The 60948-nt window shown below is 37.3% G+C and overlaps 1 protein-coding gene across 1 annotated transcript; it reads left to right on the forward strand.

The window, feature by feature from the left end:
- Nucleotides 1-10841: 10841 nt before the first annotated feature.
- BBS1 (Bardet-Biedl syndrome 1) lies at nucleotides 10842-58618 on the forward strand. The gene is made up of 12 exons (XM_083121730.1): nucleotides 10842-10964; nucleotides 17467-17626; nucleotides 19136-19235; nucleotides 30319-30434; nucleotides 36390-36560; nucleotides 40714-40845; nucleotides 43596-43823; nucleotides 52947-53175; nucleotides 54430-54588; nucleotides 55912-56045; nucleotides 57589-57723; nucleotides 58326-58618. Exons 2-12 carry the CDS (start codon nucleotides 17471-17473, stop codon nucleotides 58497-58499), a joined length of 1734 nt encoding a protein of 577 aa, XP_082977856.1. The 5' UTR covers nucleotides 10842-10964; nucleotides 17467-17470; the 3' UTR covers nucleotides 58500-58618.
- Nucleotides 58619-60948: the final 2330 nt, after the last annotated feature.

A 60948-nucleotide genomic window follows, 5' to 3' on the forward strand; every position in this document is an offset into this window, starting at 1 on the left:
TTTGGCCTTTCTTATTGTTGGCTGATATCTAGGATAATAAACAGTGCTGATCAATTTTTGCTCATCAGATGAAGTTACTTCAGAGGGTTTCATGTTGATTGTGGAATGGACAGAATTGTTATATTTTTGTAGAAGTTCTGGAAGAATATTAATCCATTTATAATTACCTTGAAGTGTAAATTGTTTATACATAAGATTTTTTAAGGTTCTGTTGAATCTCTCTACAATTGAGGCCTTGAGGTCACTGTAACTCGAATAATGTTGTATTGCCTGGCTTTTAATAAATTGTTGAAACACTGAATTATAAAATTCTTTGCCATTATCTGTTTGCAAATGGCGCGGTGATCTTCCACTCTGATTGATGATTGTTCTGATGGCTTCTGTAACACATTTTCCAGTCTTGGATTTGAGTGGCACAGCCCAGGCAAATTTTGAAAATGTGTCTATGATAGTGAGTAGATACTTGTAGCCCTTGTTGATTTTGTCTAAGTTTTTCAGCTGTCCACTTGCCATTTCAATCAAGTCGCTCTGCCATAAATCATCTATGCCTTTTGTGACTACTGGGAGTCTCTTAAAATTATGTCTGGCTTGTCTGTGTAATTCATCAACAATAATTTGTCTAGACATAATATGTAAACAAGAATATTGCAACTATGGGGTGTTCAGCAGCTGATACTACAGGATTTTCTAAATATCATTTGTCCCCTATTTGTATTTTAAATTCCAAAGAGCCATCATCTTCAACATATGCTGTTTCTAATGTATTGGGATCTGTAAAATCCTCTAACTCTACACGGGTGATTTTTGGTTTATTATCAGCATTTGTTATTGATAAGGTGGGGTAGTGGTGTGCCTGTGGTTGAAGCCAATATTTGATCTTGATTGGTCTCAATGTGCCCCCAACAAAAAACTGGTAATAAAATTGTGCAGGGGACAGCATATATATTTTGCCGCCTGGTGTAAATGGTGAATCATATTCTTTGTTGGGGATGCTGTACAATTCAAGAATTACTGTATGTTTAGGATTTTCAATTATGCCTGTTATTTCCTTTTCTGCTGTAAGCAATCTACTTGTTACAGATTCAAGGTGCTCATTGATAGTCCTAACAACATCATCATGGCCTGGCTTGATTTTTATGTCCACAACAAGTTTCTTGTATTGTTGCACAATTTCTTGTAGCTGGGTGGCAAAAACAGACAGAGCATTTGCTTGATTGGATTCCATGGTTCCTAGCTGTTGCTTGATATTAGCTACAATTTGTTGTAAATTTTCAACAACTGCCAATTTTGAAGTTTGAGCAGTAAGATCATGGACCTGTCTTCTGATATCCTCAAACAGGGCATGCAGTTCATTAATATGTTGATTAGTTGGTAGAGTGGCCACTGTCTGAGTGAGATGTTTGATCTCTGCCTGGATATTCTTAATATCTTCTGATTTCAATATGCGATTCACTGCTCTCTTAATATTTTTGAGTTCCTGTGATGTAGGCAGATGTGATACTGTATTTTGCAAAGATTCAAGTGCCAATTTCACATTGTTTAATTCAGAAGCATCAGCCACATTTTGCATAGCATTTTGGAGCAGAGCTATATCTGCCTGAGAGGGTGTGGATTGTTGTAAAATTTCAAGTTTTGTTTGGATATCATCGATCAAGTGATGAAAATGAGATAGCTCAGATTCAGTGTTGAGGTTTTCAAGCTTTGTGATTTGTTGCTGGACACTGACAAGGGTATCTACAATACCGGGCAATCGGGATTCTTGTACATTTGTCAAATCACTTTGCACTGCTGCTATTGTACCTTCAAGATGGGTTATGGTACTTTGAATTTTTCCAAAATCTTCATATGTTTCAAGTTGCAGCTTAATATTGGCTACACTGCGAGTTATTGCACTCAAAGCATCAGAAGATGGCAAGTTGTTCATAAAATTTTCAAGTGTCTCAATTTTTTCTTTAACCTCGGCTATGGCATTGTTCAAGGGGTCCAGATTAGGTATTTGGAGTGACTGAATCTGTTCCTTTAGAGTGGAAATCACTAGATCAAAATCTTCTTGTGATTTTATGCTTTTGACAATTGTTTGGAGCTGTGCCTGGACATTATTTATGTGCTCTTCCAATTGTTGTTTCAATTGCTCAGAGTTGGTGGCCTGGGTCTTAAATTTGGCTTGAAGAGCTGCTACAGCTTCTTCTAAACTTTGAAAATTATCCAATGTGGCCAAGTCAGTATATTTCTGAAGCAGCAATTTGAGTTCAGAATCAATTTTAAGAAGAGGGTCCATGCATTGTGATTGCAAATTTGTAATTTCTAATTGAAGACTGGCATTGAGTGTAGTTTGTAAAGCTTGTAAATCACTTCTTAATTTCTTGACTCTGACATCAAGCATCAAAATCTCATCACTGTGATCTTCATGCCTTGTATGGCCAAATATATCATTAGGCATTTTTGTTTTAGCGGTTATTTATTATTGAATATCTAATTCTTAATTCTATAAAAAAGGGTATAAGCTTGTCATAGGATCCAGGGACCTCAATATATAAGCAGTCACCAGCAGAAACAGTATAAACAGTGCCAGAAATCATGTTTGAGTGCTTAATTCTATAAATATTTCTCCCTACTGAAATTTTGACATCACCCTCAGGAGTTGTAATAAATTGCAATTGCCCACCTACAGGTAATTGGTAATGATTTAAATTGTTGTTAAATATGTACAATTTTTTACCTGTTTCATCATCAATATCTGTAAGTATGCTGTTCAGATGAATAATTAACAAGCCACTTAGTTTAGATATTATATCAGAAGAGGCTTGTGGAGTTGGCAGGTCCATAATAGCCTGTTTTTTGAACCCAAATAAGTTCATAGGCATGTTTATTTATTTCAAATCATGCTCTGTGTTTGGGCATTGATTCCCATTTTTCAAATCACAATGACCTCATGGTAGAGTATGTATGCCACATGATAAAATGCATCTCTTATCATCATGTGGGTCCAGAGCCACTTTTCTTACAATATTGCTAGTCAATAAGTGATCCACACTCTGAATTCTGGATTCTGATGTTCTGATGGTGCTACATGATTTGAGGCAATTTTTATAATCTTCAAATTCAAGCTCTTTGTCAACAGTTACTCTGCCAATGCCCTTGGCCTTTTTGGCAACAGCGCCACTACATGTCTCAAAACTGTACATCTTGGCCCTTAACCCAGCAAATGCCACAATAACATCACCAAGTGTCTCATCTTTTAACTTGCCAGGCACCTTTTTGTTGTGGGGTTGAATCTTTGTATGTTCACTGGTATCAAAATATTCAAGCAATTCAGGCTGTGGCATATCTTTATAAACATCTTCTGTTTTAATATCAAGAACAAAACTATCCGTGTCCATGTACATCAGTTTTACACTATCACCATAAAAAGGTTTCAACACATCATAATACAATTTTAACATGTGTAATTTGGCCAATTCCAATATTACAGCCCCTACATAAATAGGTTTATCAAACTTAATTTTTGTTTTTTTCATGTTGAAAAGTGCCATATTTTCATCATAAATTCTTCTATAATTGAAATTAGGCTTTGCAACCAATTTTTTGCTCAGGCTGGAGTCAGTAATTATTTTAACATCGGTATGTTTTCTGACATTTTCAATAGTTTTGCCATACACAGAATTGACCATCAATTTAAACAAGGCCTTATCAAATTGGCTCATTGCAGATGTTCGAAGCTCTGTGTTTGTATCAATATATTTTTTCAACCATTTTAAGTGCCTGAACCTCAAAACTTTTCCAACTTTGGTCACTTGAACACCATGATGCATCAGGAACTGGAGGTTTTTGTAATATATGACATAACCCTGTTTTGGCTCCAGTGTCATCATCAATTTCTTCTGTTTAGAGCCAGGTGAGCACTGAACCTCGGGAATTGGGGGCAGATCAGAAAATTTGTTGTGTAAATTATCTGGAATTGTCAGATCAACCTCTAAGAAGAGGCCATAATTACTGTCATCAAAATTCTTAAGATCTTCAATATTGAAATCTTCAACCCATTCAAGCCCTGCATATGGCAGTTTATCCATCATGGCATAACCATACAGGCTGTTTGCATCCACATACAGTATATAATTTGATTTCAGTGCTGGATCATAATCAGGAATATATTTGTTATTTGCTCTGGCATATCTCTGAGAGCATTGCACCATGCCTCCTCTTATACACTGCTCCATAAACAGATACATATCTTGATCTTGGATAAGATCCAAGTGCATGTTAGTGTTTAAAAACATTGCAGACCATGCTAGGCCCGGGGCACTGTAAAAATATATTGGATCCAGTTCATAATTTTTCATGGAAGATTTTCTGAATGCCTGCAATATATCAGCTAAGAGGGTCACATCAAGTTTCAAATATGCCATGTGATAATCACCAAATGTCTGGCATTTTAAATTGTTCCACATCAACTGGGCCTGGTGATAATCATCATCAGTGATTCCAGATCCTCTGATTTTGCTGTAAAACTGTTGTTTTGGTGGCAGAGCACACTCATCAAATTTAGAAAAATCTGTAACATAATCATATGGATATACACCCTTCCGCCTAATTAATTTCAGGTCCTGATTTGGAAACAAAGCACATGTGATTTTGAATTGATCATCAGATAATTGAGTGGCCAGTGTAGCCAGGCTAGCCGATAAAATTCTGTAAGAATCAAGAAATCTTATGTGAATAGGAACACTATTAACTTTAATTATTTTGCTAATAGCAATATATTTCTCATCATTTTCAGCTAAAATATTTAAATTCTGCTTGTCAAACCCCTCATATCTGATCAGATGATGAAAATCATAATTGGATGCTCCATGGCAAAATATTGGGACAAATTTTGGTCTCTGGATCTTAATATTACAGCTATTACACAGGGCCATTTTGAATTTACCATCTGTATGAGAATGGTGTTTCACCTTGATTTTTGTATCTGAAAATTCAGAATCACATACCGGGCATTTTTCTGCATTGTTGAAATCTTCAATCTGTTTCTCTGTTAAAGGCAACATGGGTTTTGATTTTAATAAGATTTTAGATGCTATGTCATGGCACTCATTTTCTATTCTATGTGCAAATTCTTTGATGGCATCTGCTCCCATGTATGAATATTCTTTACTAACAACACCATTCTGTACAATCACATAATAAAAGCTGGAAGGTTCATGTAGCTGGTATGGTGTAATTGAAGATTCTTCAGGATCTGGATTGCAGAATGCAAGAGGTTTGAGGTTTGATTCAAAATCACAGACAATATATGCTGGGTGTTCCAACAAGGCTTCAAACTTTTTGAATTTTGCATTTTCACTTGGCATTGGCATCACCATATGAACAGGTTTATAGTTGCCACAGTATTTCAGATGCTCAATTAATTTGTTTTTAGCAATTTTTACATTCTCTTCCCGAACTCTATTTACCATTTTCCTGCCATCAAATACACTTAAACATCTTCTACACAACTTGAATATTGTATTGGATTTGTCTAGTTGTGTTCTGACTAAAGCTTCAAGATTATGTATCAGAGTGTAATGATATGTGCCATCCTCTTCAATTAAGAGCAAATCAATCGGAATAGCAGAATCATCATCAAATGTACTGATTCTGAAAGGTGCTATCAAACAATTGCCACGGCCAGTGGAACAAATAAATACATTAATAGATAATTGTTTGCCATTGATATTCCTGGCCTTTTTTTCAAATTTATCAATATTCTGAATAGACATTGGATATTCTAAACCCTCCATTGCTTCATCAAAATCATGTTCATGCTGTTTATAATAAGTTATTTTCTCAGGATCCCTTAAAACTGGATACAAAGCAGCTAAAATACACCACAAAAAGCATTTCTTATCATTATTTTCAATATTAACCACGGCTCTTTTGTTTTTAATATTGGCAGGTAATGGCAGATATGTAGATCCTTGTAATGGGCTGAATTCAGAAATATTAACATATAACTTGTGTGGAGATCCGCATAGGCTCCATCCAGACTCTTTTGCTGCAAATTCAGAGTGTTTAATATTTAATTGATCTATCAAACTGCTTATTATTTTGTCTGAATTTGCATTTGAATATACAGGTACAGTTTCTGTTATGTGGGGCTGTGTAAATTTTGTGCCATTTGATTTCTTATATTGTGTAAACAATTTGAGGGACAGCTTATAAGAGCCATTTTGTGCATTTAGAATTGCCTGCACATCAGGATTTATACTGTTCAAAAAATTCTTAATGTCACATCTTGGCTCTGATACAAACCGGTAATCCCTTAATTGGCTATTAAAACTGCTATGGATGGGTTCATAGCGTGGCTGCTTTGCAGGTCCAGCATTAACAGGTGCTTCGTGCTTCCTTTTCAGACCAGATGTAGATGGTTGTGGGGGCAATATTGATGACTGTGCAAAGCAAGTATCTTTATGTTTATATGTGAAATATTCCATGCTATATTTTCTATGGCATTTGGGGCATATTTTTGTGGGAGTTCTGTATTTGTCTGGATTACAAATCTTTTGGTGCTTGGCCCAATTGGGGCTGGATATATTTTTATTGCATTGATTACAATATTTTTGATTTGGCATTTTTGTTGTTTATTATATACAATTTCTTGGGATTCAAATCAAAATTCTATGCTTAATAAAAAATATCAGTTGGGTTCAGCAGTGTGATTTGTGTGTGTGTGTGTATGTATATGTGTGTATGTGTGTTAATATTTTTGGCTTTGGTATTTATATAAAATTTCTTGGGGTTCAAATCAAAACTCTATACTTAATAAAAAATATCAGTTGGGTTCAGCAGTGTGATTTGTGTGTGTATATGTGTGTGTGTGTGTGTGTGTGTGTGTGTGTGTGTGTGTGTGTGTGTATGTGTGTATGTGTGTATGTGTGTATGTGTGTATGTGTGTTAATATTTTTGGCTTTGGTATTTATATAAAATTTCTTGGGGTTCAAATCAAAACTCTATACTGGATAAAAAATATCAGTTGGGTTCAGCAGTGTGATTTGTGTGTGTATATGTGTGTGTGTGTGTGTGTGTGTGTGTGTGTATGTGTATGTGTGTATGTGTGTTAATATTTTTGGCTTTGGTATTTATATAAAATTTCTTGGGGTTCAAATCAAAACTCTATATTGGATAATAATTTGTTGCACAGCATGATGCAATATAAATAAAGCAGAAATAGGCCACAACTTGGCCACAAGTGGACCGGAAGTAGGCAAACCGGAAGTGGACCGGAAGTGGACCGGAAGTAAATATGTGTGGGTGTATGTGGGTGGGTGTGGGTGTATGTGGGTGGGTGTGGATGTATGTGTATGTATGTGTATATATGTGTGTAGGTGGGTGTGTCTTGGCCTAGTTTTAAGTGTAGCCAAAAAAAATATCAAGAGGGGCATATTTTTAACAAATTTATGGACAACAATCTCACAGAAGTGCCTTTTATAAGTGTGGGCAAATCAATCTGAGGGGGGTCATACTTTCTCGGAAAATTCCCGAGGGCATTTTTACAAAAATCTTGGATTAGACAGAGTTCCACACTTGAGCAAAAAGCTCATATGGGCATGTTGAGCTAGTTTTAAGTATAGGCAAATCTGCCTGAGGGGGGTTCATACTTTCTCGAAATGGTTATATCACAAATACAACTACTCACGGTTCCCACTGACCTGAAAATTCTGGAGTACCTAGAGAAGTCGGAAAAACCAGGCTAGGAATGAGAAGGTCATTGAAAATGCAATAAATTATTAAAAAGCGTTCAGAACCTGGAAAAGTCAGTGGAATTTAATTGATTTTGTTTGCCAGGATTGGTAACCGAAAATACATTTTGTTCTTTCTCCCTAACAATCTTTCTTTTGGGGTAATATTGTTATTTTATTTTTCATTTATTTTCAAAAATGTTGAATAAAATTGATTCATTAATTTGCAAAGTTGAAGTACAACTCTTATTTATTAGAAACTTAAATCATTATACAGTAGTCTAGAAAGTTATTTAATATTAACTGGAAAAGTCGAGAACTTCGATTTTGCAACGTGAGTGTGAAACCTATCGTAGGTATGTACGTACCATCAATGTAACAATACGTCTTAAAGAAATTAGGGGAGACATATTTCCATTACACTTCTACACACACCACTAACATATACATATAGACAGATCTGCCCGTGAATCTACCCCTTCAAAAAATCCTGGGTCCGAGCCTGGTTCTAGATACTGAAAATCGGGAAATCATTTCCTGAAGGCTGGGTCTAGAAGTATTTCTTTCCCAGTCCTGGTAAAACATTACAGAATCCAACACACCTTAAAAAAAATCATCAAATCAACAAGTGTCTTTGTTATGTTGCTAGAGCAATATAGGATATAATTATAAGATTAGAGAGAATTCCAGGTAAGTATGTGTTCTATATTTTTCACAGGGGGGGCAGTTGCGCCACCTGCCCCCCTCTAGCTACGGGCCTGCCTACAACCAGTGGCGTAGCGCAGTTCTCTGGGGCCCTCTGCAAGTAAAATATTGGGGTCCCCCTCAGTGGAAAGAAGAAACATCGAGAGGATGCCAGAGTGGAACGGACACACAATAGTTAGCACCCCCCCCCAGTTGTAAAATGAATTAACTTTAATCCTTCCTTCCCATTTTTTGTCATCGACTTATCAGGGTTGTCTGGATCTCTGATAAATAACTGGATGAAGAAATGAGAAATGTTTTCTCTTACTTCAACGCGGTGGCACAGCCAGGATTCTTTTTTAAGGAGGGTGGAGACTTCACATAGCCAACTATTTTGCTCGTGATCCTTTGTTTTTTTTGTTCTAAACTTTTTTTTATGTATGTTACATATAATACACATATATTTAAAAATACTGTTTGGGGAAATTGTTTACAGGATAGTAAACACTCCTTTTTTGGACTTAGAGGTGGATGTACCTTCAGCCCACATCCTCTGGCTATGCCAGGCCAATATTCAACGTAAGAGACGCTCACATTACGCTTCTAATACTAATAGTGAGTTATATACTCAAGCAATATATCATTTCAGTTACGGGGGTTGAACTGGACCTCTACATTGTCAATGGTGACCTAATATCAAAGGGTAAATTGTAATCTTTTGCTAAGAAATAGAGGCGGACTCAAGTCTTGAGAGATAGAAAAATAAGCAGCGACTGGACTTTATTCACTCAAAATTTGTCACTCAATGAAATACCGATTGGAGGGATTGGAGCACTTTGACCACTGCATACGTTGTATATCACTGTATACGTTGTATACCCTGCGTGGCGAAATTGGGGCTACTGGACCTAAGTAAGCGCAAAGGGAAAATTGCCCCTGGGCTCAACATCCTGAGTTTTTGGGCCCCTTTGAAGTAAAATGTAATAGGTGTGTACAATGTGGGAAATTTATCTCAGGTCTTATTTCAATATCATACTGAGACTTGGGAAGGCTCCATGAACATATTTGGTGGGAAGTTACATTTTAAATATCACGTAATATTAATGGTAATAAAAAGGGTCATACATTATGAAGTTTGTTTGTTTAGGTATTGTGTAACAATAAGGCATCGACCGGTTGAACAACTGAATCTTTCTACTCGATTCACAACTGTACTACACTACACTATACTACGTTTACGAAAGCTATGTAGCTATAAAGGTATGAGAGAGACCCATAATGTCAAGTTAACCGGGCCCCTCTGGCTGAGACAGCACACCACTGCTTATTCGCAGACGTCGTCATATGATATGTTACTGGGAACCAAATTTCTGTTTCGTAAATTCATTTTTTGGAGCAATTACAGATTACCGGGAGTATCTCCGATTGCTTTCAAATTCGGCATACTCACTAATTTTGGCGTCGTAATCACGAATCTACAGTTAAAAATTGGCGGTCACGTCTAGAAAATGCGAAACAAGTAGAAATAAGGGGGTCCGTGAACGAAGTAAACACCGGTGATTTATGAAGGAAACATTTTTTTTTTGCAATGATTAGCGTTCAAAAACTATGTTTATGAATACCCTGAATTTTAACTATGCTTGCCTAACCTAGCCTAACCTTACGGGAATGGTTCGTGCGGCAAGTATGTTTTCCAAATTTACTGAAGACGCCATATTGTCACATGTAAAGCAACGCTCCATGGAACGGATAGCGAACTTCACTTGTTCCATCATCATACATGGTAATGTATGCACGGTATTTCGCATTTTCTAGACGTGACCGCCAATTTTTAACTGCAGATTCGTGATTTTGAGGTCAAAATTAATGAGTATACCAAGTTTGAAAGCAATCGGATCGGAGATACTCCCGGTATCCTGTAATTATACTCATTTTTTTTTAAAAAATAAGCGACAGTAACTACTGAATTTCTGGGATTATATAACATTTCAGGATCACAGAGAGAGAACATAGCGGGGCCCCTGCAGTTCGGGTACCCGCATTGTGGGGCTGCTACTACGCCACTGCCTACAACCGTAGGCAAAGGTAGGGCGAACTGAGTATCACCATCACTGGGTATGCTTATTATTTGCAATGAGAGCGTCATGAATTAAAACAGAAACACATGTAAGCAGAGGATAATGTCTATTTCCGAATACGCACAATTTCATTTCTTAAAAAACAAACATAGAATGTAGAATAAACATGAAACGCTCGAAATTGACGATGGACAGAGCCACACCTGCTCTGGAGGCCGGTGTAAAATGATGACATCATGGTTTAACCTGGTGAAAGCTTCTGTAGACATCGATGAAATACGGTGCACAAGCCCGCTCAGCGGTGGAAACTGGAAAGCCCGGCTGGTAACATTGTGTTACCATGGCAATTGGAATGTTTTGATGTTGTGGTTAAGAAAATGTATGGTATGGTATGTAAGACAATGTAGATAACGCAAAACTTCTAACAACACGACGACAAATCTATGTATGTTTCTATTTAGAGTACGGATTTGTGCTAAATTGCCATGTAAGTAGATATTTTTTTCGTGTACGGTGCTTGACCAATCCTTGTGTATTTTACGTTACAAGTTTGATTCCACTGTTCTTTTGAATATCGTTTATCAAATTAATTGAAAAAAGAATGATATTTCTTACTATCACCTCTGTGCCATGTCCCATACCCATAATTAAACGGGGTATCACTCTTAGTGGCATAATGTGGACACGCTTGATTTTCTGAAGACAAGTAGTATTATAATTTTATCAGTTATATGTAATAAATTCCTATGGTAAAATTGATAACCTCTGTTGTAGATGGGCAAAAGCTAGCATTCGGCAACGGTTCCGAATGTTTAATGATTCTTCACGAGTTTTGTAGGAGTATTAGGAATACTGGAAACTATTGTGGGAGTAAGTTCAAAGCTTGGAGACACGAATTAGTACATCATAAAGCTCCACTAAGTATTAGTTACTGGAAAAATTTTGATTTGAAATGTCGCTTGCGCGAGCAGGCGTTCTTGGTTTCCGGTCGACTTGGACACGATTTTTTGCGGATTTTCATGTGAGGCTCGAAGACGTGATCAGGTGTTAAAGCATTTAGGGCCGTTACTTTAAAGCTAAGAGCCCTAAACCTGACCCGCCTAACCTAACAACAGAAGTAACTATTTAGCGACGAAATACCCCTTTGCACCCCATCCACGTTTAGTGGATGACAGGAACAGTCCAAATACAAGACAACAGTAAACGAATATGACTGCTCGCAAACAAAGAATCATATAGGAGTATACAGAAGGGAAAAATCTTTCTCCAGAAAAAAAAAAAGTGAATAATCAAGACTCCAAAGTACATGTTAACAGACGTAAGTATTAATCAAACCATGAAAAAATGCAGTTGTACCATGATTAGTTAGGAATTAAACAATCAGAACTTCGGCCTAGCTTCCTAAGATTTTGGTGGACCATATCTTCAAATAAAATGTATCATTTGATATTTACATTGTTATTACATGATCCAAACAAGGCTGTATAATCCAACAACAGAAATTTTGGATGGTAACACTTTACTATACCTGAGACAGATTTCTTCAAATTCACAGGAGAAAGTACTTACGCAAATCATTTTCTGAAGCATTGTTGATGTTCGGGAATGTAATTTTGATTCATTTTAATGCGAATGCATGTGGTTTTGTACGAAAATCTATTTCCGACGCGCTATTGCTGCTGCCGCCATTTGCTTCCTGCATGAGAGCACAATACGCTCTCGTATTGTCCGTATATGCTAAATTGAACGAAAGGAGTGCTAATGGAACCAAACCTAACAGGCCTAACCTAACCTAGTAGGCATACCTCGTCCCCGTGATGGTTTGTGGGGCTATCGTGAATTTTTGGGCTAACGTCAATGGTTTTTCTGGCTCAAGGAACGATCAACGGTAAGCTATCGCCATTTTGTGTGTAGAAATAAACAAGAAGAGTAAGTACTCGTAAATGTAAGAAATATACATTACTTTCCTAACAAATTAAATTATTTCACCTAAATAAGTGTTCCGGAATGCAGAATAGTACGTTAGCAATGTAAAAAAGTGCGATAGAAATGATTCCCAGGTGTCTCAGGTATAGTAAAGTAGTACCGAAATTTTAAGTGTTCGAGTAAAAAACATAATATATAGATTCAAATTATGTATTGAAAATAGTCCATTCCTCGCTTACTCTCACCTTGGATATGGACTATTACTGTATTTTCATTCAAGGGGTGTCATGCTTGAGGCTACATACCACGTGATCAACTGTTGAAGCATTTATGGAGGTTATTTTAATTCTAAGAGCCTTAAACATGACCTAACCTAACAACAAAACCAGTTAGACATGTTATTTGAATGCTAAGAGCCAGATAATCCCTTTGCATCCCACACATGTGAAGTATATGGCAGCAGCAGCCTATCCAAGATGAGGGTAAACAAATGTCTGCTTGCAAATAAATATTCATATGTCAACTTCACATATCCAAATTCTCCAGAAAACATGCAGGGAGTAATCACAAGCTGATGAAGCATGATTCGAACAGACATAAATAGAAATCGAGCCATGTTAAAAATGTATGTACAATGATAAGTACAGAATTAAACAATCTGAACTTGGGCCAAACTTTCACTTGAAGATAGTCAGATAACAGAGATCCAGGATTCATATGGTTTTCCATCATATTCATCATTAAATATATATACACACACACTTTCATTTTATTTTTTATCATGAAATTAGCAAATTGCTTTTTGACAGGGTGGACCAACAGCTGGGCAGGCTAGCCTGGTGTTGACAGTACCTGCAGGTTGAAATTTAAGGGCACAATGTTAAATTTTAATATGGTAGGGAAAAGGTTAGAACAGCCAGCTTGTTATTAATTCGCTATTAAGTCTTGATTTCGCTAAAATAAAATAATTTATTTTTCATGCAGCTCTTTATTCATCTTATCATTTTATCAGGTCATTGCACATGAAATGTTGGATTTGGTAGTGAAACTTCAAACAACAGTAACAATGGAAAACAACTTTTATTAATAAAAAAAGGCACTCTTGTTGCCACCCGGTGGCCTCGCGTTGTTGTGATGCACTAAAATTTCATTTCTGTTGACCAATCTAGGCTACTTAACTTGTAATTTTTGATGCATTTCATGCAGCTGGGAGCAGTACTTTTCAGCATTCATTGTTTCACCAGTTTTCAAGAACGAATTGTGAAGAATACCAGCAGCACACCGTCAAACAGTCACCATTATCTTCCTCAGGTGAAGAGTTGGTCTCGACTAGGGTTGCCAGATTTCTAAAATAAAAAAAATGGGACATACAGATTATATAGGCAGTTAAATTTATTTTTAACATTTTAAAATATTACAAAATCAATTGCTGTTTAAAGCATTGTTAATCCCTAATTTTTAACATTTTGACAACATATATTAATATTTAAGTGAACTCGTGGCATCCCTTAAGAGGTCATTTTATCCCAATGCATTACTATAAAATTCAGAACATGACTTATTCTCATTCACTTATTATATCTTTAGCTAAATACGGGACAAATGATCATCCTGAGAACATTTTCCGGGATTCCGGGACATTTCTTTATAAAAGAGGACAATCCTGTATATACGGGACCTCTGGCAACCCTAGTCTCGACATGTGTTTAGTTTAGTTTAGTTTATTTGCGTCCAAGGACTACCGGTGTGTACAAATTACAGTACATGGTAATACAGGACATGTCAATACTTACATTACAATACAATACTACATTAAAAGATTTTACAAATACAAAATACATAGCCAAAAATTGTAAAAAATTGGGTCTTACTCTGGTATTATATCAAAATCACAAAAAAAAAATACAGGGTGCGGCAGAACCGACTAAGCAGTTTCTATCGATTACCGCGGGAGCTGTGGTGGGGGTAGGCAGTTGCACGTGGTCTGCCTTTGTTCAGGCGTTGACCCCATTTCAGTAGCTAAGATGGTCTGGACCGGTGCACATCGTGGTTTTGCCGTTCGCGCGTATTATGAAAACAACAGATCTGTGATCGCTACACAACGAGCTTTTCGGCGCCAGTTCAACATTCCACGCAACAATGCCGTTCCTAATGCAAACACAATTCGGTCGTGGGTTCGGCAGTTGGAGGAAACTGGTAGCACACTAAGAAGAGATACGCATGGCCGACGCAGATCCATCAGAACGCCAGAAAATGTGCAGCGGGTGAGAACAGCAGTTCAACAATCGCCGCAACGTTCTGCTCGACGACATGCTGTTGCATTGGGGATTTCAGACCGCAATTTGAGAAGGATTCTGCACTGCGATTTGAAGTTCTATCCTTTCAAAATAATGATTGCTCAAGAATTACGCCCAGCAGACTACGTCAACCGTAAAAATCTGTGTGAGCAAATGCTTGCTCAGATCCCTCCGAATGCAGCTTTCTTCAGTAGTGACGAGGCACATTTTCATCTTTGTGGGTGCGTGAATAAGCAAAACTTTCGCTACTGGGCTGAACATAACCCCCGCATTATTCATGAAAGACTGCAACATTCTCCTAAAGTGACAGTGTGGTGTGCCATATCACAATTTGGCGTGGTAGGCCCTTACTTTTTTGAGGAGGAAGGAGTGACAGTGACAGTGAATTCCACACGTTATGTTTCAATGTTGCAAAATTTTCTGCAACCCAGAATGGAAGAGATTGTTGAAGAACATGGACTGGGGGGACTTGTGGTTCCAACAGGATGGAGCTACTGCTCACACAGCTCGAATTTCACTTGATGTTTTGAAAGAAATGTTTCCGGGATGCCTCGTCTCTTTGAGGGGTGATGTCCGGTGGCCTGCGCGGTCACCAGATTTGTGCATTTGAGACTACTTTCTTTGGGGATATTTGAAGGAAAAGGTTTTCAAAAGCTGCCCTCACACCCTACCAGAGTTAAAAGAGCGGATTATTGATGAAGTGAATGCCATACCCCGCGATATGTGTGCAAGAGCTGCTCGAAACTTCAGGGATCGTCTACAACAATGTATTGATGCTGACGGCCGCCATCTTGAGGACATTATTTTCAAAACTAAATGAATGTAAAATGGTATATTGTACTAATTTAGAAAACAAATACATTTTTTCTCTATATATCCAGATTTACTTTTTATTGCTCCTTAAAACTGCTTAGTTGGTTCTGCCGCACCCTGTATAACATGAGAAGATATAGAACATTACAGCCTACTTCTAGGTGATACTAATTATCCACCTTCGTTTGACATTTAATTTTACAAGAATAATGTGTGATTATACTACATTATATACATTTTGTCTTATGTAAAAGTCGCTTCCATGTATTCAGCTATAGAATAAAAAACATGCTTCAGAAGCATTGATTTCATCTTGTGCTTGAATATCATCAATTTTGGTTCTTTCTTCACATCTTGTGGTAGTTTATTGTAGAGATCTATGGAAGAGTTTAAGGGAACTTTCTTACATAAGTTAAGGCGGCAGTATTTTATGTGAAGTTTGTCTTTATTTCTTGTGTTTAGGTCATGTATTTCCTCATTTGTGGCAAAGTTGGAAATATTTTGCTTAACATAAATTAAGCATTCATAAATGTATATGCAGGGGAGAATTAACACATTAAGTTTACGGAAAAGAGTTCTACATAAATAAGTTTTCTTTACTCCAGTTATGATTCTTATAGCTCTTTTTTGAAGCATAAAAAGGCCTTATCAGCATCTAGCCATTGTGCAGAGCGAATAGTTATCTTATAATATCCATTTTACATTCATATCAGTACTCTGTTCAAAAATGGAACATTTCAGTTCCAGGAGAGCAGAGAAAGGCTCACTTTCCAGGCAATGTGTTGTTCAGTGAGCTCATCCAGCTTCTTGATTTTTCAAAGTTCATGCAAGTGCCAAGAAACTGTGGAATAATGTACACCCAATGGTGAGGGTCAGACTCCACTAGTGCTCACAGTTCGTCGTTGTCGATGGCTGCTAGTGTGTGTCCATGCGGTTCACTTTCAAGGACCATATTGCCTGATCAGATTTTTTTGAACAATTGCTGTGTAGTTCATTCACTTATTGTGTCAGGTCCAAATGCCCTGTTGATGTTCCAAGCTGCCTCTGCTTCATTGTGTCAAGTTCAAATTCATAAAGAAAAAGTAGACATATTTGGCTTACTTGTTGTGTCTATATGATCACATGGCACGCTAGAACACAACTCACATGCAGGTATATGTACCCCTCACTCTCCAATACACTGGCGGCATTTGGAAATATATAATTTATGTCATCCCAAATCTGACATTTCATGTGAATTTTGAATTCGAATTTTTGGGTGCGTCAGCACTTAAAGGCTATTTTGCAACCGTCAAGCTATATGGGGTCCAGCCCCTTACCTTATGCAAAACATATTTAACAACACAAATGTGCCATAACTTGACTTTTTATGAATTTTGAATTTAAAATTTTGGGTGCATCAGCACTTAGGCTATTTTGCACCTGACACATTATACGGGGTCCAGCTCCTTACCATAACTAAAATATAATAATTGCAGTGTCGTGTTACTAAAATATTAAAATGTTCTGACTTTCATTAAAAGCTGAGGCAGTAAAGGGGCACTCAGCACTCAGAAGGACTAAAAAGAAACAGGACAACACACACAAAATTATACTGGCCATAGTGCCAGTCGCCAGATTCTCGTTTGTCTGCAAAATGCAGTCCAGGGTGTACTATGTGGAAGTGAGGTTGACTTTTAGGCGCTTATGTACAAGGTCATGTCATCTCTTACACCCCGACATTTCATGTGCAACAACCTGATAATGAGACTCCACATACATTCTGTGCTCATTAACTGAAGGTTACTAATGTGATATATAATTGTTCCTGGCATTCGTAAGAATTTTTATTGAAGTAATTAATCTTTTCACAAATTGGCATGCAAGAGTGCACTCTCCAAAAGTGGCATGTACTGTTATAATGCTTGTAATATTGTATAACTTTTTGTTTATATTGGATATTTTGTTTTCCAGAATCATGAGTACTCAACGTTGGTTGGATGCCCATTGTGATTCAAATGCTTCCTTGTACACATTCAGTCACTGTATGACATTAGCCAATCTCAACAGTGATGCAGATTACAAGCTTGTGTTAGTTGATCTGGGAACAGGAACTTCAAATATTAAACTGAAGGTTGGTGCTTGAGCTGTTAATGCTTAGCAGTTTTCATAAAGTTACTTTGAGTTACAGTTACAATTACTTTGCTCAAAAAGTATCTCAGAGTTACTCTTTTTGAAATGCAACTCAATTACATTTATTTTAAAAAGTAACAGTAAGGTACTTTTACATTTTTTCCCCTATTGTACGGTAGATAGATGACCGTCTATAACTCGTAGAACCTGTTGCATGTAGGAACTACCTGAAGGCTGTCCCTTTCACTAATTTTCAGTACTTATATTGAACTTCATAACTCATTACTTCAATCATTGTGGCCTAGGATGTTAAAAATGTTAATATAATGATGGGCTGCCAGGAATTACTAATACTTTTCTACATTTGAGTCCTGGGTGCATGTTTGTCCAGTCATGTATTTCATCAGTACATAATCTATTCTCATTGTCGCAATTAACTTGAAAAGGTAGAAAAGCATCACAAAAAAACATGAAGCAGAAAAAAGAACCAATATAAAAAATATAAAATGTAATAATACAGATAAATTAAATTATACTGATCTAATATAAAAATGGTACAACATTCCATTAAGAAATGTGAATGATTCCTTTACACCTACTTAATTAACCTATTCATCTCTTTTGGCATCTCACACCTGCATCATTGAAGTGCACTTTCAAGGATGATGCACAGGTTGCTATTTTTGCCCCTATTCTTCATATTCCTCACAGATGGTGTGCACTGTACATTCCCTGGTCTTTTCCAATTCTGGGCTTTGCACTAGTCGTTTTTCAGCAGATGAGCCCTGAAATTCTGGCACTTTCTCCCATAGATTTTCCTGGTAGATTTTCTAGAATGTATTCCTTGAAGCCTTCAAAATCTTTTCTTGCAGTGGAATTTTCCATTCTTTCCTTGTACATGCTTTGACATAACACTACACACTTATCTGCACTATTTGTTTGTTCCTGCATTTCTTTGCACTTGTTTTTAACTATGTCTGGCATAGTGGTAGCCTATATCATCTGTACCTCTTGAAAAACAAGATTGAGTTTTAGTTTTGAGTCCACTTTATGCACAGATAGGCTAATCAGGACTGGACCTACAGTTTAAAATGGGATCCGAACCACTATGTGTCTCTGCCAGGTACCGAAACGACATTGTCAGATATCTAATATATGTCTGAAACATTAACTTGATTGCTACTGCAAATTTGCACCATACGTGGTTTTGTTTACAGATTCCTGTTCTGTTTTGTGGCCTACTGGTTGTTCTTATGGATTGTCTCAAGTGCTGTGAAGTATGTTCAACCAAGTGACAGCTGTTGTTTTGCTGTTGTCTAGATATTCACAATAGTTTATTAGGCTTATGTAGCCATGAAAGTATTGTGAATATGTAGACAACAGTGAAAGCAACTCACACAAAGCAGAAGAATTATATGGAATATCAGAGATGACAGAGAAAGCATTGTTATTTGCAAGTGCACTGTTTATTCTTGAAGATTCATAATAAGAGATTTTCTATTCTACATAGGTTTACAAGGGAACGTTGTTAATGTCTGAAAATTCAATAATGGATGTACCTGCTGGAGTAGTGGCTTTCCATATGGATACATGTGAACCTAAGGTGCCAGGTAATAATATTTGCTTCTGGTCTCTTTAGTTTGCTAGTGAGCCTGATAATGTGAAGCTTCTCAGTTGTATATTCAAAATCGTTTTCAGGGGAATTATTTTATAGTTATTTAGCACTTATTATGTAGCCACACTGCCACATAAGTAATTATTATATTAAATATAAAGCGCAGCTAGAGCTGAACATAGTATTAAGGCAAATGTTTCATACAATTGTTTTACAGTGACTTACTCATAATTATCAATAAATATTTTTACCAATCCATAAGGATTTTAGTTCCTGGTTTTGAGTTCTTTATCAGGGTAAATATTGTATTCCATAAAATATTCAATAGCAGTGTACAATTATATTGAAGTGCCCCTGCATAGAGTTTCTAAGGGAATCACCCAATTTCTAATAAATGAGTACATGGGAGGAATAAAGGTGCCTGGAACATGGTGGTGAGTGATCAAATAATCTCCACAATAGCTGAGATTATGAATATGTTGGACTCTATCTTCACATGCACATAAGTGTCTTCATGGCATGGTACAATGAGCATGGGGTAACTGTCCTTTTAAAATGCATGTGTACATAATTACTTATAACACTGTTCGGCAAAATTAAACTTTTTGTCGCTCCCATGAACCAAATTAGGTGATTCTTATAGATTTCGAGCTCCTGAGTTCGAATCCGCAACCCGTTTTTCTCCAAGACGTACCAGTTTTGAGGGAGGGGGTGGGGGCGGGTTTCAATTACCACGCAAAGGTGCTATTCTCCCCCCATATAAAATTGCATGCTATCATCAGAATTTCAATATAAAACAAGCAGATACAACTACATAAAGAGTAAAAGTTCAACATTTGCATGTCAATTGGTGTTCCTGCTCCTCTTGTAATTTGTACAGGGTGTCTCGCTTGTCGCATTCCAACAGAAGTCGGCCAACATATTCACACTCCATTTCCCACTGTAGCGCCTCTCCATGGTAGCTATTTGTTGATGAAACCTTTCACCGTGTCCATCGGAGACCTCACCCAAGCTGTACTGTTGAGGGAAGAAGTCCAAGTGACAATGCAGGAAATGTAACTTGAGGGACATATTAAATCCCATGGTACGAAATGAAGTAATTAACCTGCCCACAATGTCTTTGTAATTAGGTGACTTATGATTCCCGAGATAATTCTTCAGTGATGTAGTCAAATTTCAGTTGTTCCATAAGCGACAGAATGTCACTGCAATACACCAAATCACCATCCTTTGTAAAATTAGGAACTAGGCTCACCTCTCTTTTTCTGTACATCGATATATTCACATCTCGGTCAAGTATATTCCATTGTTGAAGTCGTGATGCAAGCAACAGGGCCTTGGTCTTCGGAAGGTTTAAGTCTCTGATCAGATCATTCAGTTCTTCCTGACTTATCACCAGGCCCGTAGCCAGGAATTCTTATTAGGGGGGGCAAATTCAATCCTAGAGGGGGCAAATTTTTAATATATTGTGTTGCATTGGCAGATATAGCAGGGTACAGAGGAGCACTTGTCACCCTCCTCCAAAAGTGATATGTAACAGGAAAGAGATGATATCTTTAAACTCCAATGAACAAAAAAAGTTCGAGCAACATCAAATAACAATATTTCGATAATGACTTTTCGGACTACCAAAGAATACAAAGATAAAGTTTAACATAAATAGCGACTGTATCGACTTTATATTTACAGTTCGAAAAGGTTAATAGACGATTAATATGTACCAACAGTTTTGGGCTTCTCTGCAGAACTGATTAAGGAAGTCCTTTATAAATCGTGCTTCATAATGTAGTACTCTAGTTTCCAGTATGCAAGATTTTTACGCACAAAGGAATCCAACGAGAATCCAACACCACCATTGTGTTGTGTTATGCAAGAAAAATCGAATTAAATTACATTACATCTACACTTTGATGAATAGTGTAAAAATTTGCAATACATTTTTTGTATTACAAGAGGTTAAGGTACGTATCTCCGAGCAGCTTGTTGTATTATAAGCAGAAAAGGTGTAAGTTTCGAATAAGTGGACAGAATATGCATGACGAACTTATTTTTTTTTACATATGACACGTATAGCTTTCATGTACAACGTATATTTTACACATATGCAACATGGAGCGACGTAAAATAAGAAAATGCATATGCAACATGTTAACGCAAAATTGTGTACGTATTCAAAGTTCCTTTAATATATATACATATCAGTGGCGTGGCAAGACTTTTTCAAGTGTTACCGGCCATCAGACGTTATCATCTCCACCCTACCCCCCCCCCCCCCAAAAAAAAAAAAACAACAACATGCCTTTGATCTGGATTTTTGTTTATTTAGCCACAATCACTCCTAGAAAGAACTACCACTCATGAGAGAGTTACTGCGAAAATCCAGTGAATAGTAGTCGAGCCTTGTCAACCATCTCTGTTTCTTTGCAAAGAGGTGGAAAGGGGAAGAAGAACCACACATTCGGGTCAGTTTGACGTTTCTGCGGTGAACAGACGACAGAATTCCCCTTCTCCAGCAGTGGAAGGAAAGTCCAGATGTACGTAGGCCTACTACTGTTGCTAACTTAGTTTTTGGAGCAAGGTTTGTCCAAATCACGAATCGCATCAAGTACTTATCTTTTGGTCTATTACTAAACGGTCTCAGTTGTAGTTAAATCCAGCTTTGGCTTTGCAGTCTAGCTCTTGTTGCTTCAGAGAAATAGTATCCCCATTTTAGGCAGGATTTAGCTTCTTTCTGGAAATCCAATGTGACAAGACTTGCTGATCTGGTAGGCCGCAGCGGCAACAAGGCCCCTAAACAGGCATATGAATAACCCCCTAGCACACTTGCCTCCAAGTCTTTCCCTGCTGTTCCCTTGCATTGGCGGGCACCATTTCCTCTTGTTGCCTCTTGAGGGTAGCGGAATGGCCTGTCTCTTCACTTTCATCGGCTGCAGAAAAAATGTCCTCTGCAATATACACTCAACTGCAATGCTGTCGGTTAACTTATTTAACAATGTTGTTATTTTATTGAGAAAGAAATAATAATTTCTTTACATTTTGCTGTTACCTGCGGTAACACCGGTTACATGAACACCACGCCTCTGATACATATATATATATTATTAAAATACATTACGTGATCAATTCATATGCCAAATTGTCTCTCAAATGTGCGCGCTCCTTTTCCTCAAAAGAATTGTTCATGCATTTAAGCAGCAACAATCTGAAGTATATATATGGCCTTACTTCTCTCTCTGGAACGTTAGAAACGGCCCCGGCGGCCACCCAGCGTCGAATGACATGGGTATCTAAGGGAAACCCTGGGGCCTAAAGGCGGTCAGGGGCGTGATGCTGATCACATCACTCCCACTCACGACCGGATCAAGAAAGTGTGGGGCTTTTACCCCCACACCCCCTATCCGTCTTCATGGCGTGGTATTAAGCACAGGGGAGCACTTTACTTTTTTTTTTTTTTACTTACTTACTTCTCTCTCTGGTAATTTAGAATGCATTACACAGAAAAATCATATTGGGATCGGAGCGAATAAGAATAGGAAAACTTGCACTTTTACGAAATGTACTTTTATTTGTATAAAATTTGAAAGCGAGGGGGCAATTGCCCTTCTGTGCCCCCTGCAATTCTATAAATATTACACATGTATACACGAAACTAATTCAAATGTTTGTTTTTTAATCTATCACTAGCATCTGTTGCAATATTTTAGCTAATTTTAGAGATATATATATTTTTTATCATTATCACGTTATTGCCACACATACATTTGTTGTTATTTGTTATTTCTGACACATGTGCCTAATCACATCGTAAAGATATCTCAGGTTACTTAGTGTGTAGTAGTCATTTTCTTGTAATTAGAAGATACTGTACACCAGTGGTGCAGGAACGTTTTTCATTTGGGGGGTACAAAATTCAGTCTCCCATATATATATATATATATATATATATACACACAGGGTGATTTCGAACTCCCATTACAAACTTAGGGGGGTGAATCTAGAAGGAAAAACAAGCCGAAAGCTTTGATAACCACATCACCACAGAGTGTTTCGTGTATCATGCGATATCAACAATTGCAAGGGAGACGTGAGATAGGGGAAATCCACGAACGAACTAATGTAAACATGATGTGTTTGCTGCCTCGTTTTGAACACGCAGAGCCGCCCCCCGTGCCGGAGTGTTTAGCACATCGCGCTACGACGCCAAGGGTTCCGGGTTCGAATCCTGGCCTGGGCATGGATGTTTGTGAGTGTCCATTCATCAATTTCATCATATCATCACTCATCCCCATCTTTGCAAATTAGCCAAAAGTGGCACAAAAAGCGAAGTAAAATAAAGCAAATCAATGAATGAATGAATCAATCAATCATTAAATTAGAAGAGCATTGCAATTATTTCAATTTGAGACGAACACGATTAACAATAACGCTAGCACAGATAGGAATACTTTTCTAATAAATAAATTGTAATAACATTACAGTCTGCGTGTTCGAGACGAGGCAGAAAAGACATCATGTTTACATTTGTTCGTTCGTGGATTTCCCTATTTCACGTGTCCCTTGCAATTGTTGATATCGCATGATACACGAAACACTCCGTGGTGATGTGGTTATCAAAGCTCGCTACGGCGTCAAGTATCTTGGGTTTAAATCCTAACCTAGACATTGGTGTCATTTGTTATTTCATCATATCATCCTCATCTTCGCGATTACCCAAAGGTGGCAGAAAAGCGAATTAAAATAAACCAAATCAATCAATCAATTATGGAGATATTTTAGAATGAGTAATCTTGAATTTCAGTCTGTCTATTATTTGTCTTGGTCAGTTTATAAATACTGTCAATGCTTCTTACAACATCGCAAGTATCATTAATGTTTTGGATTTTGCTCAGGCAAGACTCCCAGGTTGTTGTTTTCAAGTCGTCTCTCTTACGAGGAACGCTAGTGGCAACCCTGCCACGTGCCCCTGGTAGTTATGTCAGAGCAAGCGTTTGCTGTGTTGGGTTGCATACGTACAGGATAGATTTTAAGCGCTTATAGCGCAGAAACTAAGCTCTTTCGAGGTTAACTTTATAGGGAAAAGTTCCTTGTTTTTATGATATCTACCAGCACCCAAGCGTTGTTGAAAGAGTTTTGTGACACCCTGTATATATATATTACTTCACAGGTTCCCATTCCTGGGTATAACGTGAAGGCATGGGAAATATTCCATTTTAGAACAGCACACACGAATTTCCTGTTATTTAATGCTAAATTTGAACAAATAATTGTTATTTCTTTGTTTTTCTTAGAATTTATGATAATTTAAGATGAGATAATAATTCCAAAACATATAAAGCTCTGGACCTTGTTCTGGGCTAATGTTGAATTTAATGGAACGGAAAATCAGGAGTTCGAAATGTGAAAATTGCGAACAAAGATACATCTATTAATTTTAATGTAGGTTGTGATTTAAAGGGTGTGAGGAAGATCCCCCCCCCATCTTGAGCCATTCCAATCAGGAATAATCATCTCCCACCTACTGGATATAGAAACCATATTATTGAATATATCATACTTATAGAGTTCCACTTCAGTTCAGATCATTTTAATGTCCCATATAAAATTATCTTTAAAAAATTCATGGCAAAGCATTTATTTGTAATATAATTAGCTGTACCTAATGACGCTGTTCAAGCACTGAAAGTTCTATTATTACACATACAAAACCAGAATCCTTCAGATCTCAGAGCAAGCAAGGAAAACCATACGCTCGAAAGTTTCTTTAATTTCAATCTTTGGTGGACATTATGAAGAGCCAGCCAAGGTTTATTTTCATATGTAGTGGTATTAAATCTAGAATGTAGGTACATGTGTGTGTTTTAGGATGACATGCCAATTCTTCGTCCTCCGTGGCGGAGTGGTTAGCATAGCATGCGCTACGATGACAGAGGTTCCGGGTTTGAATCCCGACCTGGACATTGGTGTTATTTGTGAGTGTCTCTTCATCAATTTCATCATAATCATCACTCATCCTCATCTTCGTAATTAGCCAAAAGTGGCAGAAATGCGAAGTAAAATAAACCAAATCAATCAATCAAACATTCCCATCTCACTCAAAGACCTTGTGAATCCAATCCAAAATCAACTGAATGTGAAAGCGGGTTCAATTTGTGTTTCATTGTATATCAAATTAGATTTTAAGCAATTAGTGTCTAATTCTAAGTATACCTAATACATAGGTAAAAATAAGTCCTCCTCCCTCTGATAATATCACAAATCGCACTGCTTTAATGTGCAGGAAGCATTTCATTTCCAGTGGCGTCGCGTGCGGTTCACATACGGGTGTTCATAATAAAATTTTTATACTGAATGGAGATTTACTCCTCTCCCCTTGTAACTTCATATTCAATTGAAAAAGTAAGAATAACAATTAAACTTATTTTCAACTATTTCCCACAAAAATCACACTATATTTGAAGTAATACAAGATTTTTTATTCAATTAACACTTTTAATTACACAATTTACAATTAGTAATGGCTAGTGCAAACTAATTAGTATAACATGCAATCTCAGGTATGTACAATGCTAGACTAACATACTTCGCAATCTACTTTCTATTACACCGACCATATGTTAACCAACGACATTCATTGAAAGCACGTGCATCGTTAGCGGGACAGTGGGGAGGATGCATCCAGTCCAGAAAAGAATATTTTCTGTATGTAAGATATTTGGGTATTATACAGAATGCCCTCACCCTGCCCACAATAATTCGGTTGGGATGCTTATGTTTGAAGTTTCGGAATGCTTACCTATTGAACAATGCAGAGGTCCGTCTGGTGAGGGCCCATCGTTTTTAATTCCGTTCGTTCTGCTTCGCTCATTTGCGAAAATGAAGTTTCTTTCAAACTCCTAACAGTATTCATAGTGTACAAAACACAACACTACACTACACACACACACACGGCACAACACACATACACACACGCACGTCTGAAAGCCAATGGACGTAAATTCACCCAACCGCTTGCCAATAGATATCGTGCTCTCAACAGTCGACACCACTCTAATCACGTTTTGCCGGTTGCCGCCAAAGTTCATAGGCTTTTTTTATTGCCCTGCAAAACGAACGGAACTTGACCTTTCCAAGAACAACGTGTCCCCTTTGCAGTTCTCCTAAAGCAACAGTGTTGCCAACAATTGAAACGCAGAAGTTTCTAAATCTTCAACATGTGCTAAAAGTTGCTGAATGAAATTTACAGGTGAAAAATGCAAAATATATTTTTAAAAAGTGCTGTAAAGAACAACTTACATCAGGTTTATTCCAACCAATAAATTAAATTTCAATGTTTGTGCGTTTATATGTAGATTAAAAAATAACTTAATTTCAAATGAGATAATTTTATGCATATTTCATTTTAACTTTCTAACTTCAAAGAAGAAAATATTATGTGTAGCAAAAATGCATCTCTAGTATTCTGAAAGTTATATTTTGTTCTTCACAATAAGCATATTCTAATAACGTATAGAATAGTAAAAATAATTTACTAACATCAATTGATAACTGTTTTCGGTAACAGCTTTTTAGGCCTAGGACTCCATACTATTCTGAGTATAGTTACCAGAAAAATACACGTTCAATTGATGTAAATATAGTCCGCACTTTCCTTTGCAATTTAAGTTGGTGAGAGTTCTTTTTTTTCCATTAAAAACGTCGATTACTAAAAAAAAAGTTGCATAGTCTGAATGGCCCTTAGACGCACATGCGCAAATCATATAAACCACGAAAGATATGTAACTCCTGCAGACTAGTTTCTAAAGAAAAGTCGCTCGCCACTATTCCTTGAACTTTAGCGCCCACAGGAATTTAAAATCCGCCAGGTTTAGCGATTTCTCACTAAAGTTTGCAACTATGTAGCGCAGACCGTCTCGAGTCACCCTAGACATGCCTTGTATGCTGCACTGTGGTGCCGAATGCTAGAAGTATTACCGCTTGAATCAGGACTCCCAGCACCATATGTTCGCACAGCCCAGTGAACATTTTCACGGTATAGTGGCCAACAGTCCCTTAGCTGTCAGTTTGATGCGACACGCACAGGAATTGTGTTCAACGCAATCCGTGGAACACCGTGGGAGTCAGTGTTACCAACTCTCTAAAAAAGTTATCAGACTTGAAAGACGTCAACTCCGAGTAAATTGTGTGTATATATTCGAACATCAAAGAAGTATATTTTTTTCGAATAAATATATGTGTGTGTGTGTGTGTGCATTTAATATGTACGTAATTTAAAATATTTACATGAGTGTTCACGTGCTCATGCGAACATTATCACGCGACGAGCCTGTTCATTTCACATAGGAATGATATCGCGATGAGACGAGTCGAGAATTGTCACAGCCTCATTTCGTCTCCTGGAGTGGTGAGGTCCTTCTCATTCTTGTTTGTGCTTATTCTTGTCTTGGTTTCGGATCAAAAGTTATTAAAACTTTTTCTATATTCACTTCATGCTCAGATAGGCTAATCGGGACTGGATATACAGTTTAAAGTGGAATCCAAAGCACTCTGCATGTGGGACCCGTTAATTACAAGGCGAGGTATCTCATCCTGACCCATGAAATGTTTAGTATAAGCAACATGTACATTGTGTCATCACTCTCACAACGTACAATATCTCATTAAAGCAAAAACTTTAGTTCATAACGCTTTTCTGCTTTACATCTTGTTTCGACACTGCGAACCATCGAAATATGGAATTTTATCCTGACTAGATTAAAATGGGCAGCACAGGCTTGCAATTGTCACTACTGGATTTAATTTGCAATTACAATAAATAAAATACATGGCTAATTTGAAAAATAAATTAGATATACACTTGGTATGTCTGAAAAAGAGATAGCATTTTAAATTTATTTTAAGCAATTTCTTCAAACATGATAACCAGATTTTCCAACGAGATCGTCTCTTACATCAAGTATCGTCTCGCTTTGATTTTGCTGATATTTATTTCATTCTCGTCTTGAAATTTGAGAGAAAACAGATTTTTCTTGTCTTAGTAGCATCTGTATTTTCAACAAATCTCTTAATACGAGGTATGTAGGTTTAAGTATAGTTTTCCGAATATCCTCTCATAAAGTTATGAAAATTATGAGTGAGGTACGGGAGTAGATTGTACCCCCCCCCCCCCAAGTTGGTCAGTCGTGTCTAGTCTTGTTTGTGTAAGTATTTCGTTTCGGAAAGTTCCATTTGAAAAACTCAAAAGAAAAGGAAGTCAGTCATATACTTTTCTGTCTAAGATTTATATCTTATCTTCGAATAGACGTGACTGTTTCTTAAGAAAAGTGTACCCCCTTAAGCAAAAGAGCATTCACCTGGAGAGTGATTTTCTGAGAGTAGGCTAAACTTTACCTGATTCCACTGTTCCACACACATTTTAAACAATTTTCATCTCCTTAAAGAAGTTTCCAAGAATACAGGTCAATGAACTAAATCATAGCAAGCAGAATGTAGTAGAATAAGTTTACAATGGTTTGAATTTCTGTGGTAAGGAAGATAATGGTTATGAGTTATAAACAATTTAAACTTTTTTTATTGAGCTAATTGAAAATAGGTTATTTTAACAGTAGCAGCTTGCGTCTGTCAAATTATCTAAGGGGGGTACAGGGGGTACAATTAGATTTACGGATTTAGAGAGGTAGGGTACCTCCTTCAAAAATTTAGGGGGTACATTCACTGCTGTACACTATGCATGTGCAGCTGGCATGGGCAACCCACTTTAGTTGTGCAAGAGCACTCTCATATGTGTTCGTGGAACTCTGAGTGAGCAGCATTACTCTAGCATTGTAAGAGGGGGGAAGAAGGGAGCAGATTTTCCAACCACTTTTTCATGAAATACACAGAATGTGCTAAGAAGTTACGCGCGCACACACACACACACACATACAAATTAAAAAAACACCCGTATTCCACATGTTCAATGACACTATGGTTAGCAGATGGTTGTTGATGTGGGGTTTAAGTTTTAAGAGTAAGGAAAGGAATTTACAACACTAAAATTAGGAGAAAAGTTTGGCATTATAATAAGTCAAATTTGCAACGGAGTTTTTTGCATTATTTAACTTGGTAATTGTTCCTTGATTTTTGAAGGAATCTTGAAAGGGGGTAAAACAGAGGCATTAATTCCCAGTAATTCAAAGTTGACCTGTGTTTTGTAAATTTATTTTCCCCAGAGTGGTTAGCACAATGCACTACAAATTGAAGGATCCCAAGTTCATATCCTCGATAATACATGCATTGCTATATTGTATATTTCATGTTTTATGTTACTTTCTGCCACATTTGAATAATTTTGATGATGAGAATGTATGTTGATTGGACAAATCTGATGGACAATCATGCCGGACCAGGACTCGAACCTTGAATCTTGAGTGGTGAGTACCACTCAGTGCTCTTGACTATTGAGGTCACTCCATGGATGTATCATTGAGTATACTCCATCATTTATTTCACCATTCACCATCATTGCAAATAACCCAAGAGGTAAGTCTTGAATCTTTTCTGGCCATGAATAATGAATGTATGCTCTCAGGATGAACTCACCTGGTTGCTATTCTGAGAGAATCTATTCAACAACCCAAGGAGTGGAAAAGCAAAGTAGAATAACAAAAGTAGGAAGTAAGAAGAAACATATTTTTTGTAGTGGATTAGATACATTTTTGTGAGATAAATGATTCCTTTTGAAGTCTGGGATGCTGAAATGTTAACGAGTATAACTGGAAATTTTACAAAATTGGAAGTTTTGTGCAAGGCTGTTTTTGGCTCTCTTTCCTGCTCAACTTGCCTATGTTCCTTATATCAACATCTTTTTGGATTTTTTTCATTTGTCGTTCAGTGATATCCTTAACAATGATAAATTCCCCTACCCTGGTGTACCAGTACCTGAAAAATGAACAAAATACAAAACAGAAAAGGGAGTAATTCATATGTGAAACCCCTGGGTGACTTCTGGGCCATCAAATGATTTTATTTTATTTTTCCAGTACATCTGTATGCTCTTGAAAACATTTTGTGTAATACCTAATTTTGCTTGCTTTTTACAGCTATTGCTATAGCATGTGGCTGCCATGTATATGTGTACAAGAATTTAAGACCATATTTTAAGTTTACACTTCCATCCTTGGAGATTAATTCTTTGGAGAAGGATTTGTGGATTCAGGTTTGTTCCATACTGCATTCCTACAACATAAGAAAGAAAGAGATATATATATATATATTTACCAGTGGTGTATACTGGGTTAAGAACATGGGCTATCGCACCATATCTTAGTGTTCTAATGGACAAATATTTGCTGATGGGGGTGTTTTTGTTTTTTTAAACTCATTTGGGGTGGTGGGTTGAAGTGATGTGACTCTGTGATTAAAAATATATACCTCATAAATAAAACATGGAAATATACACTGTCAGTAAGGAAAGGATTTCAAGAATTCCATTCTTATTTGCATAAATGAGAGGCCCATATTGTGAAATATTATGTAGGCCTATATACGAGAAATAAAATTTCAACGTACCTATTTTCACAATTTTAAGTTCGGGTACTCCTTGTTGGCGCAGTAATAACGTCATTGCCTTGAAACTAAGGGGTCCTGGGTCCGATACATGGTGGTTTAGATACCACTTTAACTGTAGGTCCGATCCCCATTAGCTTATCTGTTCATAAAGTGGACATACAAGAAAAATCCACAACGATTTGGAGCTTATCGTCATTCGTAAGCCGAAAAGACAGCTTGTTAATTATATCCCTCATTTCAGTTCACTACACAACACAACACAGCACATATCATTCACAAAAATACAATCCACTCACTACTGTATTCACACGCTGCCTCTAAATAAATTCCATGCACCAAGACCACTCGACACGATCTAGATTCTAGACTAGAACTGGCCCTTGTCATTTCGGTAAACCATTCCCGCTCAGCCAACAATTTTCTACTCCCCACTGTATCTCTAGTTGTTTGAAGGTCAACGACCTCTTTTTCAACTCCTCTGCAAGCGTTCAATGATGTTCTTGTCCCTGCCACATGACACTTTCCCGCGATAATTTGGCTTCAAAATTCCCCATTCTTGGGAAAATTACATGATGGGAAAAATTGGTTTGCAACATTGACCCAGACTGTTGAGGAAGTTCAGAGGTTTTTTTTCCCTGCCATATGCAACCCTGTTCTCTCTCCTGTAACAGTTTGACTCCACAATTTCCCGATCCTGGGGAAATTACATGGTGGAAAAAATTGGTTTGCAACATTGATCGGAGCCCTGTCAAGCTTACCCGTCACCCCCGTGGAGTTGCCCGCCAGCTGGGCCAGGCGTCTCGCGAATTCAAAGAAAGTGGGCAATGTTTCCAACTTCTAAGAACTTCTTCAGGTTCATCTTCTTATTGAAATGAACAATTTTATGCACATTTTCTGATAGATATTTTTTCTGTATTTTATTCCCCGAGTCTGGGCTTCGCAGATAGCCCCGAATATACGCCTCCGATATGTACCGTGATTCTCACTTCTTTGTACAATATCTCTGTCTCATGGTTCAATTTTTATTTCTTTTGTTGTTTAATATTTGTTACCTTTGTACACTTCTGTTCACATAAAGTGGCACACTCATTTGAATTGAAGTTGTGCTTCAGAGGCGATTGAGTGCGGTGTTACACCTGAAGTAAAAGTTTGGAAAACAGCAAACACCCCAGTTACTGCATTGCTTTTTTTTCCAAATCTGTTTCATGAATTTTCCCACACCATTTACATTTTACATTTTACATTTACAACTCCTTCCCTCAGGAAGTAAGAAATTTCTCTGCTTGTGGTGGTAAAGTTTGGTAGTAAGCAACACTGCAGGGTTATATTTTCCAAACATTTACCTCAGGTGTACTGCCATGGACTTTTCACTCAAATAAATGTTCCACTTTATTAGTATGTCATGTTAATTGGACTTGGTCATTATCTACTGCTTCTACTACTTTCACCTATTCTAACACCACTTCAAGAGAGCAACTGACTGGGCACAATGGAGTTGTTGGTTGCACAATCATTACTTGCACTAAAGTCTGCCAAATACCCATAATCATGTATGGAGCAGAGATTGAACAATGAAATTGAGAGACAGACGTAAGATGAAAGCAGTGGAGATGAAATTCTCTATGAGTGTAGTAGGACGAGGGAACAGAGCAATGAACAAGGAGATTTGTCAGAGTGGGAGTGTGAAGCTGCAAGACAGAATAGATCAGGCACAGTTAAAGCAGTTTGGACACATGAGGAGAATGCGGCCAGAATCGCTACCAGTGTAAGGAGCAGGGGAACTGTATAAAGAGCAGGGAAAGGTCAAAGGAAAACCAGGATTGGATCATAGTGGAAGATCAACAGAAAAGACAGAAGTTTGACTTCCATAGACCCAGTCAAAAACTGGAAGCAGTGAAGGAGGATGATGAGGAATCTGATATGGAAGACATTGTTATGTAAATTTATTTTACTTGTTATTATTATTATTATTATTATTGAAGAATGCAGGGGTGGCGATGGTGTTTTACTTAACCCGTTTCTGCCCATTGTCGACATTTGTCGACGTAACATTCAGGCAGCTCTGAAACAGAAATAATTATCGGCTGTGAGCGGTACAGCATTTTATGTAGTGTCGGTTGGTATCACTGCGTACGATGACGCCAGCCACTCCCCTCCTGCTGTCTCGTGGGGTGTATTGTGTATGGAGTTTTCCAGGCATGCAGAAGGTGCAATGTCGCTCTATAACAAGTAAGTGCATTTCTGTTTGTTATTAAATTACTTTTCCTTAGTAAGTCAGTAATAAGCTTCTTAAAACATGTCGTTTTAATAATGTTGAGTGAGTTTCATGTTACTCATTGAAGAGAATGGTAATATTTTGACATGGTTTTTTGTGTCGACATTTGTCGACAATGGTCACGGAAGGGAGCAGCTGTTCTGGAGTGCATGGCATTCGCACTTTCACTTCTCGAGTTGATAACAATGTTGTTCTGATAGAAAATATGCAATTATGTGCTCGCCTAAGGGTGAAGGGTCCCCACGGCTGGCGAAAGAAACCAACAGAATATATGATAGGAAGAAAGTCTTACGTACAAGTGTAAAACAGCCGCTCTGATATAGACTACTCTTTTTTCATAAAGCTGTAACATTTTTTTTCTTTTGGTTTCAGTTTGACAGTGGAGGAGATTGCTTCCATTTTAGAAGAATATGAGGAGACTGAAGGTATTTTGCCAGCTAAAGTGTACATGGAACATCCAGAAAATGCAATGGTGAGTGGTGGGGACAGCGATGGAAAGGACCCGTCAGGTGATCTGAACAGCTTATCAGGCAATCAGCTTCGAGTAACAGCAGAGCTGGTGTTTACGAAAGTAACAGAAGAAGGAATGTTGCAGTCTAGATCTGGACAGAAAAAACAAAACTATCTGCAAAAAAACCTAATTGGAAGGAAGGTGGTATTCCAGATAGGTCCCAAAGGGAATTGCAATGCACACCATTTCTTGACAGAGGTTTCACACCTGTAGATTTGTTTCAGATGTTTTTTTCACGATGATGTTATAGAATTCATCGTTAACTGTACAGTACAATACGCTAAAGATAACGGGAACATGTCTTTTACTTTGTCGAATGATGAACGCAGTCTGGTCTTTGCCATCCTTTTCCGGTTAGGTTATAATGTTCTTCCCCGAACCAGAATGTACTGGGAAATAGCGGAAGACGTCCATCATGATGCGGTGTCAAAAGTTATGTCCAGAAACAAGTTTGAAGGAATTTTGAGAAATTTACACTTTTGCAACAATTCTGAAATAGATGAAAGGGACAGGTTTAGCAAGATAAGACCAGTGTGGTGTATGTTAAATGAGCGCTGGCTTAACTACTTCTCTGGGGATCCATACCTTTCCGTAGACGAATCCATGGTTTCATATATTGGGCATCACGGTGCTAAACAGCACATACATGGTAAGCCGATACCGTTCGGTTACAAAGTGTGGCCAATAGCTACCAGAAGTGGCTATCTCGTTCAAGGAGAACCTTACCAGGGTGCTTCAACAGGGAAGCCGATCCCTGAACTTGGTGTTGGTGGATCAGTGGTTATGGACCTTATATCGGAACTACCACAGAAAATACCGTTGATACTTACATTTGACAATTTCTTTTCTTCAGTTCGATTGCTAGAATACCTGAGAGAAAAAGGACATCTTGCAACGGGAACTATACAAAATAACAGGGTTGAACGAGCACCGCTATCAGATCCAAAACAATTTAAAAAGCTTCCTCGAGGCAGCCACTCTCAAGTGTCAGATCAAAAAAGTGGTATTACATTAGTTCGGTACAATGACAACAGTGTCGTAACCGTAATTTCTACAGCTTTTGGTACGGACCCAATCTGTAAGTTAAAAAGTGGTCAAGTGCACACAAAAAGCATATGTTTGTCCCTCAACCAGCTTGTATTGGCATGTACAATACATTCATGGGGGGAGTTGATCGACTTGACCAAAATATTGCATCGTATCGCATTAATATCAGAAATAACAAGTGGTACTGGCCAATGATTACCTACATAATTAACGTTAGAATGAATAACGCATGGCAATTATATCGCTTAACTTATAAAGTGTCTTCAGAAAACCCGGACTTGCTGGGTGGGATTCACGAGATATGTTGTCAGGGCATACTTTGTTATGTACACGAAACAGCATCCTGCAGCCGGTAAGCCAACCATGAAAGTTGACAGACGGCTACCTGATGAAGTACGTTTTCCTGGCCACAGACACTACCTTCAAACATGTGTGACACAAGTGAGGTGTGGGTTCTGCGGAAAAGCTACACGTAAGAAGTGTCAGATATGCCAAGTTGGCTGCCATGTGAATTGTAGCGAGAAGTTTCATACAAGGTAAAAAAAAAAAGAAACAACAATTTTGAGGGAAAGAAATAAGATATTTTCATTATTTTTATGAGAACATCCTGATTAGAAAATCCTTATTATTTGTTGGATTGGTGTAAGTGTAAGAAAACAATTTATATTTATGTCATTAGATAATAAATACAAGATAACAAAACAGTATATGTATTTTTTCTATTAATTTTCGTTGATGCCTTTCATGCCCATTGTCGACATTTGTCGACATGCTATAGGGAATCTATACTGGGGTCACTTGTGACCATTGTCGACAAATGTCAACATCCGTTTTCTCACAAACTATACACTAAAAAATAAAAAAAAATCATTTCAGACACTTATTTATGTTCTAAGTAAGTAAATATCAAATATAAATGCAAGTACTCAGAAAAAAAAATTGGGCAGAAACGGGTTAAGTATTGCACTCTTCAGAGACAAATACGATCATGACCCTATCTTAAATAATATCTTCCCGATTTATTTTTTCCCTGTTGTAATATTCTGAACAATGTTTAAGTCCAGTATTGGTCTCCCAAGTTCCTCGTCAAAACCTCAAGGAACACTATTTGCGAGTAAACTTCAAACAGTACTCATCCATCTCATCAGAGCTGCAGCAGCAGACCACATATTAATTATGTGAATGAAGCACCACATGCACAAGATTCAAAACACCTTGCAAAATATGACTAGCAGCTTGCCTACTAGTGCACAATTTGAGATAAAACACTATGTTACCATACCAAAAGGCATCAAGTGCCAAAACAGGTTGTGAGCACTAAAACTAGTGAATGATGAACAGGAATCTGTTCACTACCCCCCCCCCCCCATCTTCATGGGTCCAAAATAGGGGTGAAGAATTGACAATGGTGGTGCTGGTCTGTAACTGCTAGTTGTTACCTATTGATGTCCCCAGCATGGAAATTTACTAGGAAGAGGGAATTTTGGAGCCAAGGTCTGTAAAAAAAAAGCTGGGTGTGGCTGGTTGTTGCTAGAGTCTGGCAAGAACTACTGATATTCTGTCAAATCTTGTTTACTTTTTTTAAGCAGATAGTTTTCTTATATTACTGGACTACAAAATAATATATTTCTATGTTTATGTGAGGAAGCGATTAAGAAAAAATATATTTTTAAAGATTATTCTTTGGAAATTTCTGGTTGTTGTGCAACACTGCAACAATATGAGCCAGGATGTAGGTATTGTTAAAATTGTTTTTTTCCCCTTAACAGGTGCGTGATGAAAATATTGAAGTGGATGTGTTACACGAAATGCTACAGAATCTTCGCCAGGAAATTGGAGACTCTAATCTTTCATCCCGTTCTCAACAGCTTTTAATGCTGGAGCATTCTAAGTGGAAATCTTTTGTGGAGCAGCATAAAAATTTTCCCATCAAGAAGCAGGTGTAAACTTAAGACTAAACATTTATTTTTATAGTGCATAACATAACAACACAGTTCTTCTCTATATGCAGTAGAGTGTAACAAAAATCAAAAGAAATTATAAGTTCGAACTGCAATAGAGAGAGAGAGAAAAAGTTGCCTCTGCATCTCAAAAATACACATGCAAATTTTCACCTTGATAAAGCATGCAACAAGAGCACTTTTTGTTTGATGGTAGGCAAACCCACTTACACAGAGAGTTTTTTCTTTAATTGACAACTTCTTGACAACCCATTGTCTCATTTTGTTCCATTGCATGTTATTTTCTTTAAAAACTTAGCAAATTTATCTGATTGGACAAAGAATAGTTCATAAAAATTGTATTGAAAAATTATTTTTTGAACCTTGTAAATTATATTTGTGAAGTAAGGTAAAGTTTCCTGTTCATTAGCACTATGCCATGAAGGCACATTTAGGGGAAGTGGGCTAGGGCCCTACACATTCTTGATCTCACCCATTTTGGAGGTGATGTGATCAGCACCATGTTCCAGCTGCCTTTACACCTTAGGGTTGCCCCCCAGGTACCCATTGATTTGATGCTGGGTGAGCTCCAGAGCTGCTTTATGCAGGGTCAAGGCCAGAAAAATCTGACCTTAGATCACGCACCCTGAGAATCGAACCTGGGTGTCCTGCATGGCACTCAGATGCCCTACCGATTAGACTACCAAATGAAATTTGTACCATTATGAAACATTTTTTTCGCTATCTAGAAAGCCAGAAAATGACCACATATCACCCAATAAAAGCCACTTCACAGGTCTTGGCTCTCACAGGGCTGTTGCACCACAGAATTGTTTGTAACACTTTTGGTACAAAATTAAGGCTTTCTTCACTTTTATACCTCTAAATGCGAAAAACGCATGTTGCAATGCATCATAGCATGCCCATTTCTTTTCTCACAAACTTCTCTTTTGTGAGTGAGTAAACCCAGTGTAGTGTAAAGAAGAAACCAGACAATAATAATATTGTCAAGTACAGTTTCAAAGAATTACATACTTTAGGTCCTCAAAAAAGTAGGTGTTGTAAGTTTTGTGCTATAAGCTACAGACATTTTGTAAAGTTACAGGTACAATTTTGAAAATGTAGCATGGCTACAGATATATTTCCAAACTTTCAAAGATGCCATTACAAGTAACATGCTACTTCCAAACACTGAATCTCTTATGAGTTTGTAATATGCATTCTGCTTCACACATAAAGGTATACAATTTTGCAAAAAAGTTATATAGTATTATAAATATAATATGTACTAGAAATTTTTGTAAATTAATATTTTCAGCATTATTTTTACAAACTCATTCTGTATGCACATTAGATTTCCTTAAAGAAAACAAAGGTGAATGGTACAAAATGAGACAATTGGTCTTCATAAAATCGGCATTTTGAGAGAAGAATAATTTTTCACCAAATTTAAACAAAAAGTGCTCTTGTGGTAGGTGTTAACAATTTGCTTTTGAGATAAAATTTTGCATCTAAACATTCGGGAGCAATGTCAATTTTTGTTGTTGTTACTATTATTATATAGTAACAACAACCGCGGTGGCTCAGTCGGTAACGCGTCTGACTACCATGCTCAAGGTCCCGGGTTCGATCCCTGGCCGGTTCAAATCCGGGAACTTTTCTAACGTTGGAAGCGGCTCCGGCGCCCACCCAGTGTCGAATAACATGGGTACCTGGGGGAAACCCTGGGGGGTAAAGGCGGTTAGGGGCGTGATGTTGATCACATCACCCCCACTCATGACCGGATCAAGAGAGTGTGGGGCGTTACCCCCACACCCCCTATACGCCTTCATGGCGTGGTGCTATGCACAGGGGAGCACTTTACCTTTTTTACCTTTACTATTATTATTATTATTAATAATAATAATTGCTATTACAATTAACCTTATAATTTGTTTTAAAAAATCATTTTCTGCCCACTCTTCGCTGCATGACAGGCTGAGCTCAAATATTATGAGGAATTTATAAAATGTATTTAGATTTGACAAGCCTATGTTATATTATTAAGTAATTCTTTCATCAGAAAGATTAAAGGGACTATTACTTACATTTCAGCCTTTGATGATTCTTGTAAGATTTTTGTTACTCAATTCATGAACTATTTATGTGTAGTGGCTTAAATTACAATTGGTATAAATCTATGATTAACTCCACACATTTCTGAGTATTGTCAAATAATAAGCCTGGTCGATTAACAAGTGTTTCTCGTAAATGGATTCCAAATTGTCAAATATAGTTAGAGCTTGTCTGACTACCATGCAAGAGACCTGGGTTCAATCCCTGGCAGGAAAGAACCGGGATTGTTTCCACCTGTTCAAGTGGCTCCGGCACCTACCCAGCATCGACACCGGAGGAAATTCTGGGGGGTAAAGGTGGCCAGGGGTGTGGTGCTGATTACATCACCCACCTTCGGCTGTTATCAAGAAAGTGTGGGGCCCTAACTCGACAGCCCCTATATGCCTTCATGGCATGGTGCAAAGCACAGGGGAGCACTTTACTTTTTTAGTGCTTTTTTGATCCAAGCAGTCTCAGGTTTAATCCATGGTGGGAACTCCAAAACTTTAGGGTGGCTCATATCACGAGAAAAGTTGAAGAGCCATTTGAAAGGAAGGACTAGCGTAGAGTGTCTGCACTGTAAATTTCATGAGAATTCTGTATGGATTTCTGTCGTGATTTGAAAAATAACCACATTTAATTCAAAATTCACCTTTGCAATATTTTTGGGAGGTCTTTTTTCACCTGTCACTATCTGATTTCATTGGCAGCCTATATTATTAGATACATCATCTGGGGGTTGGGGGCAGATCAATTTATTTTAGACCACAAAATAGGGTGACAATTGCTATTTATGGATGGTACTTAATCATAATTGGTTAATTCTAGATTTCAAGAGGGCAGGTGACCATATTTTTAAATTTTAAAGGTGGCGATCGCCATTTACACTACATGAACGGATTATTTTTTTAATGCTTTTTTTTAAAACTAACCAAAGTGTAGCCAAATTGTTAACAGTGTTGCATTTGGTGTGAGCGGTCCCAGGTTTGATTCGCAGTGGGAACTCTAAAAACTTTGGTGTTGACCGAGCATCATGAGGACAATTGGAGAGCCACTTGAAAAGAAGTAGCAGGCTCTGGTATCAAAAGATAGAAAACAGCGCCAATAGAACTCAACGCACTGACCATGGATCACCCAACGAAAATCACTTGCGTTGCCTTGGCTCTCAAAGGGCTGTGGCACCATGGAGTTTAGTTTAGAAGAGATAACCCACTTGAGGTAATTACTTAATTTTGGATGTCAAAGTGAGGGAGGGTTCACCTTTTTTTAGACAACCAAAGTGCAGATAGCCATTGTCATTTACCCCTACGCCAACCTCCATGGTGAAGTGGTTAGCACAGCATGCTACGATGCCAGGGATCCTGGGTTCAAATCCCAGCCTGAGCATGGGATATTTGTGAGTGTTCCTTCAATTTCATCATATCATCTCTCAACCTCATTGTCACAATTAGCCAAAAGTGGCTGAAAAGTGACACTAAATAACAAATATTAAATAATTTACCCTTACGATAATTGTTAGTTTTCAATGTCTTGCGGGGAGGGCAGATTATATATTATTCACATACTTACTAAGCTGTATAAGGAACTATAAGATAAGATCTTTCATTGTTTTCATATTGATATGTGGACACAAGGTTTTAATTGTATAACACCACATTTGACTGTAACGTAATTACACAAAATTTTATGTTCTCTTAATTAGTGAAGTGGTTGCTTGATTTTTCATTTCATAATAAAGTGAGCAAAATTAGTATGTTAGATTCATCGAAAACTTACTTAACCTCCTCTAACTTAATCTAATACGCAATTCATTAACATTTTCTAATTGTCAGGTAACCCTATTCAGTAACTGTAAGCTATATATAAAAACAATAATTGCATGTTGCTGCTTGCTAATAATATTTTCATTCATCAACTGATCTCAACGTATGAATTTCAACCATGTTTAATCCCGGACACATTTGAGCTATTTAATTTATTATGCTCTTTGACATGGGTTGTATTGTAATGTTATGATTTCTGAAAGGAAGATGTATAAATGAAAGATTGTTATTTACAGACAAGTGTGACATGCTTTTCAACTCTGAAAAAGTCGATGTCTGAAGAAGATGCAATCTCTTGTCTAATTCTTGGAACAGAAAGTTGTAGTATTTTTGTGTTAGATCCTGAAGCTTTCACAATTTTAGAAAATGTAAGTATATTTTTGGATAATGGTAAACACTTTTGAAAGAAAGGGAGATTTCACACTGAAGTGACAAGTCAGAAGCCACATGCCACTTGAAGTAAATGAACATTAAGAAACAAATGCCACCTTTCACACTGGAGTGGCAAGACATGATGTACATGTTATAGTCTTTCTCATGACTGTCACTTGGACTGAGCAGTTTTTCTATAATGTGCAATTTGTCACCTGAGTTTATTTGTGAGTTAATAACTTCCAGACTTGAAAGGGAAGTCAGCCCCAGGTTTGATCCTCAATGGGATTAAATTTTCAGTGTAGATCTAGCATCGTGAGGACAGTCTGGTCTCAAAAGCCAGAAACAGTGAATGGGGACTTGGTTCATTGACCAAGTGAAAAATTGCTTGTCAGCCTTGGTCTTCAGAGGGCTGTTGCTCCATGGAGTTTAGGAAAGGAAAGTCAGGTGGATGTACGAGGCACATGTCAAAAAAAGAGCCGATAATTTTTTACTTGGGACTGGAAACACTGACGAAGCTGCGGGTACATGGAAACATGCTTTACTATTCTGTGCTTGCATATATTTCTCAGTGTAGAGGTGCGTATGTGTGAGTAGCAGGAAGTTGAAAAGGCTGCTGTAATAGAAAATCCCGCCAAATGCGAGGTGAGGTCGGTGATTAGATTTCTCAACGCAAAAGGACTGAGTACAGCTGGCATTCATCGGGAATTGTGTGCCATTTACAGACCAACAGTAATGAGTGAAGGAAAAGTAAGACAATGTTGCCGTGCTTTTCGGGAAGGACATTCAAATGTTCATGATGACGAGTGGAGCAGCAGTATGTTCAGACGGATGACTTTGTGCAATGTGTTGATGAGAATGTGCTATCCAATCACCGTTTCACAATTACTGATCTAGGCAAGGAGTTTCCTGAAGTGTCTGATAAACATTGCACCGAATTATAACGGACAATCTGGGTTATCGCAAACTGTGTGCCAAAAATGTTGACAAACACTCACAAAGATGAAAGAATGAAATCAGGACGTGATTTTTTGGCCCCCTGGGAGAAGGATGGGGATGACTTGTTTTCTCACATAGTGACTGGAGATGAAACCTGGATATCGTACGTCACTGGTGAGTCAAACAGCAATCCATGCAATGGTATGACTTCGGTTCACCGAAACTGAAGAAATTCAAGCAAACACCATCACATCGCAAAATCATGGCAACCGTGTTTTGGGACCAAAAAGATGTAATCCTCGTGGAATTCCTGGAACCGGGATGAAGCATCACAGTAGATGTGTATTGCCAAACTCTGTCTAACCTGCGACGTGCCATCCAAAACCAGCGAAGAGGAATGTTACGGTCTGGAATTCTGCTTATTCATGACAATACCCACCCACACACAGCTGACCGTACTGTTGCGACAATTCAAAAATTCTGATTGGAACATTTTAATCACACACCATACAGTCCCAATCTTGCCCCAAGTGATTACTTTCTGTTCCTTCATTTCAAAAAGTGGCTTGCTTCACAACGTTTTCGATGATAGTGAAGTTCTCAAGATATCAGTTCTCGACTGGCTGAGATCCCAGGTGGCAGATTTCAATGCAGAGAGTCTATGTAAACTTGTTCCACGGTACCAAAAATGCTTGGAGCGTCATGTTGACTATGTAGAAAAATAGCCAGGGTATGCACTTGTATAGCATCAAAATAAAAATGTTCTCGCTTGATTTTATTCTCTGTAATAACCAATCGGTCCCTTTTTTTGACATGCTCCTCGTAGTTTGTAATTGAGGGTCACTTGTCACTTTGGTATCAAATCCCCATGCCCTGTGTCACTTCACTTATTTTCTGTCCCATGTCATTTTGATGTGAAATCTCTCTTAGAGATATAGGATAAACTTAAGTTGAAATCAATTTATCTAAGGGAGCTTTTGGACCAAAGTGAAAAGCAACAAGACCCTTGTCACATGACAAGGAAAGAAAGAACCTTTAGAAATAATTACAATCTTCCATGACGGAGCATCATGATAGGTGTTGCCCATCGCTTGCTTGTCACACAGATTGGGCTCTTTTTCTCTATGGCATACAGGAGACACCAAAATCTGTTGGTTGCAAATGCATAGTGATTTTTTTTTTCAGACTGGAGAGGAAAGTGTCTGTTCTGGTGTGTGCAATTTGTGGTTGTGTTGCTTGTTACTTTGTGTGAAACCCCTGTCATTTGTTACTTAGGTGTGAAAGCTCCCTTACAGTTGTATGACACTGGTGTAAAGAACCAGTACAACTGTTTTTAATTAATTAATTAAGGTCCAAAATTTATGAGTTAGGCTTCAAATTGTGGCATCATCCACTTATGTTTCAGATATTGCCCACCCCATGTGATTTCTATTTTTTGCGACCTGAGAAAATGTCTTGGCAAAAATGAATTTCCAAGCAAAAATGACTTCATTGCTACATACAGTAAATGGCTATTTTGAGGGACTTTAGAAATGGTTATACCCTGGCAGGGCAACTGCTGTCAAGAAGTATTGGTCAGAGTGTATTAAAAGAAGACTCCACTGAAATATAAATACATGTTAATCATGTAAATTGATACTTACCTTTTCAACTTCCTGCTTTGTCAATTGGAGAACTTTGCATTGGCATCTCCTTTCCATTGAAAACTTGTTGCTGATAATTATAATTTCTATCATGAAAGTAAGAAGCTGCTGTCTTCGAGCACAGCACTAACTGACAGTTTTGTAAATATTGTTTTTATTTTCAGATGAGTGTACCAGGTGTACCAGTGCAACTAGCTGTTTCAGGACTGTATGACGTTGATTTTAATATAGTGTGTGCTTGTCGTAATGGCAACATTTGCATGTTGAAAAGAGGATGGAAAGTAGCTCGAGCTTTCATTGAACTAGGAACTCAACCTATAGGACTGATGATAATTGATAATAATATTGTTCTTGCTTTAATGGATGATACACTACAATGTTACTCCAAGAAGGTATGTTCAGTGCACATTATTCATGCTGGCTTTTACATCAAATTATTTTCTTGCAGAAATAAATTTGACAAAAAAGGAAAATGCTGAAGCAGAATATTTTTCAAGAACTTGTTAACCCAGTTCAAAAGTTTTATGCAAGCTGTTCAATATTAAGAGTGAATGGGTATATTAACCTGCATTTTTTAGAGCAGTATTATTAATAGGGTGTCATGCACCATGGCCATACGGTCTAAGGCATCAGGCTTTGGACTCAAACTAAAGGGCGTGCCCTGGTTCGAGTGTACTGGGGAGAAGCATAACAACTTTTCTCCTGAGATTTCAGCCAGTGAATGGGACTAGTGGCCACCAACCATTGTGAGGAAATTAGGGAGCTATACTGAGTAGCGTAACCTGGCCATGGAAACGTACAACAATGACTGGGGGTTTGTCATGCTGACCACATGGCACCCCGTAACTGGTTGGATAATCGTCCACCTCTGTTGAGGCATGTGGGAGTGAGACTGGCAGTCTGTAGGTAGGCCTTGGCTCTCACAGGCTGTTGCTTTTTTCTCTTATTCCAATCCTCTTCTACCAATTGGTGTCAAGGATTTACAGAGAGCTCGCCATCTGACACGATCTTCTGCCAAATTCCTTCCTTCACTCCATGAGATGTTCCTCTTGTTCAGGGTATTCTTCACACCCTCCTTCCATGTCCTACATGGTCTTCCTTAGGGTCTCTTCATATCCAATCCTCCCATTCTTGCCTGCCATACCTGTTTAGGTATTCGATGTTCAGGCATTCTGCTGAGGTGTCCAAACTATGCTTGCTCAACATCCTGATATATTAGTTTTGTATTTAATGTTATTCTGATTGTTTGAATTCTGATTTTGTCCCTTCTCGTCTTTCCCACTGTTTTCCTCAAATTTCATTTCTACTCTTTGTAAGTTTTGTTTTTGTTTTTCGTTAATTATCCAGGAACTCACTTTCATATATCAATGTTGGCACATAAGTTGATTTGTAAACAATCATTTTTGTCTTTTTGGTTTATTTTCAGGCCGTTGCACCACAGCTTTATGTTATTAATAGGGTTCCGATTATGGATGCTAAAAACTTGTACAATAGGCAGGAAAATGGGAATCAAAATGAAAATAGGCACTTAAAAACACACCACAAAATAAAATAGACAGTGAACTAACTTGTTATTACTTTTCTTAGTTGCATACATATTGACTTCAATGTTTGTAATCTATTGTGGTATTCTTATTTTTATGGTGCTTTTCTGTTACTTTTGGCCAATCGTGACGACGATGAGAAGTGGTGCTTAGATGAAAATGACAAAGGACACTCACAAAACAAGATACTAGCTACTATCATGTACTGCAGAGAGAGTCAAAGTAAACACGCTTCCAAAAGTTAAGCACGCGATGGTAAAATCAACAAAAATGGAAAAGTAAAGCTTTGATTAACACAAAATTGCACATGAACGTAGCAAATGTGTTTATACATGAAAGTAAACAAGAATTGTGTACAAAGATGAAAAAAAAATATTTACTTTTCGTAAGTTATATGATGACATCACATTTGGGTCATTAACATAATGATGTTTAAAGGCAAACAAACCAAACAAAACTTACATTAATATGGTATCTGACCAAAACAGAACTTACATTAATATGGTATGTAACCACCCCGGACCTTCACACAAACTTTACAACAATTTTCTATGCTTTCATTGAGGTGATCAACCATTGCAGATGCGAGCAATGGCCATTCATCCATTGGGGCAGTTTCCAACTCTCTGAGACTGACTGGAGGAGGTAAATGTGCAGAGACAGCATGCCCGAGGGCATCCAAAAGGTTTTCAATGGGATTAAGGTTGGGGGAATACGCCGGCCACTCCATACAAGAAATGCCTTCACTTTCCAGGTACTGTACTCGTCAACGATATTGGCTCGATGGGGACGGGCATTATCGTCCATAAGGAGGAAATCTGGACCAACTGCTGCAGCGTAGAGTCTCACAATTGGACTTCATCCCAATACCACGCAGCCATCACAGAACCGCTCGGTGCGATGTCCCATTGAAATTCCAGCCCACACCATGACACTGCCACCTCTGAATGCATGATGTTCAATGATGTTCTTGGCCTGATTGCATGTGCCTCGTTCTCTCCAGACCCTTACATTCTTATCATCTGATTCCGGGGCAAATCTGGACTCGTCTGTGAACAGGACTTTTTCACCAATCTGAAACAGGCCAATTGACATGCTGACAACACCATTTTAATCTTGCCCCTCTGGCTTGGACGGTTAGTGCACCACAAACACCTGGTACTTGGGCGTACAATCCCTTCATGTGGAGCCTTTGGTGCACAGTACTAGCATATATTGTCTTACCAAGTGCCGCTGCAACCATGGATGTAACAGTTGTGGAGGTCGCTTGTCGATTCCGCTTGGCTACTATAGCAATATATCGATCATCAGAGGGGGCGGTAACCTGTACGACCGAACACAGGTCTCCGGACAACTGTTTGACTTGTTTGGAATTGTTTCCATAATCGAGAAATTACCGAATGATAAACGCCAAAGAAAATAGCTACATCTTTGATTGACTGTCCTGCTTCAATGCTTCCGACAGCGCTCACTGTCTGTCATTTGTCTTCTTTCAGCCATAGAAACAAGAATATTATCAAAAATAATCCTACAAAAGTTATAAACACTTCGTATCAACTTTTAAATGAACTTGAAACCCTTCAGAATGCTGGCATCTTCAACGAAAGTGTGATGATTCTTACACGAAATCCTCGCTTTTATGCTATTTCAAGAGCACAGATTAAGCGCCTAGGTACAGATGATTCACTCTGTAGTTACAAAAAGGAAGCTACACATAAGAACTGACATCCTAAGCGATTTTCAGCCACTCAAATTCACATACACTTTTGAAAATTTGCATTGCATTGCATTGCATTGCATGCTTAACTTAATGAAGGTAAGTGAGAATAAACAAAAGAATACCCAAGCACATTTATTTGGTAAAGGGTCCTATATTTGTGTATGTTTGCCATTCTCAAGGACATGAAAGTCTTTTATGTACATGCATAGAGAAGAATTCTTATTGCTAATAATTATAATTTGACCCATTTAATATTTCTATAAATAGTCTGTAATTTTCTGTGAAAATTCTATCATTTGGTTATTTTTAAAATAACAGACTCCTTACTTTTTTAAAACTTTCTAATTATGCAGTTTATTTTTCTAAAAGGCAAAATAAATTGCTGAAAGTAATGAACCATTCAGGTTCTTCATGAATCAATTGTAACATTATGTCAGATTGGTACAATATCAGTTGAATTTGGTAAATATTATATTGATACTCATCAGCAGGGGTGCCCATCACCCCAAGACCATGGATGCATTACCCCCCAATCTTTCATCATAATCTCCCAAATCGTTCATCATAATCCCCCCAAAATAGTTTGGAAGAATATGTAATCATTCATGTTTATTTGAATACAATACTATGTTAAACTGTGCATATCTTTCTGAAGTGTAAATCACCAACCCTGAGACCTTCTGTAAACCAACCGTCTCACCGATTCGATGTATCACTGAACACGGAGACCTTCCTGCATGCATAGAACTCGCCATGTTGAAAGTGGCACTACTTCCGTGCTGTTCACATGATTATTTTTAGAAAATAATCAATGTTATAAAATATCATTATATACACAAATCTCTAAGCTCATTGAAAGTTACAATGCATATTCCTACAAAATGTTCACACTTATCTTGCCTTGCCATGCCACCAAGTTATTTTACGAAGTGCACTATATTTGGCGGAACAAAAATGGTTATTAGTAGGGAACGGAACTTTATGTGCTAAAAAACTCAGAAATATTTATTTTTTATGTGTCATAAATGTTGAAAATATGTGATAAAAACAGGAAAATATGTGACAAAAATAAAAACATTTGGTAACAAAAACAAACTATAACATGTATTTTAAACATCTGAAATTAGTTTCTAAATGATTACCTCTTAGCGAGCTATTTTTTTGGAAGAGTTGCAGTGGATCACAATAGTTTTTTCCAAATTCTCCATTGTTAATCTGTGACGATTATCTCTAAAAAGCATCTTATATTGTGAGAAAGATAGCTCCACGTCACAAGAAACAATTCTTGCATATTTGAAGCACGAAATGTCACTAACGCTGAAGTTTTCCAAAGCTTCCACTTCCTCTACTTCACCTCCTTCCAAAACACATGCAATTTGGCACAATGTTTGAAAACCTTGGATTTTCCCAAAAAATTCTGTGCATTTAGATCCAGTGAGTTCTTTCAGTTTCGTTTCTACTATACGGACTTCACCAATGGAAGCTGCCAAAGTGTTCGCGGACGATTCAAGCTTTCATATGGAATTAGAGAGAATGGACAGGTTTGTTGAGATGTATGCCAATTCGACTTTTAAGGAGGGCTCCATCAACAGTTCTTGCAGAATTTTTCTTTGTCGAGATCATTTACAACAGATAAAATTTTTTCAAAGTTCTGGGCATAACATCTGCATCGCGTAACTACAGGTGTAGGGGGAAGGGGAACCTCAGGACATTTTTGTTTAAAAATGTCTATTCTTCTAGGCGACTTGATAAAAACTTTCTTCCCATTTGAAACCAGTTTATCGACATTGGGATAAAGAGCTCTATCTTTTCACATATTCTATGCAACGCATGAGCCACACATGTAACGTGCACCATTTTGGGGTAGCTAACGGCAAGACCACTGCATGTAAGCTGCAACATCTGTCAAGAGAAGAACATTGTCAAATTTTATGCCTTCCGGTCACAATAGTTGCATTGCTTCATTAAAAAGCCTTCCTATCGTTACGTGTAGCCAGCCACAGCTACTTACAGCTATTTTCTCCCAATAGGATCGTAGGCGAGGTGCCAGAAGTCTGCCAGCGAGGGTGTTCAAAGACAAAACAAACCTAGCACTCTCGATATGAAAGAGGTGCGGAGAATAAACATTTTTCCTTCGAGGATTTCGAGGTAGATGAAGTCAATGAGCGATTTTATGTATTTAAAATGAAAATTCGCAAAATATGTATTTACATACGGAAAACTGGAAAATATGTGTTTTTATGTAAAATAAAATTTGCTGTGTTGACATATAAGGCTATGATCAGAATTTTGGCAAAAATGAGGGTCTCTATCTTATCGCAGAAAAAACATTTATTTACCTAAAGTTCCTTTCCCTAGTTATTAGGGTGCTTGTCAAAGTTTCCAACTGCAATAAATTTACGAACTTTCTTTGTCTTCTTTCGATCATCATCAATATATTTATTGGACTTACAGCATTGCATATGGCTGTTTATGCCCATTATATATTTTATTTACATAAAATCTACAAACAAATTTCAAATACACTCCTATCTATATCAAAACTTAGAAATATACATTATCATGTTATATCATTTTGTCTAAAAAATGCAAGTAAAATATATTCAATTTGCATGCAAGAAAGAAGCCAAATTTATGGGAAATGATTACTGGTGCAAAGAGTTAACCATAAAGGTGAAGCAATAAGTACAAAGGAAAGAGCATTGGGTTTAAAGTGAGACGTCATTTGCGGCAGCGTATCCCATACTACAAATTGGCCGTTGTTTTACCATAAGTAATGAATCCTGTAACAACGCTGGATTTTCGTGTGGATTATTTTACTTCTATGAGTTTGCAATGCTTTCTGAATGCAAGTATTTAACACAAATTGTTACACAACTTAAGATAGAAAATTCAACCTGGGCAAACCAAATAACATGCTGCAGCCGTGTGACTGATTCAATTATTGTTTCACAAGACATTAAAGAACCATAGCTATAAAATACTAAGCTCAGGGTGAGAACATAATACTGTTCCTCCTTCAAAGAAGTTGTCGCCTGCGCTTGAGGTAAATATAATTATTTTAGTAATCCATAGCAATAATTAAGTGGATTTTATCTTCAGTGCAAATTCCACTTGTTAAAGTAAAATTGTCCTCTGACAAGAAGTTAGAAATGCGAATTTGATATTATTTATTTTTTCTGTTTCATAGGGCAATGTGCAAAGTGTTACTATGTGAATTAGTGTAACTATTACAGAATATAGGGAATTAATAATACAATAATGTTGCTAATAGAAGTACATCATTCAAATGGTGCACCTGCTTTAAATTAAGCAGTGTACCAACACTAAGCATTACATTTTAAGAAGTGATGTTATTAATCAATATCGAGAATATCGTTCATGTCTTGTAATGCAGCTATAGTATAAATCTTCACATTTAACACATTATTGCAAGCGAAGTGAGGAAGAAAATTTTTACATCCATTTCTTTGCAGGCTTTAAAGAATATTAATTTAATGAGATGTCGGTACTTTCTTAAGATCCCGCAATATTTACCCTTTTCCAGCTTCTCTTCTCGCACGTTCGACACCGAAAACGTATGGATACAATATCATTTTCCAGCTTCTCTTCTCGTACGTTCAGCGCCGAAAACGTGTGGATACAATATTGCTAAATATAGTCCCAAAATATAATAATCAAACTCTCCCCCAACCACAGAAACCCCTTGACAATCTAAGATTTAATACTTTATCAAGAGCTTCATGTCTCCCCCTTTAAATTTAATACTCAATCCTCCCACCAAAGTTTCCTTGCTAATTTTAGAAGACTTACTGTTTATATTGAAGAGTGTATATTGTCTCCTTCAAAACAAACTATTCTCAGTCCCCACACCTGAATTTCTGCAACAGTCTATACTATAGACAATAGTAACACACAAAAATTGGATACCCCATCAATTTAATGCTCAATCCCCCCCCCCAAACTAAAATACCCGCCATAATCTAACACTTAACCTTGATATTCAAAAGTTGGATATTGTCCGCCCCCAATGTTTAATTCTCAACCCCTCTCCAGATTCCACGTGTCAATTTAAGGCCTAATATGTAGGATTGATTGATTGATTTGGTGTTTCAAGTCCACTTTATGCACACTAAGGCTAATCGGGACTGGACCTACAGTTTAAAGTGGGATCCGAACCACTATGTGCCTCCACCAGGTATCAGACCTGGGACTCCTTGATTACAAGGTGACGACACTACCTCTGCACCATCGGGGAGGCCCCCTAATATGTAGGAGTTGGATATTTCCCTCCCCCCTCCCTCGATAATACATATTACATGTTACAATTCCCTTGATAGTCTACAAATTGCTATTTATAGAGCAGCAATGGTTAATTGATAACGTAATTCAATTTGTGTCCAATGCTATATTGTTCACTTCAAATTTTCATCATAAAATCCCCCCCCCCTGAAAGTTGGGTGGATGCAAATCCATCTGTGGGCTCCCATGCCCCTGAATACTTAAATACTTTCTTTTCTTCATATAATGGGTTTCATATGGTGCATTTAAGGTGTAAATTTTTTCCATGTATTTTAGAAAAATATATAAATGTTGAATTTTTATATTATTTGAAGGGAAGAAATCTCCCCAAAAATCTTGATGGTGCAGTCTGCAACATAATCCCTCCCTGACTCATCAGTATTAGCAAAAAAATCATATTGGTTCATCCCTAATACAGGTAAGTGCAATTAAAAAAACACATTTTATAGATTTTTTATCCTGAAATGTGCATTTCTGTTAATTTTTTACCCTCCATTGCATAAGAGGAATCACGGAGACTCCCCATCATATTTTGCCACCATTATTCAGAACGAAGTGAGTTGATTTCTCTAAATAATTTTAAAATAGCTTAGTACTTGGTCACTGCACTAAAGCTTAGCTTTGGATATAAAGTAATCCTTTGTGCACTGTGCAGAATTCTCTGTGCCCAGTTGCCCATCACTTAACGAAAAATATGAACCTGCAATCCCAAATTTGCTATACCACACCAGATAGTTACATGCGGACCATGAAGAAGATGCAGGATTTGAACGAGACCAGTAGCCAGACGAGATATTTTCGTGAAAAGATGATCGACCTGGTCGATAGCCCAAGAGAATCTTTTCATCATTCATCGCCAGGAAAGATTCAAGACTTACTTCGATATATTTTCTTATTTACTTTCACAGTTGGCATTAAAATAACAGACAGACATCTAGTGACAGATTTCTAAAACTATGTAGAAAATAGTTGAGGATACAGAAGTTAATAAATATTGAAAGGCAAAAAAAAACAAAAAAACCCACAAACGAAAATGTGCTTCATTACTCATTTACAAGACAATGTCATAGCTTACTGCTCCATTGTCACTGCAAGCATGCAATGAGTCAGTTTGCTGCCTGACTGCCAGTATTTCCAACCTATTGTACTTTAAAAATTATCAGGTATTCATGAAAGTGTTGTGTGTCATTTGTGTGTACCTCATGAAATACCTGTGCCTCCCCGATGGCACAGTGGTAGCATCGTCACCTTGTAATCAAGGGGTCCCAGGTTCGATACCTGGTGGAGGCCATAGTGATTTGAATCCTACTTTAAATTGTAGGTCCAGTCCCGATTAGCCTTAGTGTGCATAAAGTGGACTTAAAACACCAACTCAATCAATCAAGCCATGAAATACCCAAACTCCGGACAAGTATCAGTTGGTATCGGAGAATAAATTCCAACCTGTACTGTCAGGTACCAATACAACTTTATTGACATTGGTATTGTGTCAGCCCTAGTGCATATATGTCAAAGAATTATATAAACTATTTAAATGATGGATAATTCAAAGGTTTAAAAAAAAATGTTACATGGATGTGTATTCAAAATAAATTGTCTTTTAATATTTAGCAAAACAAAGAAACTTATAAATTAAAGTTTGCTGAGAATTGCTTACACCTACTGAAACAATTCTATAATGTTGATGTTGTTAAATGTCAAATCTTTTCATGACAAATTGGATTGTATAAACCTAAACATGCAACAGTAATTCTACTATTCTTTGTATAAATTTATTCTACTGTATTAGTATTGTTCTTCCTGTGCTTTGTGTGGGGGGGGGGGGGGGCATGCATATGCATTTCTGTTATTATTTGTCACTGTCTACTTTCACCAGTGCAATTAAGAAAACCTAATGTTATAAGAAATTAATTTTCCTGTTAAATGTAATATTCATTTTCTTTACTTAGGGAAAGAAACAGTGGCACATTCAGTTACAAGCACCAGTAACAGCATTAATTCAGATCCCACTCATGCATATAGGGATGACCCTCATAGCTGTGGCACTAAGTGGAGGCTTTATTCAATTTTATTGGGACAGGCATTTGGTGGATGCAATTAGTGTGCCAGATAGTGTGTCTGCCATGTGCTTTGGTCGTTTCGGTCAAGAAGAATATTCACTCATTCTTGTAACTCAAGGTAGTAACTTATAAATCTTACTAATTTTGTATCAGGTAATTTTTCTTAACACATTTATTTGCCTCTAAATTTTCACCACTGGCAAAACTGAACTCAGATTTAAATGCCATCCACTGCAGTAGTTCACACAATAATTAGTAGAAATAAGAGTACTGTGTACATTGACATGAACTTTAGCATTTAACGAGGAAAGTGTTGATTCTTACAGTACATGATATTTCAATTCAAGAATGATATTGTGTGTTGTGCACCTCAAAACATTCAGGGGGATAGGGAAGAGCTTCACATTTCTTGCACTTCTACGTTGTCTCACTTCTCATAATTTTTAGCTGAACTTGTTGAGAAGTGAGATGACATTCCTGTGAAAGTCATGGCCTTACCTCCTAAAATACAATGAACTTCAACTCTCTAGGACAAGTAGTTCTCATCATTCAATTCTTGTTGCACAGATTTGCACACTTGAAAGGCCCATGCTTTAAAAGTCAAATCAATTGAAAAGAAACCCCCTTTTTGACAAACTTACAATAACTGTATTGCACTGTAATTCATATGTGAAGGAATAAAGGAAAAATGACATGCATACTACAGTCATGTGACATGGGTGAATGCAGCTGCTAGAAGTGAATGCAACCTGTAAATGTCACATCTACGCGAGAGTGTAGTGGTTATCATTGTTCCCTTGATCACATGTTACCATACTGATTGCACATTCTGTCCACAAAGTGGACTTAAAACTATCTTTTTTTGCCAGTGTCACATGTGAGAGAATAAAACTATGTCTGTAACAGCAAATCTTCATCAAACATGGGAGATTTTCAACTTCAGAATGTCATGCTTGAATTGAAGTGTTATTTTCATACTTCTACAACTGTACATTTTTAAATGTATTTTTTATCAAGGAACATGGAAGTAACATGAATATTCTTCAAGTAGATGTAACTTCTCACAAAATCTTAACATTGGTCAAATTGAGACAATCCTATTTTAGGTGATAGTAAATATATTACATTTCTGAGTAATGGAAATTTTCACTCCATGAAATGGTGTGATGGTATAAAAATTTACTGGTATTTAAATAAATTATTTAAGTATTAAGCTCTCTCTCTCTCTCTCTCTCTCTCTCTCTCTCTCTCTCTCTCTCTCTCTCTCTCTCTCTCTCTCTCTCTCTCTCTCTCTCTCTCTCTCTCTCTATCTTTTCTCTTTCTCTCCCTCTACTTCCTTTCTTCAAGCAATTTAATAAGTGTATTTTTACAGGTGGACATTTACTTGTTAAAATCTTGAAGAGGACAGCACAATTTGGTATCAAATCTACAGCATCAGGCCTGCTACAGTCACAGCATATGAAAATGTACATCCCAAAGAAAACAAAATTGTTTGTAGATCAGACCATGAGGGAGAGGGAGAATTCTACATGTAAGTAGCTACTTCAGTAGAGCACGTTCTTCTTGGTGCGTGCATGTATATCAGACTGTATCATTTTTATTTCGACGGCCACCGTGGCAAAGTGGTTAGCACATCGTGCTTCTACGCCAGGGGTCCCAGGTTCGAATCCTGGTCTGAACATGGATGTTTGTGAGTGTCCATTCATCAATTTCATCATGTCATCACTCATCCTCATCTTTGCAAATTAGCCAAAAGTGGCACAAGAAGCAAGGTAAAACAAAGCAAATCAATGAACCAATCAATAATTTTTATTTAATTCAAAAACACTTAAGTGTTCAAAATTTACATCATACTCCAGGCCCGTACCCAGAGGAGGGGCCATTGGGGCCATGCCACCCCCTCCCCCGAGCCATGAAATTTTTAAGTGTGAACCTATAAGAAGTTACAAAAATAACATCGATGATTTTTCAAACTTGTAAAAATTTCAATTTTGTCCTTGCATAAATGAATGTGTTTGTTGTGTAGAGAGGCAGTCTGCGATATTTGGTACATTCAGTCCTATAACCACTTTTGCTCTCCTGCACTAAACCCTCTTAATGCTAAGCCTTGTCTACCCAGACCCGGTGAAAATGTGTGTGTGTGTGTCTCTCTCTCTCTCTCTCTCTCTCTCTCTCTCTCTCTCTCTCTCTCTCTCTCTCTCTCTCTCTCTCTCTTTTTTTGGTTAACCATAACCTGCTAGCCTTTGTAGCTACTGTATATACACACACACACATATACATGGATCTGGCACCTCCCTCAAAACATTCCTGGGTACGGGCCTGTCTTAGTCCCAAATGCAATGATTTTATTAAATTTTTTTACCAAGAATAATTACAGTTCAAGTTTCATATTTCGCAACAATATCTGGATTTTTTTCTTGTATTTACAATGTAGAATTATTCCTCTCTGCACAGGTACAGATTCTATCAATTTCCTACCTCATTGCATATTGCAATAGTTGTTACAAGCATTGAAACATGTTTTTTTTATGATAATTATCATTGCAGCTGTAGTATTAATCTACTGTAGATTTGTTTTAAAATATTCATAGATTTGCTGATGAAACAATTATTGATATTGAAATAATTATATTTCCACCCCTCACATTTTTGATGCAGAATTAATGAAAAATTAATTTGTAGAATACTTTGAGTCTAGAAAATTATCAGCTGATATCTTTGGTAATATTTGAACCAATATTTTCTCAATCTGAAACCAGTCCATTTTCATTAGAATTTACTTCACCTCTATTGTATGCATGTAGTTTTCCAAGAAATGTTTGTTGTTAAGTAATTGCACCCACCTTTTTTGCAGTAATGCATCAGATTTTTCAACATGACTTGTTCAAACTTCGTCTTAATGCAGCTAGATCATGTGTAAATGCCATTGAGACATGTAATAATCCAGTGTCCAGTAGCCTACAGGAGCCCTTGAAGCTCTCTGCACAGGTACAGATTCTATTTCCAATTTTCTAGCTCATTGCATAATGCAATAGTTGACAGTTTCATAGAAGGGATGCTTAATTAATGTATATTATTTTTCACATTAGTTTTGTACATGTTTTTTACAGCATATGAAATGATTGAATGGTAAACATTTACAGAGAAAGTGATAAAAGTACTGAAGTAGTAAAATTATTAGCTATTTTGCTGATAAATAAATACATTGATATAACGAAATGTTAATTTTGGTTATATATTGTGGTGATTTGATATATAAATTATTTTAATGATCTCTTAATTGATCTTAACTCATGACATGTAGAAGTTGAATAGTAGCTTAATAGATAGCATGTAAATGCGTTAGAGCCAATGAATGAACTAGAGGGAAGCTGACATAAAGAGTACACATTTGTAAAATCATGTATGTGACTTAATTTGATTGAATAACCTTAACCAAAGAAAAATGTGGAAGATAGTATATTCTATATAGATATTTATATTCTTCTTTCATTTGCACTAACAAGTGAAATCATTTTTGTATGGCACGGAATTTATCAGGGCATATTTTGCTTTTTCTAATAACCAATGTTACAATCAATGCATTGTATGAAGTTGGCAGGATGAAAAGAAAGTAGTCCATGGGAAAGGTTGTCTTTAAATTTGTGTAAAAGATTAATTTAAGTACAGACCAGCTGAATCTTGGTGTGAGTTTCCTAGAAATTAATATATTAATAAAATCTGTTATAATTAGTTAACAAGGGGTGACCTTCCACTTAGTACACCCAAATGTCAACCTCACTTCAACGTAGTACACCCTGCACTGCATTTTGCAGACGAACAAGGTTCTAGCGACTGGCACTATGGCCAGTATAATTTTGTGTGTGTTGTCCTGTTTTTTGTCCTTGTGTGTGCTGAGTGCCCCTTTACCGCCTCAGCTTTTAACAAAAGTCAGAATCTTTTAGTATTTTAGTAACACTACATTACAATCATGCTATTTTAGTTATGTTAAGGGGCTGGACCCCATATAATGTGACGGGTGCAAAATAGCCTAAGTGCTGATGCACCCAAAATTTTAAATTCTATTTCAAAAATTCAAATTAGTTAACAAGAAAGGGAAAAATCTTCCATGTGTGGAATGTGAAAAGGGAGTAAGGAAAAAGTTCATCTGTGAGCAAGCTGTGCTTTTTCAGGACTGTCTGGAGCGTGTCTTTATACACATCAAAAGCCATAAATGATGGTTTATTCATGCTGGAACATCACATAAGGCATGGGAGAGGGATTAAAACAGGGAAGCAATCTCTATAATTCATCTGAACATTTTTGCTTATAGGTCATGCACAAATCATATGGCCTAGGCCTTGCCTCTACCTAGGGACAATCCTAACTGAAGTTCACAATAGTGTGGTTAATATTACGAATAATGTGTATGTGTATAATAACTGCTTTGAGAAGGGCACACACCTGGATATATTTTCCCAATTTCTTTAGTAGTTCAAATTCAATTTAATGGACAACATTCTTACTTCTCAATTTTCTTAATCCTTTTCAGGTTTTAGGATTAGGACCAACATTCAAAATTCACATTGTTCTTGAAAATATCTCTGGCACAAGATCATCCAGAGACTTGGCAATAGTTTTTCACTGTGATGATAAGCTCTACAATATTGAAAGACCTTTTATTTCCGTAAGTATTCATGAAAAATTTGGCATGCTAATCACTTTTAACTTCTTTTTTTTTTTTTTTTTTTGCCAGGGCAACCTTATGGCCAGGCAAGACTTTTTTTTTTTTTTTTTGAATGTCAGGGGAATGTAGTAACTGCAGAAGAAATGTCTTGCCCAATCTGGTTTGGATGTCAGGGGCAGCAGTTGGAAGCAAAAAATTGCACATAAGCAACCAACCCATTTGTGAGAATGTTGTCCTGCTTAAGAATGTAATGATTCTCGCTGTTGGAGATGAGATATTTTGGAGAATAAAAAGTTGTAGCAAGCAAGGATTTAGGCAGTCAAGCAGAGCGAACGAAAGAACTAAATGGAAGCTGATGTTTGGGGGCTATATCACTAAGGGCCTAATGGAGGAAGGTGACTGTTATCAGGTTGGGCATATAAACAACTGTTTCCATCACTAGATCTATAGGGATGCACAGGGGATCTACCCATGTTTATTATTATTCATGTCATAATTGTGCCTTGTTGAAAATATTTGTCTATCCTCAGCTTGTCCTTGAGTATGCTACAATATACTACAACATACAATAAATATGACTTATTATTATTTTTCAATTTTAGGTCCCTATGTTGATTCCTGGTTTGGCATATGAGTACGAGACACTTGTTGAATGCATCTCAGAAGTTGGAATATCAGATCAAATTCGAATATTCATTATCAAAGAGAACCAGACACAGCCTTTGGTTGCTGCAATAATAAACATGCCTGTCAGTGACCCAGGTGCAGTTATTTGAATGTTGTTCTTCACACAGTAGGCCATATTGTATATATTTTTTTATGTACCTCACCTCCTACTTCAATGTCATTAAATGGCTTTTTAATGTGATGAAAATATAAAAATGGTGAAATTAAATACATTGATCTCAATTTCTTCAGTCCCTCAATTTTATACAATTTTGCCAACAGCAAAGATTTTCATTCTTTTTTATTCTGCATCCTGTGCTGTTTTAAGTAATGGACTTCTGTTGATGGAAAGCAGATGTTGGCCTCTGTTTATTGATGTCTGAGGTAAAAAGACTGAATATGATGGATAATGGACAATTTGCCTACTATTACCTTTGCCATTGTGTGTACATGCCTTTGTATGTATGTGTATTCTGTGTTGTGAATTTAAAGTGTGGTTGAGGTCAGGAAACATTATATACTTATTTATATTTTCTATAATTCACTTTTAAACTAAAAACATTAACAAAAACTATTGAATATTTACCAAAAAAGAGTTAATTATTATCTTCAGTAAACCCCTTCCCCCCAACTTATGTAATACACCACGTACATAAATTCGCAGTTATGTAATAACTGTACGTACCTGTCACAAGACATTTTTTTTGGAAAGTGTGATTTAAGTTTGTTTTTATATTATTTTATATACTTTTTATAGTTTATATCAGAGTAAATACTGCTGTAACGAATCGTGTACAAAATTTGTGCATGAATATACTAGAATTCTCGTTAAGTTTTGCCTTGTTACAAAACTCGAAAACATGAGAAATTTCTTTTCTGTGGAAAATTATTTGTACAAAACTGTGAGAATTGTCTCACTGTTGATTCGTCCTTCATCACCATAAACCTCTATGATTTGATGATGAATTTCAAATGATCAATTTTTCTAGCATGCAAGAACTGAAAGACAGTTCTCACTTAAAACTTGGCAGGCTTCTCGATCTTCTGGTTCATCTTGACCACCCACAGAAACATGTACACAACCACTACCACAATGCAACTTGCGTGAAAACTTAAGCACAACAGACTCGTACCAGGTGACCTTGGATGCCTCCTGTGTATCCTTCTGCTAATGGACTGGCGGCAGAAGTGTATGATGAGGGTACACAAAAACTTGTCTCTTGGTACAAAAAGTGACTCAATGCCATGGGTGCCTATGCAGAAAAATAGCTAAGAGTGTGAACTTTCAGAGTATAAAAGCTTTGTTCAACTAACTTCTTTTATTCTTCATTATCAACAGCAGGGTGGTGACAGACCTGGAAAACAGGGAAAAGTCAGGGAATTTTATATTGACCTTATATATACAGGGTGTATACAAACATGTGTCAGAAACTTTAGGGATTTATTCTTGACATCAAAACATAACAAAAAGTTCATATGAACATGGGTCCAAAAATCCTTCGTTACGGAGGTATGAAAGGAAATAATATTCATGGCAAAAAAATGAGACATTGACCAAATAAATTTACATGTATGAAAGGATTTAATATTCATGGCACAAAAATGAGACATTTACCAAAATCATTGCCATTTACAAAAATTGCTCGAAGTGACCACCTCCTGCTTCCATGCATCCCCTGAGCCTGCGTTCCATACTTTGCCGTACGTTGTGGAAAACTCCTGGTGTGTTCCGTATTTGGTCAAATCCATGTTGGATACGCTCCCTCAGAACATCAACATTGGGTACGGGAGTTGAATACACCAAGGATTTTAAATGTTCCCAAAGGAAAAAATCCATTGGGTTTAAATCTGGCGATCGGGCAGGCCATGCAATGGATCGCCCGCGACCAATCCATCTGTTCGGAAACTGGTTATCGAGACACTGGCGAACTATCCGTGTAAAATGCGGTGGAGCACCATCGTGCATAAACCACATTCGTTGGATGACGTCTAGAGGTACATCATCAAGTAAATGCAGAAACTCATGTCTGAGAAACTGTAAATACGTTTGTCCAGTCAGACGTTGAGGAAAGAAGTAAGGGCCAATGACATGATGATGAATGATTCCACCCCACACGTTGAGGCTAAACCTCTGTTGATGTTTGTCTTGTCGCACTGCATGAGGGTTTTCATAAGCCCAGATGTGATTGTTATGATAATTGAAGATCCCATCACGTGAAAAGCCAGCCTCATCAGTGAATAAGGTACATGCTAAGAACTGCAGAAACACAGCACACTGCCCTAACATGCGTTGACAGAAATTTATTCGTGGCTGAAAGTCTGCCTCATTTAATCCTTGCACCCGTTGAAGGTGATACGGGTACAGAAGATTTTCATGCACAATGTTCCAGATCGTCATGTGATTAACGCCTTCCCTTCTCGCAATTCTCCTTGTACTGGTTGATAGAGTTTCATCCACAGTTCTAAGAACCCGTTCTTCAAGCTCAGGCGTTCGTACATCGCGTGGTCTCCCACCATCTGCAACTCTCTTCTCAAATGTGCCTGTCTCTCGCAAGCGTT

This window comes from Lepisma saccharinum, chromosome 4 (assembly GCF_977018435.1).
Source record: "Lepisma saccharinum chromosome 4, izLepSacc3.1, whole genome shotgun sequence".
Classification (NCBI taxonomy): domain Eukaryota; kingdom Metazoa; phylum Arthropoda; class Insecta; order Zygentoma; family Lepismatidae; genus Lepisma; species Lepisma saccharinum.

Excerpts from the sequence above, each read along its gene's own strand:
- BBS1 (XM_083121730.1), top strand. The coding sequence starts at position 17,471 with ATGAGTACTCAACGTTGGTTGGATGCCCATTGTGATTCAAATGCTTCC. Across the intron at positions 19,236-30,318 it reads ATGTGAACCTAAGGTGCCAG|CTATTGCTATAGCATGTGGC; the intron begins GTAATAATATTT and ends TGCTTTTTACAG. Across the intron at positions 53,176-54,429 it reads ACTCATTCTTGTAACTCAAG|GTGGACATTTACTTGTTAAA; the intron begins GTAGTAACTTAT and ends GTATTTTTACAG.